The sequence below is a fragment of the Podarcis gaigeae genome (assembly GCF_964106915.1).
Source record: "Podarcis gaigeae genome assembly, chromosome: 16".
In the NCBI taxonomy this organism is placed as follows: domain Eukaryota; kingdom Metazoa; phylum Chordata; class Lepidosauria; order Squamata; family Lacertidae; genus Podarcis; species Podarcis gaigeae.
In genome coordinates this window covers 14,779,486-14,848,041 of record NC_139693.1, presented here as the reverse complement: position 1 = coordinate 14,848,041, position 68,556 = coordinate 14,779,486, and the positions used below count along the sequence as shown (strand labels likewise).

At 46.7% G+C, this 68,556-nt stretch overlaps 3 protein-coding genes across 5 annotated transcripts in view; 2 read left to right on the top strand and 1 right to left on the bottom strand.

The window, feature by feature from the left end:
* CDC42EP2 (CDC42 effector protein 2) overlaps positions 1-13,597 on the top strand; it is a 15,646-nt gene extending 2,049 nt beyond the window's left edge. Inside the window, exons 2-3 of one of the 2 annotated variants that reach the window (XM_083716558.1) lie at positions 9,017-9,213; positions 9,393-13,597. In XM_083716558.1, the coding sequence (XP_083572684.1) occupies positions 9,405-10,127 (723 nt within the window). In that variant the 5' untranslated portion in view covers positions 9,017-9,213; positions 9,393-9,404 and the 3' untranslated portion in view covers positions 10,128-13,597. Of the gene's footprint in view, positions 1-9,013; positions 9,214-9,392 lie in introns of both variants that reach the window. The other variant, XM_083716559.1, reaches the window with a different exon arrangement.
* Positions 13,598-21,379: 7,782 nt separating this feature from the next.
* Positions 21,380-48,867, top strand: DPF2 (double PHD fingers 2). 2 transcript variants are annotated; one of them, XM_083716513.1, is made up of 13 exons: positions 21,399-21,613; positions 25,825-25,985; positions 27,260-27,367; positions 29,492-29,655; positions 31,810-31,902; positions 33,681-33,759; positions 34,835-34,876; positions 40,428-40,565; positions 41,405-41,533; positions 42,875-42,987; positions 43,739-43,820; positions 45,323-48,440; positions 48,691-48,867. In XM_083716513.1, the coding sequence occupies exons 1-12, from the start codon at positions 21,582-21,584 to the stop codon at positions 45,397-45,399; spliced, it is 1,218 nt and encodes a 405-aa protein (XP_083572639.1). In that variant the 5' UTR covers positions 21,399-21,581; the 3' UTR covers positions 45,400-48,440; positions 48,691-48,867. The 2 variants fall into 2 exon arrangements, with proteins under 2 accessions (XP_083572640.1, XP_083572639.1); XM_083716514.1 differs by lacking the exon at positions 34,835-34,876 and having other exon boundaries at positions 21,380-21,613.
* Positions 48,868-51,529: 2,662 nt separating this feature from the next.
* Positions 51,530-66,996, bottom strand: CHRM1 (cholinergic receptor muscarinic 1). Its single transcript, XM_083717951.1, has 2 exons — positions 66,900-66,996; positions 51,530-54,115 (listed from the first exon to the last, which is right to left on the bottom strand). The coding sequence occupies exon 2, from the start codon at positions 54,017-54,019 to the stop codon at positions 52,436-52,438; it is 1,584 nt and encodes a 527-aa protein (XP_083574077.1). The 5' UTR covers positions 54,020-54,115; positions 66,900-66,996; the 3' UTR covers positions 51,530-52,435.
* Positions 66,997-68,556: the final 1,560 nt, after the last annotated feature.

The window sequence follows — 68,556 nt, the reverse complement described above, 5'->3', positions numbered from 1 at the left end:
TTTTAATATTGGGTTGTGTTCAGCTAGGTTCTTCCCAGAGAATCGAATGGACCCAAGTTACTCATCCTCATTAACTTCAGTGGGTCTCCTCTGAGTAGGAATAGCATTGGATGTAGCCCATTGCCTTATTTGCAAGTAGCCCAGGGGATATTTATTCTGGGATGGCCTTGGAAGCAAATGAAGTAAGTAGAAGGCATAAGAACAGCCCAGGCTGGGCATTGCTGGGTACGTTGGAAAGCCTGGCACTTTGCATTTTAGAAAGGAACACTTGATCATGTAATGTCAGCTGTTTTGTTTTAACTGTGATAATTCTGGAATAATACAGGGGCAGAAGACAGATCTCTTTTTTTAAAAAGAAAAGAAAAGTGAAAAACAACAACCAATCTCTCTCTCTCTCTTAAATATAAATTAAAAACTGGCCAGATGGCAAGCAGACATGTCTGTTCCCATCTGTCTTGGCCCAGCTTTCCACACCTCTCTGTATTTAAGGAATGGAACCTGGCTACATTTGTGTGTGTGCCTGTGTGTGAAATAAATCTTGGACCTTTTACAACAGGGGTGTGGTGGTCAGGAGGGCGTCTCTGAGCTTCCAGGCCTGGCAGAGTAACTATAAACTCTCGGGTTTAGAAGCTGGCGTCATTGTAGTGCTTTCTCTCTCTCTCTCCCCACCACCAGACCCCCCAGAGATTCATCTTCTGGGCTATATAAAGCCCTCTGCAAGTGTCCACCCTTCTTTCACCCCCCCTCCCCAAGTTGCCCCCAATATATAGCCCTTTCCCTTGCTGCCCAGCTATTAAAGACCCATCCGAATTGAATGGCACACGTGAAACTTGCATCAGGGTCTTAGATTGGACAATACCTTGGCGGAGGGCGGGGAGCTGCTTTGTAACTTTAGAAACCTGCTCCCCTCTGCTGGAGCTATCTTTGGATGCTACTTGGGCTGTGGGAAGTCTGAAATGGATACAGAGGGGTCGGTGGGTGGGCTAACTGGGCACGGCACATAAATGACATAGTGCCGGGGGAGGGGGGCAGAGGCAGCTGGATGGAAGCCTTCTCTTCGTAAGCGTTTTCAGACGCTAGGCAAATGTCCGGGAACAATTTTCGTTGGTTTTGTGAGGTGTTAGCCCGCTCTCTTCATTCAGTGTTTTGCTCTGCCTGCATCCTTGCCAGGGGAAAATCCCCATGGGTTCCCATGCTTCTCTCCCTGTGCATATGTCTTTATGTACTCATATGGGAGTCCTCCTGTGCTTCGAATGGGGACAGTGGTAAAAGCAGGAAACATGGGTGGTTGGCATGTTTGGATCTCTGGGCACATTTGGAGGCAGTGCGCCCTGCTCTCCCCATCTCCTTACCTGCTGACAGACAAACACCCCCCCCACCCCCCGTCACTTTCCCAAGGGAGCTGGATAAACATCAGGTGTGGTAAAATGAAAGTGGAGTCTCTAGGATTTTTACATGGGATCTCCTAAAAAAGCAAAGTTTTTACTGCACAGTAAAAATCACAGATCAGGTTGGTTTAAGGTGCTGGTCCTCATGAAACTTCAGGGTTGTTTTTTCATGGGGGGGAAGAAAAACAAATTGCAGGAGAACACACCTGTGTAAATGGAGGTGAGCTGTGATTTGATGGTGGTTTTTAACAGTTGTGTTCTGCTTGCAAGTGTTCAGACTGCTTTAGCCACCCTCTGTTGTTCATCTCCCTAACACCTGGGTTCTTGGAGATGGACTGCATCTGAGCATGGAGGTTATCTTTGATAATTCCTATTGGAATAGGTCACCCAATTCTCTTAGATGTCCAGTATCCTGTTTCTAACCCCTGATTGGCCAAATGCCTCCAGGAAGTCCATCTAAGCAGAGCTTAGAGACAGCAGCCTTCTGCCGTTCATGTGTCCCTCGTCCTCTGTTGGTCAGCAGTATAAAGACCATGGGAGGGTTTATTTAGCTGTCATGACTGAAAGCAAGCAGAAAAGCGGCTTGGATCAGAAAGAAACAGTCTGCAGGGAAGGAGTTGAGCACATTTTGCTGCAGTTTCACAGCCTCCCAATATTGCTTTTCACAGACAGCAGCGTCTAAGTGAAGATACCTGGGTACCAGGATGGCGCCTGATGTCTCCACCATCATGCCTGGGGATCCTTGGTTCTTGCCTGTTTTCACACACTAACAACACAACCTGTAAAATTCTATCCGTGATATTTTATCTGCGCAATCGGAGTGAATTTCAGAAATCAAAAAGTTGTAATAAAAAATATGACTTTCGAGCTGTCTGGTCCCCAAATGGCAACTAGACATTCCATTTTGGTGACTGTAGCCTTAAACCCTGGTTTAAGGAGCCATGTATCTGAGTTTCTAACACTGATTCACAGGACCCTAAAGTTGAAGGAGGCCACATACAGCCCATTCCCCTGCTTGGGGCAGGAAATCCAGGCAAAGGGCACCCCATGAGAGCTTGGTCAAGCCTCTGCTGGAAGACTTCCACTGATATAACACGCAGAAAGCAGATATGGATTTCCTGGCAGATTTCTAGGCAGTTAGTGGTAGGACTGGGAAGCTACCATATTATTATTATTATTATTATTATTATTATTATTATTATTATTAATTTGTCAGTGGCTTTTTACCTTAAAAAAAGCCTAATAATAATTTTATTATTTATACCCTGCCCATCTGATTGGGTTTCCCCAGCCACTCTAGGCAGTTTACAGCACATATAAAAACATAGTAAAGTGTCAAACATTAAAAACTTCCCGATACAGGGCTGCCTTTAGATGTCTTCTAGAAGCTGTGTAGTTCTTTATCTCCTTGACATCTTGATACAACAAATGAAAAAACTAAAACCAGAATTTTTAAAAAAATACTGTACAATAAAAAATATCTAAAATGCTAATCCAATAACATAGTAATAAAGGATCAGTAATAAAGAGTATTCTGACCGCCCTTTACGAGTGCATTGTGCAACATTTCATTGATGCAATGATAGTGGATTTATACAGGCCACATCATTCCACTGTTGTCTGCAAGGGCACACTTTGAGTTATAGTGCAACAAGGGGCTCATCCACACTGCCTCTCGTCCAGCTGCTTTCATCCTGGGGGAAAGTGCTCTTTAGCGCTCAATCAGAGCAAACAGCAATTTGAGTTTGCTCTGGTTTAGCACTGAAGAGCAGGTTTTCCCTAAGGAGTGGGGCAAGGGGAAAACCACTCAGACCTATAACTAGAAAGGGTGGGTCAAGCATGAAACAGCTTGGACTTGTGCTTTCTAATCACGGACAAAGCGGAAGTGTGGACCAGCCCCAAAGTGGGACAATGGGGCCTCCTCCCCTCTGGTACATTTGCGGTACGAAAAGTTACAGAATTTCAGCAGGAAGTTATGGGACATTCCCCGATTGGAAAGCTGCTCTGCAGCTTTGGTGGGTGCAAATTGTCCTGAAAGTGGAATCGCGGGTAACTTCCATCGTGAGCGCAAACGATCACTAATGCACAGTAAAAAGGAGAGCCCCACCCCCAAAGTTCAACCAAAATCTCCTTTCTAACTTCAGCCCATTTTAAATCTAGTCCTGCTGCACCCTGGGGATGAAGTCTTTGCCTTCTTTTTATATGGCAGCCTTTCAGGTCTTTGAAGAACGTCAGGCCATCATTTCTCCAGGCTAAAACAACCCCATAGCAGGTGTCTGCCCATCTCATTCTTGTTCTCCCTCTGTGCAGCTGCTCTGACACCTCGAGGTGCATCTTCAAACTGCTCGAAAAGTGCTTTCATGATCACTTGCAAGCCTTTGTTGCTGCTGCTGTTGCCACCTGCTCTCGCTTCCTTTGTGCTGCATTTATTCAGCACCATTAATTGGTGCACAACTCACAATAACATAAGCAGCAAAGGCCGGGTCCCTGCCCTGAGCTGCTTCCAATCCATAGGAGCTGACTCCTAGGGCTTGAGGTCCCTTCGCCCTCCCCATAAGTTGATGAGCGTTGCCATTAAAGCGGGGTCTGTGCACTGTGTCATGCGATCAATTATGTAGTGTGCAGCTTACCCCCCCCATATTTTATTCAATTTGGCACCCTGTTCCAATATTATTATTATTTTGTAATAATTTTTTATTAGTTTTCAATTACAGTCCAATAATAGCCTCATTATAACAATACCAATTTATAATACAATTATTAATACCAATCATTCAATTAGCAAATTATATAATTTAGGTAGAGTGAGGGCCCCCACATTCTAGATTTGATGGTTTTTTTATTTCTGCGTTCCGAAATCTCATCAGTTTTAATTACATTCCGGTCATAATAATAATCCCTTATTCAACCACTGCAATATTAATAACTTCTATTTGTGTTGACACATTAGAAGATTTATAAAACTTCAAGTGAGGAACTCAAACTATATCCTTGTTCTTCTTGTGGGTGGGTGGCAATTATATTGTCCTTGGTATTTCTTCCTGTCCTTGCAAGATGTTACGTCTTTCTTTCCCTTGATTGTTGCTGTTATCTGTTGTGCCTTGGCCGGAGGTGATACCCCATGGGCAATTTTAGATTGGCTGATATCACAATCTAAAATTCATTGATGGGGAGAGAACCAAAGGAGGGAATGATGGGGGAGGCAAAAGGTTACAAGGGATGAAAGTGCGTGTCCTTTTTGGTAAAAATGTGGAACGTTCATCCCAATCTGTTTGCAGGGAGGTTATATGGCGTGCGACCTGTTTCCTGAGCATTCGTTCAGATTTTTGGGGAGTTTTAGATGACGTTTCATCAAGCAAGGGTTGATGCATTTTCTCTGCAAAAAGTTGGATTTCTGTGGCGTGGGGATGGACAGTGTGTTGGTTGTGCAAGAGCTCCAAAAGCGACCTGTGCCACCTGAATTTGGCGGTCTACGATTGAACGCCACCTGGAAGCAGCACCCTTGGTGAGTGCAGTGCCCAAGTAGCTTGGAATGGGAAGCCACGACTGCACCACCGTCTTAATAACGGTTCAGTGTCCCAGTCTTGTGCATGTCTAATCAGAAGTTAGCCTTTGGTCAGAGAACTGCAACTTGATAGGGATTCAGTTTGCACAGAGAATCTTAGGAAGCAGTGCCAGTTAAGCTGATTGCAAACCAGTATGGCCTGGGGGTTAGAGTGTGTCTGAATAGGATTTGGAAGACCCAGGTTCAAATTGCCCTATCTCTTTCAGCCTCAGCTATGGTTGTTGCAAGGATAAGAGGCAGATAAGTTAGCCAGTACGCTGGCCTGATGTCTTTGGAGACGAGGGTGGGATATAGTGCTTGGGATGAACTAGTTTGGCCTAATGAGGTTTGCTGAATTTTTTCAAAAAAATCTTTGAACTACACCTGAAAGTTCCCACAATTGCCAGGTGAACTAAACATGAATTAAGTTCTTCTTTTTGCAGTAGAACTTGGGACAATTTCTAGTTCAAGTTCATTCTCTTATTGTGTTTTTTCAGGTTTTAGTCTCTTGTAAGCCTTTAAGCTGAAAGGGCATAACTGCTGGCAATAAATAAATAAATAAAATAAGTGAAACGATTCACATTTCCGCTACACGGATGTTTCCTTAGTCTTCAGTCCTTTTTTACACTTTAGCTCAGCAACTTGTAGCATTATGAATGCCAGGGAGAAGATTGCCGAGGATGATTGGAATGAACTTGAATTGAACTGTAAACCTGAAATGGCCCGTTTTCTAAAGGGACAAACGGGAACTGGAATTTGTTCCTTGTCTCATGGTCTGTGTTCCCATCTGCTCTAGACAACATGGGCAAAGATCAAGGAAGCTGGAAGCCCAACAGCATTGGGAGAGCCACAGGTTCCTTATCTCTGGTTTAAAGAATTGGTTGGTGGTTTGCGGTTGCTTTTGAGAGGAGTCAGAGTTGCTCCTTTCAGAAATGTGACTTACCTGGACTTACACAGCCACCTAGTGGAATCTTGGAAGAACATGGGTCGGTTGCACAGGCTGGGAACCCCTTAGAAATGTCTTGCAAATTCCCTATACAATCTTTTTGTGGGTTTGCAAAATTTTAATCAGGCGGGGGGTGTGTGTAAATGGGAAGCCTTGTTAGTCCCTGGATATTTTTGGCTTTTTAAAGGTGGGTGTTCACATCCCCTGCCTGACCTAGGCCCCATTTGCACTATACATTTAAAGATGAATCATGGCTTCCCCCCCACAAAGCCCCCCCCCAAAAAAAACCCAGTCATGACATTCCCCTCAAAGAATCCTGGGAGTTGTCAAGGGAGCTGCGAGTTGTTAGGAGGCCTCCTATTCCCCTCACAGAGCTACAATTCCCAGAGTGGTTTAACAACCAATCCGTCTTCACAGGGAACTCTGGGAATTGTAGCTGTGAGGGGAGTCTCCTACCAACTCTCGGCATCTTCAAGAAACTATGGTTCCCAAGATTCTTTGGCAGAAGCCATGGCTGTTTCAAGTGGTATCGTACAGCTTTAAATCTATGATGCAGATGAAGCCCTAGGTACGTAGAAAATCGCCTGATACCAAGCCCTGCACTGGCCTTTCCCAACCTGGTGCTCCTCAGATGTTGTTGGTCTACATCTCCCATCATTCTTGACAGTTGCTGATTGGGCCTGATAGGCCTTGTAGTCCAAAGCGCCCGGTGGGCAGCTGGTTGGAGAAGCCTGGTCCACGCCAACTGCCAGCAGCTCTCCTGGATTTGAGTTGGGACTGCTTCTGCCAACGTAGCAGTTTGAAAGCACGTCAAAGTGCAAGTAGATAAATAGGTACCTCTCCGGCGGGAAGGTAAACAGTGTTTCTGTGCACTGCTCTGGTTCGCCAGAAGCGGCTTAGTCATGCTGGCCACATGACCCGGAAGCTGTACGCCGTCTCCCTCGGCCAATAAAGCGAGATCAGCGCCGCAACCCCAGAGTCGACCACGACTGGACCTAATAGTCAGGGGTCCCTTTACCTTTACCTTACCTGGAGATACCAGGAATTGAACCCGATACCTTCTGCCTGCAAAGCAGGTGCTCTAACCAATGAACTCTGACCTGTCTAACCTCTTTGGAGGAAGTCTGGAGGAAAACCTCAAATCTGCCGCTGCTGTTGCTTCAAGCTGTGCTGCTTTTTTCTGGGTTGGTGACCTCGGCGGAGGTGCTTTTGAGCCCAGAGGCATGGCTGTTTGTGTGTGGCATTTGGCGGGGCAAGAGAACAAGTGGCGATTGTCCAAAGCAGCGCATCGGAGCTGTGGGCCCAGCTTCTTTCAGCCGCTGGCGTATTGTTCTCGGTTGTGTACCCTCCGCTTGCAAAGAGAGAGAGAGAGAGAAAGCTGCCTGGATTGCTTTTCTGCGGTTGTTGCAAATGAGGCCCGTTTCCCCTTTTAAATCCTTCCCTTCCTGGCTTGTCCGTTAAACAGTTGCTCGTGATAACCTGCTCTGTCAGCAGTGCGCCGAGCCAATGGTCTTGAGGCTTTGGTGTGCACCAGCGCCCTGCCAGGCGCTCAGACAAAAGGCCGCTTTATCCATCAGCCCACCCCTGACAGAGCAGCCACCTGTTTCGAGTCGGCCGCAGAACGCTCTCGCTTGTTCAGACACGGCCAGGCCACATGGACTTCGGTGTCCTTGCTTTTTAATGCCTCAGGGAGCAGAGCCCCTGCCAAATGGCGCTGGGATCAGCCGTTTTAGTTGTTATTTATTTCAAAAACAGGTACAGTGGTACCTCAGGTTACATACGCTTCAGGTTACAGACTCCACTAACCCAGAAATAGTGCTTCAGGTTAAGAACTTTGCTTCAGGATGAGAACAGAAATCGTGCTTCAGCGGCACGGCGGCAGCAGGAGGCACCATTAGTTAAAGTGGTGCTTCAGGTTAAGAACAGTTTCAGGTTAAGAACGGACCTCCGGAACGAATTAAGTACTTAACCCGAGGTACCACTGCATGCTGCTTAATTGCCACCTCTGCCTCTAAGTGGTGCTCGAAAAACTGAACAAACACAGTGAAGAGAAAATCTGTTTTAAAATGAGCAGCAAAAGTATTGCTCTGAATATCAGTTACTGGGAATTCAAAACTGGGAGAACGCTGTTGGCCCTCAGGTCCTGTGTAGTGGGGCTCCCAATGGGCAGCTGGCTGGCCACTGTAAGAATGGGATGATGGACCCCCTTCCACAAACATCTAAAAGGGGTATAATGTGTTAATCAGGCAAAGGCCTGGTGCCTAATGGTGTATATTGTTGTTGTTGTTGTTGTTGGCCTTTGGTCTGATCCAGCAGCCAGGCTCTTCATGGGGACATTGCTGCTCCTTTTCCTCACTCTATGCCTGGGGAGGGGGTCAGATGAATAGGAAGTGTCTGCTGCCTGGTCACCCCAGCCCTTCCTGAAGGCATTCTGGGAAGGAGAGGGAGATGACTTGGACGGGCCCAAGGCAGCAAGAAGTGCTTCCAATCCCAAACAACACAGGTTTCAGATATGGTCCTTATGAGGTGAGCAAAGAGAGTTCTTAGTTCAGGGATGAGGAACCACAGGCCTAGAGAATGGATGTGGCCCTCCAAGCCTCCCTATGTGGTCCTCGGGACTCTCCCCCGGCCATGCTCCTCACCAGCCGTGTTTTTGCTTGGGCTGAGTGTAGTCTGATAATGCTTGCCTGGAGGGAGGATAGAGAGGGATTGAGTGTAGAATATGTGGGGGGAACCTTCAGCCCTACAGAAACTCCTAAACTACAACTCCCATCATCATTGGCCATGCTTGCGATGGCTGATGGGAATAGTAGCTCAGCAATACCTGGAGGGCCAAAGATTCCCAACACCTGGGGTAGAAACTAGCCTGCTGCACAAAGGTAAAATGTGTGCTCATTGCTCTGCCCACTTTTGCTTCTGGCCCCGCCCACCACAGAAATAGGGTTTTCAGAAGGGAATGTGGTCCTCTGGGTGAATAGGATTCCCCATCAGGGATTGAACCTGGGACCTTCTGCATGCAAAGCAGATGCTCTACCATTGAGCTGTAGTCCTTCCCTCTATGGTTGGGCTTAAATTCCAATTGGACGATTGTTAAAACAGAATTCTTAACTTAATCACTCTTTTCTTCTTCCTTAGCAGAACTGCAGACAGATTCTGGTTATGAAGGAAGGAATTTATCCAGCCTGAGGTGGCTCTGGGATTTCCCTCTTGTATTGACTTCTTGAAGTTCTGCTGGAATCTCCTGTGGTTCTGCGTTGGAGAACTTCTCAGGTGCACAGCTGCCGGGGAATCCTTCGTAAGGTCACATCCTGCCAGCAGAATCAACTTACCTCTAGGTAATTTATTAGTGGCTCATGTCCAACTGAAAGCCGATCCCATTGTGGCTGATAACCTCCTGTCTTGCAAGGACTCTTCAGCTTTTAACCGGCCTGGTTTTGACTTGACGATGATTGTTTTGAATCTGAAGTGCCAGCACTGAACGGCCCTTCTTCTTCCCCCCTCCCCTCCTTTACAGCAGTCGACAAAGATGTCCACCACCAAAGTGCCCATCTACCTGAAAAGAGGAAGCAGGAGGGGCAAGAAGGAGAAACTGCGAGACATCCTCTCTTCAGACATGATCAGCCCACCGCTAGGGGACTTCCGGCACACAATTCATATTGGCAGCGGTGGGGAGAACGACATGTTTGGTGACATCTCATTTCTCCAAGGGAAGTTCCACCTCCTGCCCAGGACAGAGGGCAACGTGAGTCCAGGTGGCACCAGCCAGTACATGGTGCCCTTCGAGTTCTCGAGGACCGCTACCATCTCGGGTTACGAGCCGCCGCCTTCGGACATCCCCTCCCCTCTCCTCAAAAACGCCATCTCCCTGCCGGTCATCGGTGGCTTGCAGGCGCTGACCCTGCCTTCTGCTCAAGCCCCGCCCAAACCGCCGCGCCTGCACCTCGACGACAAAGCCCAAGCCGCTCCCCAGACGAATGACCGTGCGCTGAGTCCTCCCTGTGCTGTGTCTGCTAGGACTTCGGAATCCCTTGGCACCGCCAACGGCAAGTGCCCGGCCTCTGTGAATGGGTTCTCAGGGGAAGAAAACAAAGACAAGGCTTTCATGTCCCACGCGGGCTCCCTGCTCTCCCTTCACGTGGACTTGGGGCCGTCGATTTTGGACGACGTCCTGCAAGTGATGGAGAAGCACCAGACGGCAGATGTGGGTGCACCGTTGCAGGATTCCGGCAGACAGGAAATCCTGACGTAATGAGAAAGGCGGCCAGCGGAGGGGTACCTGTGACTTTGAAAGCACAGCCTTTTTGTACATAAGAGAGTGTTTTGCTGTTAAATTGGGTGGCTGGGGGTGCGTGTGGAGGCGTAGATGTGCGCGCACACACCTGTGTGAGATCCTTTGGTGCAGCTTCACTAGTAATATAATTCCTCCCAGCTTTCAAAGAGCATCTTGCAGAATGCAGGCTTTCCTCCTTACAATGCAGCACTCCGTTTCGACAAAAGCTGAGATGGGTCCCTGTCTTGTGTGCTCTTGGCAGGCTCTACACACAAAAACACACCCTGCTACTGAAACTTGTATTGGAAGCAAAGCAATAAATTAATAAGCATCTGTTAAGTTAACCTCGTGAACAAATGTTATGGGTGTGGATTCTGAAAAGCTGATGGGTAATTGATGGGTTGGGGAAAGAAACCTCAACGGCGAAGAGGTGTGTGTAGTTGTACATTCTTTGCAGCGGGAGTGGCGGGGACGATGTTGCACTGCTCATTGATGGGAAGGGTGGCATGGTGCTCTGAGCAGTCGTCAGAGATTGTCCCGTGCTGGAGGGAGGAGGAAGCTGTGTTTCGAGCGTTGGAATGTAAACAGGAGTCAGGATATCTCATTTAAGTTCTTAAACTGGTAATATGGCCATGTTAATGAATAGTTAAGGGAGACATTCCTGTGCTGGAATTTCATGGGAAAAGATTCTGAGTCATACAGGTTGGCTGTGGCTGGTGCAGTTTAGGGAGCTGCCTTATAACACATCACACTATTTATCTAGATCAGGATCATCTGCTCTGATGGATGGCAGGGTCCTAAGCAGAGAAGGTGCCTTTCCCATCACTTGCTACCTGATCCTTTTAACTAGAAACGCCAAGATCTGAACCTTGGTCCATAGTTCATACTATTTCCATTTCCCTGGTGTGTGTTTCTCCTTCTCTGATGGAAGGAAGATGGAGTCTTAAATTGGTTTATTTACCAGGCAGCACTCCTCGCTGGTGACTCAGCAGCCAACAGCATAGAGCGGACTGTGGTTTAGCTGTGGAGCACCTGTTTAACATGCAGAAGTCCCAGGTTCAACACCTGGCATCTCCAGGTAGGCATGGGAAGGACCTCTACTTGAAACTGCCGGGAGCCACTGCCCGTCGGTGGGCTAGTTAAACCCATGTTTTGATTCAGGAGAAGACCCCTGTGTCCCTATTGGAATCCACTCTTTATTCAGAACAATGAGGACTGGAATCTTACTTTCTTTTTAGCAGAAGGGCTGCAGGTCAGTGGCAGAGCACATGCTCTGCAAGCAAAAGACCCTTGGTTCAATCAATCCCTGGCATCTCCAGGTAGCACAGGAGAGAGACCATCGCCTGAACTCAAGAAAGTTACTGCTTGTCCGTGTGGATAATAGTGAGTGAGATGGACCAATGGTATAAGGCAGCTTCCTGGATTCCTGTTACAGTATTTGGTTATATTGTTCAGAAGAGAGGGTTGCCCCGTGGCTGCGGCTCTCCTCTTTTGGCCCTTCCTGTGCTTGGTTTTTCCTGCACCAGCCTGGCCGCATCTGTAGTCGGCTGTCCAGCAAAGCAGACAAAGCCCCATTTCAGCATCTTCAGGGGAAGAATAAATAGGGGCTTGTTAAACTAACAAACCGTGGCCTGGCATTGTCCCCAGGCAACTGGCTGTTTGGCAGCCGGTTCTCATCCGGCCCATCTGTCGCTGCAAAGGCCGCTTCGCAAGGGGACCCCATCAGGATCCTTGGATGCTGTCAGTCCCACGGCACATGACAAAAGGTGACACTCGAATAGGGGCAGGCTTTGCCAAGAAAGCCATTTTCAGCGTCCCAAGTGACTTTTGGGCAGAGACTGCTGCTGCAGCTTCTTTGGAGCATCTTTGTCCTTAAGGCAAGTTTAAAAATCTCTCCTTGATAGCATGGCTTCCTCGAGGACTGACTCCTCGCCAGATGTGTACTGGGTTTGTTCCAAGAATTGGATACTCCAATCTGTGGCGTTTCACTGTGGGTTCTCCAAAATTCACTAGAAAGCTGTGTTGGATTTAAACAAATTCAAAAGGGGCCCTGAAATCAAGTATTGTGAATCTTTATTTTTATGTCCCCCAAAGCTATTTATGATACAGCAACAGCAACTTATATCAGGAAGGGGTGGGGAGCCTTGGGCCCAGAGGCCAAATGTGGCCCTCAGAGTTCTCTGTCTGGCCCTCAGGGCCTTCCCAGGACTGGTGCTGCTTTGCACATTTCCTCTGTTTTTGCTTGACTGAAGTGTGTCTTCCAACACTGATGATGCCTCCTGCTTGCCTAGCCAGAGAATGTGTAGAAACTGCAAAGGTAACGTTTCGATTAGTTGCTCTGGCCACTTTTGCTTCTGGCCCTGCATACCTTGAGCACGTGGCCCCTGGAAGGCTGCCCAAAAGGGAATGTGGCCCTCAGGCTGAAATAAGGTTCCCCATCTGTGCTGTGTATGAACTGTTAAAAAGGAAGCAGATGGATGTTGGTGGTGGTGGTGGGGAGACAAACAGCATGAAAGGAGGAGGGAATCTTAGAACTAGAGCTGGAAGGGACCACAAGGGTCATCCAGACCAATCCCTTGCAATGCAGGAATCTTTCACCCAATGTGGAGCTTGAACCCATTACCCTGATTTTACCCATGACAACTGAGCTATCCACAGGGGAGAGGCAAGGCTGATGGGTAAAGCTAATAAGTACATGTGTGCTTAGTGGCTGCTTTCCAATGAATATTGGAGGATTCGGGACAGACAGAAGATGGTACTTCTTTATGCAGTGCATAGTTAAACTATGGAACTCACTCCCACAGGAGACAGTGATGGCGGCCATCGCAAGTAACTTAGGAGGACTGGACCAATTCATCATGAGATCAATGGCTTCTAGCCACAATGGCTGTGTTCTGCCTCCACTGTTAGAGGCAGTGTGCTTCTGAATATCTAGTTGTTGGGAATTGGGCAAAAGATTCTTGCATAGCAGGGGGTTGGACTAGATGACCTCTGTGGTCCCTTCCAACTCTACAATTCTATGATTCTATGAATCACAGGTAGGGGGAGTGCTACTGCACTCGGGTCCTGCTTGGCAGCTTCCCACCAGTATCTGGCCGGCCACTGTGAGAGTAGGATGCTGGACTACATGGGCCTTTGGCCCGATCCAAAAGGCTATTCTTATGCTTTAGGATGTGCTATGGGAGATCCAGGTTGGTTTGTTTTTTTGAGTTTTACAGTGCGAGGGAGAAACCCTTTGGAAGCACAATTCTGGGGTTTGGGAAGCTTCAATTTCCCATTGCAAATGGCTCTCTTGAAGTAGCTCTTTGCAGCTTTAATGAAAAAGCATAGGTACCCATATGTGGGAGAAAATCGCCACAGGGATGAGAGTTAACGCCACCTCTGCCAGCACTGCAGTCCGGATCAGATTTGGGCTCCCCTGCAACTGATATTAAACTTATTTAAAAATAGCACGAAAGCCCATTGTGGATTAATTGACGCGCGCTCTGTGTGTGTGTGTGTGTGTGTGTGTGTTGAGGGGGTGGGGCTCACAGAAAAATTGGGTTTTGAAGAAGTGAAGCAATGTGTGTGCCTTGGTGGTGATGGAAACACTGCAAACATGGCTTGTTTGCCAAATATAACCCAAGTGTAGTGTTTTGTTTTCTACCCTGAAAGCAGAATGTTCTCTAACTGGGGGAGACTGGAGACAGAAGCTCTTTGCAGCTTTGATTCTATTCATTATATCCACACCCCTCTCTCCAGCTCCCAGAGTGAAGCCCCCATCTTTTCTCTTTTTCTTTCTGCAAAATTACTGCCTCTCACGCTTTCCGATTCCCTTTTTGCAAGCTTTTTGTTTGTCCCCCCCCCAAATGGCCTGCAAGCCGATTGTTCGCGAGAACAAATGGGAGGTAAATTTCTGGAACCAGCAAGACTGCCTTGTGTGCAAAAGCCAGCCTGTTACAACCAGGCAGCATCTGTTGCTCTCTCCCTCTCTCCCTTTCCGTAACCCTTCTATGGTCTCCGTGGCCATGGAGATGGCAAAGCAGTCATGACGGACCAGTGCCTTCGTTGCCATGGGTTTCCCCCTCACCAAAGTCAAGCGCACAAATGGATTTGAACCCGAGGTGAACCCCGAACCTTCCATTCTCCTCGCCTCCTCCAGTTTCTCAGTATAGTCTCTGAATGCAGTAAATTGAGGGTTTTTGCAGTAGCGGGAGAGTGGGTATGGGCAGGGGACTCTTTAACACTGATGATGAAGGAACATGGCAGAGAAATTTGATTCATTTTGCTTTCGATGGTCGATCTACCTAACTTGGTCAGAAATGAAGCCATCCGTCAAAATTTGCACAGTTCTGAATTTTGCAATGCAGTTCTCCAGCCCCAGTAACGTGTGCACAAATGCATATCCTAAAGTGTGTACATAAATGCATATCTCAGTGAAAACGACATAATAATGTATTGTGCGTGGGGAAAATTGCTTTGCAAAAATGTGTTTATTGCTCAAAATTGCAAACAAAAATTCATGTAAGCAGAAATTTGCGCAACAGTGCTGATGAAATTTCATGAGGACTTGCGGGGGAAATCACAAATGGATTTGGAGAAGTTTGGAAAAATGAGAAACAAAGAGAAACCGAAACGGTGGATGAAGTTTCTTGAAAGGCCCCTTTTGTCTCCAATATCCTGGAGAGCAACTAGGGCAACCAAACACTGGATTGCAATGAACCAATTGTTCAACCTAGTCTAAAACAACAGCTTGTGTTCATCTTCTACCACTTCCCTAGTAGATCAGTGGATCACTGTGGCAGAACACCTACCTTGCATGCAGAAGGCCCCAACTTCAATCCCAGGAATAAGACCACTAGAAAAGCCCAGCTGGTCCAAGCCAATAGTCCATGTGGTCCAGCATCTTGCTCTCACAGCTGTCAGCCAGATGCTTGTTAAGCATCCTGAGTTAAGCAAGAATCAGGTGGTGGGGAAGACACATCTCTGCCTAAGGGCCACTGCCAGTCAGAGAAGGCAGTACAGTAGGTGGGAGTGTGGTCCTCCAGATATCTCTATCCAGACCTCAGGACTATCCAAGCCACACACCCCTCACCAGCTCTGCTCTGTGATTTAGCCTGCCTGGGATAGAAACAGCGGCGTAGCGTGGGTTGTCAGCACCCGGGGCAAGGCAAGTAATTTGCGCCCCATAACCCGGGGCAAGGCAAGTAATTTGTGCCCCTAACCCCTAACCTGCCGCCGCTGCCAGCTTCTTGCTGCTGCCTGGGCTGGGGTATTTACGGTAAGGTAGCCACAGCGGCGGCGGCGGCGGGTCCGTGTCAGGTGATCTGAGGCGAGTTGCCGCTGGCGCTGCCGCCCAAACGACGCTGCTTGCCCGGAGGAGGAGGGCAGAGAGGTGAGGAAAATGCAACATGGCCCAGCAGCTGCAGCAGCGGCGGCGGGGCTGTGAGGAGGGGCTGCCTGGTGCGCGGGGACCGCGGCGAGTGCTGAGGGCCGCTGCCTGCCGGACGCCTTCAGCCCGGATGCGCGCACAGCTCGTCGGTTCCGCGAGACATGGGGCTCTGCTACAGCATGCGCCCGAGGCTCTTCGGCGACTCCAGAGGCGGCGAGCGCGCCCCCCAGGTGTTGCGCCCGGTGTGGCCGGGCCCCCCTGCACCCCCCATGCTATGCCACTGGATAGAAACGTAGAGTTGGAAGGGACCCTGAGGATCTTCTAAGTCTAACCCCATGCAATGCAGGAATATGCAGCTGTCCCATACGGGGGTCAAACCTAGAACCCTGGTGTTAACAGCACCACACTCTAACCAACTGAGCTATCCAGGCTGACATGTCTTTGAAGTGTTCTGATATCTTTTGCTTGCCTGCATGGGTTGGGGGCGGGGCATGTCAGGCCACACCCACCACTGGTACGTAAGCTGAAAAACATCTCTCCACCTCATGCAATACAGGGCTAGGTGGAAAAATCATTTGCCCTAATCTAAAACAGAGGCAAATGGGGGTGGAGCAACAAATGTACCGGTATATTTTACCTTTCGTATGTTAGGCTAGCATTTACATTCCCCTTGCTATCTTCCATACAGACAGGGGTGCCAACTTGGAAAAAAATTGGGTGGCAGGTAAGCCCCGCCCCACACAATCGATCACTTGATGTGGTGCACACACACGATTTGAATGGCAATGCCCATTAATTTTTCACCCTCGGCCCCCTGAAATACTTTACTTTGGGGGTGCAAAAGGACCTCATCCCCCTAGGAGTTTTCTCCTATGCATACAGGCAAGCCTGGGGGACCACATCCAGCTCCCAAGCCTGAGGTTCCCCACCCTTGCTCTTTAACGCTGCGCCCAAGGGTGCCCCAGAGTTCTTTGCAATATGCAAAGTGTTTCCCTCCCCAGACACATATATATGTGTACAGTGGTACCTCGGGTTAAGTACTTAATTCGTTCCAGAGGTCCGTACTTAACCTGCAACAGTTCTTAAGCTGAAGCACCACTTTAGCTAATGGGGCCTCCTGCTGTTGCCGCGCTGCCGGAGCACGATTTCTGTTCTCATCCTGAAGCAAAGTTCTTAACCTGAAGCATTATTTCTGGGTTAGCGGAGTCCGTAACCCGAAGCGTATGTAACCTGAAGCGTATGTAACCCGAGGTACTACTGTATATGGTCCCATCCAGGAAAGGGAAAGTCCTTGTCAAAAGGGTTCTGCTCCAAGATGGAAAGACTTGGGTTGAAGCCGTCCTCCTGAGCCTTTCAGTACTAGAAGAATCTTCTTTGGAATAAGTCCAGTTTGCAAGTGACTCTTCTTTCCTTTGCATCTTCTCACCCTCTTCCTTCCTCTTTCCCCACTGCCCAGGGGCAGGAGTGACTCATTGGCAGAGTTGTGGACCAGGCCCCTTGTCCCGGGTTCAGATGTTCTCCAGGAGCTTGCTAGGGCTTCCTTTGTTTGGTTCTGACTCCTTGGCAACCCCATGACCCTGTCTCAGAGCCCCTCCCTTCCGGCCCTTACTCCTTTCTCTCTCTGCATTCCCTTGCAAAATCAGCAGTGCCTGCCTGTGGCGTCCTTAAACTTTCTCAGAATGCAAAAGCACGATTTCCAACCCTCCAAGCTGTTGCGAAAGAAGGAACTGTGTCCATACACACGCGATGGGGGTGGTGGCGAGAGATGTTGCTTCATGGGGTGGAGCAAGGGTCAGCAGCAACGGGTGAGTTGTGGGGGACGACAGAAAGTTGGAAGGGAGGTCATCCAGTCCAGGGCTGTGGAAACTTTTACAGCCCATGGGGTTGGAACAACTAATACGTTTTCTCCTGGGTCAGAATAGGTAGCAATCAGGGATGATGGGAGTTGGAGGAACAGAAATCAGGTTCCCCATTCCTATTCTAGTCCAGTATCCTGAGATGTCACTCCTTTTCCTTAAGACCCTAATGCTAAAATTCTGAAACTTCAGATTAAGCTGTGAGACCTGTCAAGCCTCTCTTGGGATCACTTGGGGGCGATGTGACTTTATCCAGTAAGCTCCAGAGCAGCATTCGCTTGCCTGCCTCCCTCCTGATGTTGTTGGACTACAACTCCCATCAGCTGGGGTCTTGTCCCTTTTGAATCTTCTCCCTTGCATTTTGGCCCGATAAAGTTTTGCAATAATTATTGCTGGAAAAGGGCAGTTACAAGGAGAGTTCCACAGCCGAGATGTCCCAGCTGCATCTGTTTCATCACTGGCAACTTCCTTCGTTTCTTCGCTCATCTCTAGATGTTTGTTTTTCTACAGCTTGATCCCAGATGTGTCTGCTCAAGACGAAAGTGCCAGACCACTGTGCCTATTAAGACCTTTTACTTGCTGGCAACTGGGCTCATGTGCATTAATTGAAAATGCATATTGGAAGCATATGGGGGAAGTTTTCTTTTTCAGTCTTGAGGGCTGCATTTTTCCCCGGGCAACTTTCTGGCAGCCACATGCTGGCAAAAGAGGCAAAAGAGGGCAGAGCAATGAATGTTAACATCCACCTTTGTGCAGTAGGCTAGTTTCTACACTCACACACCCCTCTCTGTCCTCTATGCAGTCAAGCAAGAAGCATTATCAGAGTCCTAGGGCTCATTCCAGCCATCAAAAACAATAAATAAGGGTGTTGGGCAGGGCCCAACTCTGGGGAGAGTTTCGAGAATCAGATATAGAGACCAGGACGGTCACATTTGGCCCCCAGGCCTGAGGTTCCCCAGCCATATAGATAAATTAATAGTAGATCTGGCAGCAATGGCTGGTCCTAATAGCTGAATGGAACCTCCAGTTCAGAACCAGTCTACCTCCAAATTTGAACTGGAGACAAGGGGCTGGGACTAGATGAAGCTTTCCTAGCAGGGTTCTTATTTGCAGTGACAACGGCTTGATTATGTCTAAAGGAAGTTTATAAGAAAAACAAAGAATGTCAGAGGAGGGGGGAAATGTTGATTTCTCATTCTTTTCCTATGAAATATGCCAAGAAAGTGTCTAGATGCAGCTGGCCAGCAGAAAGCCCACGGCACGAAATATATCCCGACTGGAGGAATCCACTCGTACCAAAAGAATGTTGTTTTTACCCAACAGACATTTCTCAGGAAACATTAAGTGCTAGATTATGCACTTTGTTTTTTTTTTCTTCAAAATGATTTTTATTTAGTTTTCCATCCATAACAAAAAAGACAAGACAATAAAGAAAACATACAACACGTATAGTTTCAGGCTCTTAATTTCATGGTCCTTACTCTCCCGACTTCCTCGTACCTCCCCTTTCTGCATTCTCATGTCGAAATAGTTAATTAGCAAATCCCTCCCTTTTTTTCAAATTGATTATACAAATTGTTCAGATTCTTCCACTTAACCATTATCGCTATTAACCCCTATTTTTCTCATTCAACATCAATCTAGCATTCACTGATTTTAGAATATTTCTTTAAATAGTCTTTAAATTTTTTCCAATCTTCTTCCGCCGTTGCTCTTCCCTGGTCTCGAATTCTGCTCGTCATCTCTGCCAAGCCCATGTAGTCCATCACTTTCATCTGCCACTCTTCCACGGTGGGTAAATCTGGTGTCTTCCAGTACTTTGCTATAAGAATTCTTGCTGCTGTTGTGGCATACATAAAAAAGGTTCTATCCTTCTTTACAACCAATTGGCCGACTATGCCCAGGAGAAAGGCCTCTGGTTTCTTAGGGAAAGTGTACCTAAGTACTTTTTTCAGTTCATTATAGATCAGTTCCCAGAAAGCCTTAATCCTTGGGCACGTCCACCAAAGGTGGAAGAATGTTCCCTCCCTTTCTTTACACTTCCAACATTTGTTCTCGGGCGAATGATAAATTTTTGCAAGCTTGACTGGGGTTATGTACCACCTATAAATCATTTTCATAATATTTTCTCTCAAGGCACTACATGCCGTAAATTTCATCCCGGTGGTCCATAACTTTCCCCAGTCAGCAAACATTATGTCATGACCAATATCCTGCGCCCATTTAATCATTGCAGATTTAACCATTTCATCTTGTGTATTCCATTTCAACAACAAGTTCTACATTTTTGACAAGTTCTTAGTACTAGGTTCTAGCAATTCAGTTTCTAGTTTTGATTTTTCCACCTGGAAGCCAACTTTCCTGTCTAGTTTAAAAACTTCCATTATCTGATAATAATGCAGCCAATCTCTCACTTTCCCTTTAGATTATGCACTTTGTTTCCTTTCTGAGTGCTTAGGCCTTTCCTTTAGTTAGCAGATAAACAATATTATTTATTAAATTATTATTATTATTAGTTGCTTGTTACATTAAAGGGATTGTATCCTTTTGAAATTAAGGGGCATGACTAACTGAAATCCCTTGATTGCCGTGGATCTACTCCAAGTATGACTAACATTGAATACAACCCAAGATCTCTCAGAGACTTGCAACATATTTAACAGCAGAAGTATACGTAAAAATGCATCATAATAAAATCACATTTACACAAAAACACATGCCGTTCATAAAAACTGCAACCCCCAATAACAGCAGCAAAAAGCGTCTGTTTTCATCCTAGTCATTCCAAAGCCTGGGAAAAGGGTAAACATTCCAAAATATCAACACAATTTACAGCTATCTAAAATACATTTATTAAAATCAATGCAGTAAAACGGGGATAGCCAACATGGTGCTCCCAAATATTGATGGACAACAGCTCCCACCATCCCTGACCACCATCCAGGGTTGCTGGGGTTGCTGGGAAGTGTAGTCCAAAAATATATGGAGGGCACCATGTTGGCTATCCCTGAAGTAAACTAATAATGCAACTAAACATGCAACAGTAGGTACTAATGGGCCTCAAAGGCCTTCATGACTAAAAAAGTTTTCAGCAAGTAGAGGAAACACATCACCATTGGCACTTGCCTCTTTTCAGTGAGGTGATTCCATAGCATGGGTGCCATCACAAAAAAAGACCCTTCCCTCTAGTTTCTGCAAAGAAGGCTTCTGCAAGCTGTGGTAGGATTGCCTCACGTATTGCAGTGTTGCAGGCACATTCAAAGTTCCTAGTTTCCTCTAAAAAATATGGGAACCATTGTTTCCCCCTCATAGAACCACACTTCCCAGTCTCTTAGCAGCTTCAAGTTCCCTGGATCCTTTGTAATAAGCCCTGTATTGTGTGGAACAGAACTTGAGCTTCATCCAACCCATTTTTTTTGCTGTTTTGTTATGTGTTTATGATGTTGTAGGGGCCTGTTTTGCAGACTGAAATATTATTAATAAATACCTTATTAACAAAGGAATCCTGGTCAACATGTCTCTCTCTCTCGTTTAAAATATTATTAACAAGCGTTAATGCTTCAACACATAATTTTAACAAATTGACCCTTACGCCAAGGTGGGGTTTATTGTTTTTGTTTGTTATGTATTTATGAGTTTATATATTTTAAATTTATCACTCTGTATTCCTCTGATGAAAGGCAGTGAAGAAATTTGATAAATACGATATGAACAAAACATTAAATGTAATTGTACAGATTAATATCTGGCCCAAGACAGCTACTATCTTGCATTTTAGTTGAATTATTTATTTTAGTTCCCTCGTCAACCAACATGGTTTTCCCGCCAAATCTTTCCAGATTCACGCATGCGTCCTCGACTGCTGACTCTTTGACCGCGAAATTTATTTCCCCTATGAGGGAGGATTTTCCCGTTGCGCCTGCGCAATATAGATAAATAGTCACCGTTGGTAGCGTCACTAGCAAGTATTTCTTGTCTTCTCTACGCGTGCGCCTTCATGATATTTGACAGCAGGGCGGGCGGGAAGAGCGTGGGAGGATTCAGGTTTTTTTTAATTACGCATGCGCGAAAGATGGTGGCAGCGGGGCGCATGCGCCATGCCGTGGAACTGAGTGAGATGCTTATAGAAGTCGCCCTGGTGAGCTCGAACGGCCGGTGGTGCATGCGCACTTAAGTACTCCGCGGCCCCAGGCGGCAGAGGGGAAGATGGCGGCGGTGGTACAGAATGTGGTGAAGCTGTGAGTGCAACTCTCGTTCTTTCCCCCCCTTCCCCTCCCCTGTTTGGTTCTAATGGTACAGCCCAAATCTCCGAGAAATGCTTGCAGGAGGGTCGTAGGAGAGACCATTCTGTTATCGGGGGGGACTTGGGGGCGGAATAGGAGGCGAGGGGGAAGCTGTTGGCTCTTTTTATTGTTCAGGACTGAAGTTTTTATAAATAAAAAATTAAACTCCCTTTCTGTGGGTGGAGGCTGGATGAGGAGAGGGGAGAGTGCCTTCGTCTCAGAGTTTTAAAAGTGGATGGAAAAGAGGACACCTCGCCTTGAAATATCCCAAATTTTGGGTGGGGGATTGGAATGAGAAAAATAAAAGGCTGCTCAAAAAATAAAAAACAGGGAGGCGAAGTAGAGCCCCCACGGGGGAGGAGAAAAGAGCAGGACGACCCCCCCCACTTTCCATAAAGTCCCAAAAGAAAATGGGGAATGATGAGAAAAATGGCCCTTCTACCTCATGCCCCCCCGTGGAGCTCTGAAAGAGGCCGGGAGAAAGACAGCCTTCTTCCCTTGAAACAGTAATTGTGAAAGATAAACGGGGTGTGGGGAAAAGGGGGAAATACCCATTCAGGAAAACAGATACAATTTGTGTCTTCAGAGGGGGGAATACACCAGGTGGTCCCTCAAAAAAGTGTGTGTAGGGTGGAGGTGGAGTAGATTTTTAAGAGGAGTGTGTGTCAAGAGAGACTATCTCATACCCTTAAAAAAAGTCTTTTAAATGGAGTGGGGGGGGGGGAGCAGGAAAAAAATCACTCTTGAAAAGTAGGATTCCAGTCATGGGGGTAAGAATGAGTTTCTCCCCACTTTCTATCAGAACCCAGAAGAAAATTGAGGCAGGGGAGTGAAATGGATTTAAGACGAGAACATAATATATAGATCTACCACCCACTCAATTCAGATCTCCAGAAATAAAATGTGATGGGGGCACAATTAAAACACAACACAGCCACCTTCTCTTACTCTTCTTTATATGGGAGATGAAGGGTGGCAAGAGATTCTGGCTAGCAAAGAGGTAGGGTGGCTAGAGAAGCTAGGGCAGGGATGGGCAACCTGTGACCCTGCTGGACTACGACTCCCATCATCCCTGACTATGCTTGGCTGGGGCTGATGTGTCCGATAACATCTGGAGGGCAAAAGGTACCTCGTCCTTGTGCTAGAGAAAAACAGATTCCCCCCCCCTCGCAATGTCAGGGGCAAGTTCCAGGGGGTGGAATAACAAGTGAAGAGATGAAAGTTGCTTGCCCAGTAGGAGGAGAGGCTGGAGTGAAGAGCACAAAGACCCACCTTCTTGCAAGAGTTTAAAAGAAGTTTTCAGGTAGGGGAGAGAAGGATTTGAATTCCTGCCCCAAAGAGGCAGGATGGAAAGAGGAACCATGACCCATAATGGTCAGGACTCCTAATGGGAGGTGGGCAGAAGTGTAAATCGATGGATCATTGCTCCATTGCTCTTGAATGGAGAAAAAGTGATGGGCCTGGTTTCCACATAAGAAAAGCTAAGCTTCTGAGCTGGTGTAGAATTTTAAGATGGCAACTTTGGCTATACAGTATGTGGCTGGTATTGGATATCAAGAAGTAATGGGTGTAGGGTGGACCCAGGTTCCAGATGTGGTGCCTTCTGGATGTTGCTCTGGACTCCAGCTCTCATCAGCCCCAGCCAGCATAGCCAATGGTCAGGGATGGTAGGAATTGTCCCCAGAGGGGCACCATGTTGGCAACCCCTAGCATACGGTATGTTGGTACCTGAAGATTCTATATGATACATTCTTGCACTTATGTTGTTGTTGGCATCCATCTATCTTGAGAGACAAAGGAGTGCTCCTCTGAGAGTAAAGTCAGACTGCTGCATTGGCAGCACCAAAGTTACCTCTCTTGGCGCTAACCTGGGCAGTGTGTATGGAGGTCCTGGGCTGCCCAGATGACAATCCTCCCCCCTCCTTGGCCTCACTGATGTGGTCCAAAGGAAAGCAGAGCAATTTTTTTGGCCCTAGCTTGGCTGCAGGAGCTGCTGGAAGGAGGCATAGAAAGTGCCCTCCAACAGTCTTAGGGACTCCACTGTGGATTTGTGTAGGGTTTACTCCTTAGCTCTTTTCTTTTGAAGATATCCCGCAAGGCAGTGGAGGTTTTGGATCAGAGTTTTCCTTCTCCTAGGTGGGCTGCCTTTCCAGGTTGATGAGCCACAACTGCTCCTCACTTACCTCTACAGCTCCTGCAGAAAACCACCTTCTTGACCATTGGGCCCACTATTGGTCTTGTTGACTCAATCTGCCAGAGCCTGTCTTCGCATGCAGGGCATGTTCCCATCGGCCACCCTCACATAGTTCAGCTGGTCAGTCGAAGCTGTTTCCCGGGTTGTGGCAATTTTCTGTCCTGATTTGCATCCTCTGAATTTCACATAGCTGCTTCAACTGATGATAGAGCACCAAGAGGATTATAAAACATTGTAAACAAGGTGGACTTGCAATTTAATTACCTAATTTTCTCTTTCATCCCTCCACTCCCCCCAACAAGCTTTTTTTCCTCCGGCAGCAAAGATATTAAATTCTTTTCCCCCCAAAGCAAGCTGATGCCCACCAGTTTCTATTCCCTTCCCTCAGCTACTTTATGTGGCGAGATTGAAACACTAAAATTACTGTAATTATAGGCTGCTCAATTAAGGAAACTTCATTGCTGCCACACCACAGATTTTTAAAGAACAAGAATATAAATGCAAGCGATGTATTTTTTTCCTCCCTTTCCGCTTCGCTCTGAGAACTCTCCATCTGAGTCTTCACTAATGGGATTATTGAATAGAATTGGGCATTTTCCTTCTTCTGTGATTGTAATAGATTGAAAATGAGATGTGGTAATATAAAAAGCTAGCTCTACAGATGCCTGTCTTTTTTGTTCCAGGAAGGGAAGCTTAAAACCAGCTTTGTAATCAGAATTTTGATCCTGACACCTTAAAATTAAAGCACAGTGGTGCCTCGGGTTACATACGCTTCAGGTTACAGACTCTGCTAACCCAGAAATAGTACCTTGGGTTAAGAACTTTGCTTCAGGATGAGAACAGAAATCGCACGGCGGTGGCGGGAGGCCTCATTAGCTAAAGTGGTGCTTCAGGTTAAGAACAGTTTCAGGTTAAGAACAGACCTCCGGAACGAATTAAGTTCTTAACCCGAGGTACCATTGTACTTTCTGCACCCCAGTTCAATATCGTTGCAATTATTAGCTGGGGGAAGGTCCAGCTTCCTAGATTTCTCTTTGTGTGATGTAGTCAATCAGTTGGTAGAGCATGAGACTCTTAATCTCAGGGTTGTGGGTCCGAGCCCCACCTTGGGTGAAAGATTCCTGCATTGCAAGGGGCTGGGCTAGATGACCCCTGGGGTCACTTCCAATTCTACAATTCTATAGTTCTGTGAACCTAGACTCTTGGTGAACTATCTAGTTGGGAAAGACTTCCTCTAATACAGGAGTAGGCAGAAGGTATAGTTGGATGCACTGGTAGATTTTGAGGTGATCTGCACTGGTAGATCTTGAGGCAAGTGTTTCTGAAGCCCAATGATTTAGCAATAGCAACGCAAAAAAAGTTACCCCACAATTAGATTGAGGACATGAAGAAAGCTTGAGTGAAAACCATAACAACATAAAAATAGCTTGGATGCTGGATCACACTAAAGGCCCATCTAGTCCAGCATTGTGTTCTCACAGCGACAAACCAGATGCATATGGGAAGCCTGCAAGCTGAGTATTCAGAGGTAGAACGCCTCTGACAGTGGAAGAAGAACATAGCCAACATGGTTAGTTACTGCTGATAGCCTTATATTCCATAAATTGGTCTAATTTTGTAAAGTCATCCATATTAGTGGCAGCAAATTCCATAGGTTAGCTAAGTGCTGTGCAAAGAAGTACTGTCTTGCATCCGTCTTGAGTCTTCCCACATTCAGCTTCATTGGAAAACAGTGTTTTTACTTATGTTCCTCTCATCAGTTTTACCCTCTTTTAAATTCGCCCAGGAGTGGATCAGTTCTGGTCCTGAAAGCAAATTTATGGGCTGAGCATATGTTCAAGAGGCACCTTGCTCCTTAATTGCAAATGGCTAGTTTGTGCATCCTCAGGTCCTTGAAGAACAAAGTGGATCTATCAAGCCTGAAGTTGGCACACCCATGTTCTAACGCATTCTTGCTTTTGTCTCCCACCAGCCTTGGCGAACAATATTATAAGGACGCGATGGAGCAGTGCCACAACTACAATGCCCGGCTGTGTGCTGAGAGAAGTGTCCGATTGCCATTTCTGGACTCGCAGACTGGAGTGGCGCAGAGTAACTGCTACATCTGGATGGAGAAGCGGCACAGGGGGCCAGGTGGGATACACATAGGATGTTGTGAAAACTTGAAGTTTAGGGGCACTGAGTTTTTCTTATTTGGACTTCCTGTTTGCACTTTGCCGCTTTCAGGTCCAAATTTAAATTCAAGTTCAAAGTCCCGATCAAAGCGTCAAGTTCAAATTCCAAGTCCAATTTTAGTAGGTCTTATGCTTTGATCTTTTCCGAATTTTCAAATTCTTATTCACGGATAGCTGTTTTAATCCGTCGTTTCACAGGAAAAAGGCCAGTGCTCTCCGGTAACTGCTGCGCAGCTTCCCTCCGCAGAAGTAGCAATCGACTCCAGCACAGCGCTGCACCCCCGCTCCGCTCCGGAGCTCTTTTCAGAGCTCCTCTGACAGTTTGGGGGGGCGCAAAAACGTGACCACTGAGTCCCACGGCCCCAGGCTTCTCCCGCCTGTGGGTTTTTTAAGGGTCCTCCGCTTCGCTGTAGCGGTGGACCCAGTTTCTGCGGAGTTTCTCCCTCTGTTTCAGAGGGAATCCGCCATTACCGATGGTGCCGCCTCCGGAAGTCTGCAGTTTGTAACACTTTGGGGTCCGGCAGCGATTTTGCTTGTTTTTGATAAGGCACTGCACCTGTTCTTTGACAGCTCACCTGAGAAGTGGGTGGGTGGGGAGAGGTAGGTTTCTTCTTTTTCCTTCATGGAAATATCTTTACTCATTTCAGGGAGCCTATCTGCATACACTGCATTTATTGTCCTTTATTTATTGGTCCATATCAACTGTGCGGATTAGTGGCAAACTAGGATGGACGTGGTGGCGCTGTGGTCTAAACCACAGAGCCTAGGACTTGTCGATAAGAAGGTCAGCGGTTTGAATCCCTGCAACGGGGTGAGCTCCTGTTGCTCGGTCCCTGCTCCTGCCAACCTAGCAGTTCGAAAGCACATCAAAGTACAAGTAGATAAATAGGTACTGCTCCGGCGGGAAGGTAAACGGCGTTTCCCTGTGCTGCTCTGGTTCGCCAGAAGCGGCTTCGTCATGCTGGCCACATGACCCGGAAGCTGTATACCGGCTCCCTCGACCAATAAAGTGAGATGAGCGCCACAACCCCAGAGTCGTCCACGACTGGACCTAATGGTCAGGGGTCCCTTTACCTTTACCTAGGATGGATTGTAAGGAGTAGATGTGTTAATTCCTGAAGTGAGGGTTGTTGGGGAAGTGCTCAAGGCTAGAGCTTTGAAAAGTCTGCATTGAACTGATAATCTTACTCTTTTTCTTCCTTTTCTGTCCTGGTTTGCTTTTTTTATCGGAAGGTTTGGCATCTGGCCAGCTCTATTCCTACCCGGCTCGGCGCTGGCGGAAAAAACGTCGCGCTCACCCTCCTGAGGATCCAAGGCTTTCCTTCCCTTCCATTAAACCAGGTACATATTTTCCTTTCTCTCTGAGCTGCTGCTGGGACTTCACTTGGGATCAAACTAGTTTTTCCTAGGGATTGGGGATGGGTTTGTACATCATAGCAAGTTGATTAGAGAGAACCTCTTCTGCCAGGGTGAGTTGCATCACCGACACAACTGTGCTTTCAGGAGCATCATTATCAGCATCTCTAACCTTCCAGGTAAATTCCCGTTTTGATTTTAGTAACCCTTGGAAGTCTTTGAGCCCTATATTATTCAAAGGCTACCCCTTTCCCCATTTATCCCATCACATCTCTAATGCAGGGGTGGCTAACGAGTGGCCCACCAGAGCTTGTGGAACTAAACCTTTCATCAGCCCCAGTCAGCATGGCCAATGGCCACAGATGATGGAAGCTGTAGTTCAGTGACATCTGGAGGACCACAGGGTACCCACTGCTGTTCTATTACCACATGAGAACTTATTAAAGTCTTGATATACTGTCTTGATGAGCTGTTTTGGCTTGTATTCTGTTGTTGGACTCCAACATTTCTCAGCTCCATTCAGCATAGCCAATGGTCAGGGGTGATGCGAATTATAGTTCGGGAACACCTGAAGGGCCACAAGTTCCACATCCCAAATCAAGGCAAACCTTAAAGTTCTTTTAATGGGTCAGGAATAAGAATTGCAATTACACTCCTGACATGCTGACTTTTCACGAGATTCACACTTGGTAGCACATTTACATTGGGTTTTAGATTTCTCCAGGAATGCTCACATTTTGGCAAAACACAGGGGAAGAGGAAATTTGTCCTAAGCTGGTAGGCAGAGCAATGGAGCCCCTCCAGCTTGGGAATTTCTTCCCTTCCCTTTCTTTTGCTGTGACTGGTTCCAAGATTCCACAGCTGGAGGGTCACCGGTGATAACAGTTGCTTGTATTGGCTGTTAAGGTTTCTGCTTGGGCCAAGTATCTTGTAGCCAGGGACAGATGAAATAGGAGGGCCTTTACATGCATGAATCAAGGTTTTTGCTGGCCGAGCCAGAAATTGTAGTTGCTGCTACCCCTGCCCACCCCACCAAAAGCTGGCCTGAGGTTGTTGGGGATGGGATGAGAGACTGAGCATTTGGCAGCCACTTTCCAAAAGTGCACAGAGTGCCTTTGAGCAGCAGAGCTCAATACTCCACACTCTGCCCCATCCTTTCCAATGCATATGTGCACAGTTCTGACTAGTCGGACCAATGGGATCACTTGGTAACAACCTTAATACTATACCCTTTGATCTTCATGAAAAAGACACACCAATCACATAGCCTGATTCTATGTGAGCCATCCACATAGTGAGTTGTGTCCTCTCATTTGCCTAAGGGGTGGTGGTAGCAATGGCATGTGACTATATTGTTCGCTATAGCATCCTCCCGTTTGATTTCTCTTTCAGTTTCAGGCCCTGCCTTCACCCAAATGTGTTCTTTCATCTCTCTGCCTTTTGATTGTTATTCTTTCTCTTAGTTGCCTTTAAAAAACCCTCTGTAACCACTTTCTCCCTGCCATGCATAATTTTATATTTTTCTACCATGTTGCCTTTTATTCACCTTATTGGTCAACTAAAGAGCCCGAAATGTTGCAACCTTTCCTCACAGGGGAGGTGTTTAAAAGGCTTTGTTCCACAATGGGCTCTGCTTCCATAACTGAGGTTCACAATCCCTCCTCCAGTGTGTTCTTTCCTTCCACCATGTATTGGAGCCTCCAGTCCTTCTCCTTTGGTGACGTGGGTGGCAGTTTTAGCAACGACCAGCAGAGGCCCTTGGTTGGCTCCTGGTTTGGAGAGTTCCCTACCTGGTGAGATCGAGAGTGTCTTGCTCCTTACTGACTTCCCGGAGAAATTTAAAGTCGTTCCTGTTTACCCAAGCATTTGATGGCTGCCAGATACTGACCATGGCAACCTTGAAATTAGGGACTGTGAGCATATGTGATTGCATTAAAATGTCTTTAGATGTTTTAAAATTGTTTTAAACGTGTTCTTTTATTTTAAATAGTATAGTTTAAACATTTGGTGTTTATCACCCTGGGCTTCTCTGGGAGGAGGGGCAGGATAGAAATTTAAGTACATAACCAAAAAATTACACAGCCAACCCTCTGGATGTTACTTCTGTAGACACTGAGCAGACCCTAAAGAAAGAGGGTTTGATCTCTCAGGATGGCAGCAGCCTGGAGGCCCTTTTGAGGACGGACTCTCTTGAGAAGCGCAGTCTGCCCGATCCCCGTACTGACGAAGACAGCCTCGGCGAGTTTCCTGTTGCCAATAGTCGCGCGCGGAAGGTAATGGCAGGCAGAGGGTAGCATTGACTCTGTTTCGAAAGGGGGCTCCATGGTAACATAGGAATGGCTCCTCACATCTTCTTCCTACCTCTCCTCTGCTGTCCTTGCCTTTAACTACAGAATGGATAGAAATCTTGCACCATGGAGACCTAGTTTTTGTACCCACAAAAACAGAAGTTTGCTACATGAATAAATTGTTCAGATTTTTAACAAGTGCACAAACGGTTGCTGAGGTTTGAGCACTTAAATCCAGTTTACACCTGTGTGGAGCTTTAGGCTCCTAGCCCATGACTTCTGGAAGTACTGCTGATCCCACCACCCCTTGCTGTTTCACCAGCTTCTCCCCTCAGACATAAAGGCTCAAAACCTGCTTCAAATGCAGAAGAGGGAGAGAGCTGAGAGCCTCTTTTTTGCGTCTGTGTAGTAGCTGAGGAGTGCACAGCTGTACCCCTGCTGGTAGTGTCCTTTCAGCTTGTCAGACTGCTTCTGTCTCAAAGATCCTCATTGCCAGAAAAATCATTTCATGGACCAGTGTTTTGTTCCACTGTCGTGCTAGGCATGCTTCTCTCAGCCCAGCCCAAGGTCTCTTCTGTTGTTCCCTTGCTCCAGTTTCTTCAGCTTTATTTGTTCCCAATTCCACCCTTTTACTACAAACTATTGGTTTGGATTGTAAGAGTTTCCTTTAAAAATTAAAAAAAAAAATGAACCAGAGTGGAATTTAGTGTGAAATGAAAGCCAGTCTATTTTGCAAAAACCATGCTGGGATGGGGGGTGGGGGTGAAGCGAACAGGGAGGAGGTGGTGGTGCAATGACACTTTCTGGTTTTCATCAAGTTTTTTTTGGCTTGGTGAGATACTGAATGTCATAATACACACTGGCTGCTTCCCAGGATCAACTCTAATAGCCTAGTAAGGCAGCCGAAGACGGAATGCTGTAGCTTGTCTTCCAGCATCCAGGAAGACAGGATGTGTGTGTGAGAGAGCAATAGAGAAAAGAGAGAAAGAGCACTTACTGATTTTGAAATGTGGGCACGAAATGCACTTTTTTGAGCCCATGCGTTTTCATAGAATCAAAGAACTGTAGAATTGGAAGGGACCCCCAAGGATCATCTAGTCCAACCCCATGCAATGCAGGAATCACTGCTAAAGAATCCCTGACAGAGAGGTAGAATATAAATGTAGTGACAAATAAAATTATATATGACATGAAGAAAGCAGATATAGAAGACTTTCTCTTGTTAACACCATGACCCAGGGTCATCTGATAAAGCTGAAAGGTAGAATTGCAGAATTGTAGAGTTGGAAGAGACCCTGATGGATCATCTAGTCCAGCCCCCTGCAGTGCAGGAGTATACAGCAGCTGCATACGGGGATCGAACCTACAACCTTGGTGTTATCAGCTCCATGCTCTAACCACCTGGAAGATTCAGGACAGAGAGCAGGAAGTATTTATTTACAGAAAGCCTATGAAATCTGTCTCTGCAAGATGAGTAGGTGGCCCTAAATGGACAGTTTAGGAGATTCAACAAATTACTAAAAGATGAGGCTGTTGTCATGATGGCTGTATGTCTAGATGATGAAGGGAAGCCCTACAGCTGTTGGACTACAGCTCCCATAATCTTTCTTGTTCGAGGCTCATCTTGAGTTGTAGTCCAGTGACATTTGAAGGACCACAGGTTTTCAGTCACTGGTTAGGCTCAGAGGTACCATGCCTCTTGGGTATCGTGTGCTGGGGAACAACAGTAAGAGTCCATGCCCAGCTTCTCAGTTCTCCATAGGTATCTGGTTGAAACAATGTGCTGGACTACATAGGGCACAGGTGAACCTTTGGCCCTCCAGATATTGCTGAAATATAACTCGTGGGGATGATGAGAGTTGTAGTTCAGCAACATCTGGAGGGCCAGAGGTTCCCCACATCTGGGAATAGGCTTTTGCTCTGATCCAACAGGGCTTCTCTTATGTCCTTAAGACAGTTTTTAATGTTACCTGAAAGCTCTGCAGTGAAAATGAAACTATTAGGTGGTCATTGCCATTGGTCTAACTAGAATGCATTTGAGGGGATGCTTCTTAGCCAGACTTCCAAGTCTTCTGTCCGCCCCCTTGTCTTTTTGACTCTCTTTGTTTTCTCTATAGTAGTCTTGCTTCTCTGTTCTAGCGGATCCTGGAACCTGACGATTTCTTGGATGATCTAGATGATGAGGACTATGAAGAAGACACGCCAAAACGCCGAGGCAAAGGCAAGGCGAAGGTACAGCTCACATACTGGGGCTCAGTAATGCTTGCTCAGTCTTGAGTCAGCGTGCGCTTTGAGTCTGCATGGAGTGGAAAGGAGCACTGGGGCTCTATGGCAGTGGCAGGCAAGGAAATTCTATGGATGACCCAAAATATGTTGGGTGCTGGAAAGGAATGAACACTCTATGGTTGTAGAGACTAGTGAGAATGGGATGGGGAAAACGTGGTCTTCCAGATGTCTTTGTACTACGGTATCCATCATCCCATCCTTTCTGTGGCTGATGGGAACTGGAGTCCAGCAACATCTGGGAGGCCACAGCTTCTCCATCCCTGTCCAAGTATTTATCAGTCTGCCTTTCTGTAGTTTTAAAAACCTTGTTGTCCCTGGGAAAAACATGCATGGACACTCTCTCCTGCCCCCATGCCACAAGGCTAAAAGGTTGAAATTGATATAACACCATAAACACAAGGTAATTGTAAGTACTAAAGAAAGGGATGATTTATCATTGTGGGGAAGGGGGGATTCTGGGGCTATAATTGCTTGGCACAGTATTGGTTGTCATATGAATAATAGTGAAATGGAAGAAGAAATTTGAAAAAAATCATTCAAAGCATGTGCCACTGTGGGGCAGTAGTGGATTGTCTTTTAAAATATTGCCAGCTGAGCTCATCGACTCTGCAGCACTTCATTAGTATGACTCCCTCTGCTTGGCTTTTTGATTTACTGAACTAACTGTCCTACCCTATTCTAGTGGTGAAAACATACTGAAAGACAAACAAAACAGTTTTAAAAGTTAAGACTTAAGCCCTGAAAATGTCAGTTGCAACTGTTCCCTTAAAGCATCTTGGTGATGGCTGTGTTACTTGAGAAAGAGAATATGTGTGATTTTTTTCTCCTCTGAACGTCATTGTATGTAAATAATAGAGCATCACATAAATGCATGGTGCACACCATGGCTGCAGTCTAGAGAAAACATTTAGCCATTGTGGTGGGAAAGACATAAGTTTTTCTTCATGACGGATCTAAAGTTGAGCTGTTGGGCGTGGGGGAAGAGTTCAGTGTGGCACCTGTGATTATCTCCTGTCTCATAGATCTAAATAATGGTGGGGTCACTGTCTTCAGATCATACTATAATACTCTTAGCCATGGATAAATCAGTTAATTTAATAGTCTCATAAAGGGCTTGAAAGTGTTTTTGAATTCCCTGGACCCACAAGAACTCCTGTCTAGCAGGAGTACTAGTAGTTGTTATTATTCCTTGCTAGATTATATGTTCATTGGTCTTCCCGCAGTGTGTTGCCCTCCAGATATTCTGGACTATATTTTCTATCACACCCGGCATTCCCCCAATGTACACTCTCTAGATGTTGTAGACTACAACTCCCAACACCCATTGGGAGTTTCAGTCCAGGATATGTGGTCTGAAGGGTGCTAGGTTGGGGAAGGCTGGCATACACCACCTAGCCTGTATCATGTCTCCCAGTGTGGCCAGGCACACCTCTCTCTCTCTCTCTCTCTCTCTCTCTCTCTCTCTCTCTTTCTCTCCTCCAACCCCCAGCAACTGGCATTACTCAGATCCTTTTATGAATAACAGCTCATTTGCCATGAATTTGTTTATTCCCCTTGCTTCACCCTGTGGCACTGAATCTGCTTAACTTTCCTGCAGGCCTCCTTAACAGCTACTTGATTTGTTTCAGCTCCACTTTATGTCACCTCAAGGTTTTTTCAGTGAGGGGTTGTTGGGTGAGGCATTTTTTCCCTTGCTCATGACATCCTCCTCTCTGGCTTCCTAGGGCAAAGGAGTTGGGAGCGCCCGGAAAAAGCTGGATGCAGCCATTTTGGAAGACCGAGACAAACCGTATGCCTGTGACAGTGAGTAAGAAGGCGAGCCGTGCTGTGGGACACAGCTGTCGTGAGCAGAACACCTTTGCTTTTCCTAGATAGGAGGACGGTGTGGTGGGGAGGGTGGGGGAACGGAGGATGGAGAGGTCAAAGCTTCTTTGAAAGAGGGGCTGCGTGAGCTACTTGTCCTTGGTCCCTTGCTTTTTAATTGAGCTTCTTGGAGGCTATAACATTACTTGTCTAGTTTGGGAGCATTGGAGGTCTGGCACTATCTGGAGTCTCCTGTGGGTATGGGCAGTTGCTTCGATGAGATCTTAGGCTGATAAAATGATGCCTTTTATTTGCCCGGTGTGCAAATTTTCCTGTTTCACAGAGCGCTTTATTCTGGCTGGTGAAGAGTTCTGTGAAAGTGCACAAAATTACATACTTCTGACCAGCTCAAGTTGGTCCAATAGGAGATAACTTTACCAATGTTCTCATCTCCTTTGGGACAGACTTGGCAGACTAACCCAGTCTTGTCCATGCAGGGTCTTAGCCTTGCCACCATTGGTCCTCTAAAATGGAGACATTGGGGATTGAGCCAGGGCTTCATGGATGCAAAGCAGGTGCTCAGCCATGGTGCTCCAGCCCTGCCTTCCTCTGGCATATCCCAAGACGTGTATAGACCTTGGTATCGCTTTACCAGTCCATTGGGGGCTGTGTTTGTGTGCAGACACCCAAGCTATGTGACCAGCCCTGCTGCGTGTGGCTGCCTTTGCCAGTTCCATATTGCATGACTTTTCTGTTCTTTAGAGCTGCTCCCTGTGTGCCAATCTGGAAATGAACGCCCGTGCAAACCTGGTTATTAACGTAAAAGGTGGGGGGCAATTGGCCAGAATTTTCAAAATTGCAAACAATGAGTTTTTGAAATTACTTTTCTTTCTCTTCTCCTTTTACTGTCCTGTAAGAATTTTATACTCCCCCTTTTTACTTTAAAATAACACCAGTAAGCATTTTTCTTTTCTCCCTTTTAATCGTTGTATATAGCTTTACTGTGTGCATGTTATGTGTGTGACCTATAGAGTGTTTTCACCTTTTCTCTCATTATTCTCTTTCTGTATTTCAGATAGTTACAAACAAAAGCATACCTCGAAACCTCCTGACCGAGGTAGTCCATTCTCTCTGTCTTGCTATTTATTTCCTCCTGACTTTGTTCTTCTGAAATGTTAGTTTTAAAAACTCTTCTTTTTTAAAAAAGCAGGTCTTTTGATGCAGGGCACAAAAAAACCCCTTCCCTCATATGATAGTTCAGGTTTTTATTTAGTGTGTGTGACCTAATAGGGTTAGCACCCAGCTTTTTGGCCCGATTCTCTCCAAGTTGCTGTGGGAAAGGTGATAAATGTTTGTCCGGGAATTTGGATAAATACATATCTCCCTCAGTGGCTCATAGCAATTAAAATTCAATAAGCATTGTTACTGTAAGGTGCTGTGCATTGAGTTGGGAAGAAAGTACATAAGGATGTTTTGCAGTAGATTGGCAAGGGATTCTGACTCCCTATTGTCTAGCAGTTACAAATGAAAAAGCTTTCCCCTCCCTTCCAGCCCCAAATTAGGTTGCTGAAAAAGAAATGGGGAGCAGATTTTTATATCAATGGACTTGTGAGCTTCACTGTGCTACTAGCCACACATTCCTGGACTCATCATGTGCTCATAAGCGGCACCCTGTTCTTTAAATCTTGAGAGTGCGTCTGCCCAGCTACTGTGCAGGTGCTCTGATTGGTGGACCTAGTAAAACCACCACCACCATCACCAAGTATATTCCTCAAGCCTGACTGCTCACCCCTGGCATACATGAACAAAAATAAATCTGTCTTTGCACTCAGGCTTATTTAATAGCACAATCCTGTCTATGTCCACTTAGAAGTAAGACCAGTTGAATTCATTACGACTTCCTCTTAGAGAAGTTAGGATTGTGCCTGAAAGGAGAAGAGACACAAGGGGAAATGGGTAGAAGGGAGATGGATTTGCCTGACCTAGAATGAAGTGGTGAGTTGCTACCAGGCATTTAAATTCTTGTGGGACTGGGATGATGTTCCCTGCCTGGTATTTTTACTGAAAAGGAAGTGATGCAGTTATCTTAGGCTGGTGATGGGCCAGTATGTCCTTTGCCCTTGTAGTCATTTCAGATGTTTGGAGGTGGGAAGCAAGTGTCTTGAAACTGTTTCTTCTCTGGTGGATCTTCTCTTTGTCTGATCCCCTTCTTGGAAAAGTGGGGGGAGACTTCCACATGGTCTTGATCTCTGGCTAGTGACAGAGGCTAGAGTGGCCTTCTCTTCACTCCTGCAGCTGCAGAAATTTGTCCTTTGGTTCTGACCCAGAGGTCGGAAAGAGAGGTGGGTTTTTTTTGTTTTTTTACTCTCAGTATGTGACTTTGAGTTCTTGCTTCCTGTTGCTCCCAGGGCAACAGGATCTGCCACACCAGGAGTATAGCCTTAAAGGCCACAAAAATTAGTAGCTCACAAATACTCACACATGCCCATGGTTCTTATTTCTGGCCTGAAAGGGTAGGTGGGTAGAAATAAGAGCCTTTTTTGTAAACTTGGCATGTTCTGATTTGCCCTGGGTGATCAGGCTATTTACAACTTTGCACTGCAGGAGGTTGAGTGCTGCAGAGTTGTGTCTAATATCTAGTTTCCTTGAGAAGATGCTGGATTTTGCTTGGGGGAATGGATGTTGGCTAGTGAAACTTGTGTATTTTTGCTTTCTCCTGTGACTTCTAGTTTGACTCGCTTGCATGAGTCACTCAGCAGTTTTGGAACTGCAGACCACCTTTTTGTGGTCTTTGCTTGCAGCACTCTGTCGTTGATCTGCAAGGGCTTTGGTGTATAGCAGGGATGACGAACCTCTGGTCCTCAATATGGGCTGGGCTCCAACTCCCATCTGTCCCAGCCAGCATGGTCAGTGGTGATGGGAGTTGGAGTCCAGCAACATCTGGAGGTCCCCTATCTCTGGCACATAGGCTGAGTTCTTCCTATCCTGGATAGCTGTTGAATATTATCCTCCACCCTACCTAGCTAGATGTGCTAGGCAGCCAAGTTATTCCTTCCAGAGCTAGATAATGTATTAACACAGTCCCAGGGTCCAAAAGGCCTTGGAATTTTATAAGCTCTGTTAATGATAGGCTAAGCCCTGAGTCTTCAGTTTTCTCTGCCCTTTGGACTCTTGCTCCTTCTTATAGCCACTTGAACCAAGGGCCAATGTCACCTTTGGTCACAACCTCAACCAGTTATGTTTCAGTTTAATGTTTCATTCTTTTAAAAGCATTTAAGCATCATGGGAAAAGGTACCTCAAGTATTATTGCAGGCTTCTGAGAATGAATTTATATTTATATTTTGCCTTGATTTATTGTTGTTGTTTTTTAAACCTCCCAAAATAAATCTAGAGTAATTTTTGTGGTATTAAAGAAGCCTGTACCCAATAATGAGCTTTATACCATCATTTTTCCTCTAGTTGTCTTTTGACACAGTGCACATACACAAAAACTTGCATGATCTACTATGTCATTCTTCTTCAGCTTTGGGTCTCTAGGTGTTCGACTATTACTCCTTCCATCCCTGTGATCCTTAGATTAAGGGCAGTATAAAAACAACAACAACAACAACAACAACAACAACAACAACAACAACAACAACAACAACAACACTGGGACCTGTTACTGTTCTCATAGAATTGTAGAGTGGGAAGGGACCCCAAGGGGTTTTTACCACCTTCCAAGGGAGTCTGTTCCCCTCTCAAACACCTCTTACTGCCAGAAAGTTCTTCCTAATGTTTAGTCAGAATCTCCTTGTAATTTAAATCCATTGGTTTGATGTTCCTGAACTAATCCCCCCCCCATCATCCATGGTCATTGGTCATCCTTGCTGGGGCTGATGGGAAGGCTCTTACATTTGCTTGCCTTTGATTTGTCAAGCAGTGCAGCCTGATTTTACCCCTCCCTTCCCTTGGAATTAGCCAACCAGAGGAGGAAAGGGCGCTGGGCAAAGGCAGGGTGGCAACTCAAACTGCTAACCTCAGGCACAGCCCTCATGTGGCAGAGCCCTCCGAGCTTGCTGAAGAAGTTGTGGAATGGCAGGATTGTGCTATTCTGGGAATGTTTGCTCACAACTCTGAGCAGAAAGAAACCCACAAGGGTAACCCCTGTCCCCTGGCAGTCCTGCCCAGCCCTTCATTTGAAGCCTATAGAGAGACATTTCTTTTTCTTAAAGCGCTGAAACTCAGGAGCATCCAATGAAGCCGAATATTTGAAGTTTAAGGCCAAACAAAGGAAGTCCTTCACACACATAGTTGAACTACAGAATTTGCTCCCACCAGAGGCAGCGATGGCCACCAACTTAGGTGACTTTATAAGAGGATTAGAGAAATTCATGGAAGGTCAGACTACTAATGGCTATTAGCCACAATGAATTGTCAGCATCCTTCAGGGGTCGAGATGCAAGCTGGCTAGCCCCTAGCTGGATCATGCCCTTCCAGCCGTGACGATCCCCCGATCTATGGTGCAACGTAAATCAGCGACTCAGACTTCAAAAGCCTGAGCACGCTATATTAGCAGAGCATACTGCGCAAACAGAACAGGCGTGAGGCTTGTGGAAACATACTAGCAGCTAAAGATTTATTAAGCATAAATCAGGACAAAGAAAACATGTCGTCTCCCTTTCTTCTCCTCAGAGAGACAGTGAAAAGCAAAAGCTATACACAAACGGAAGTTCCCAGCATACTGTGCTGGGATGTAAACAGACATGTGACACGTAAGAATCCCGTGTCTCCTCCTTAAGGTGGAATGGAAATTCTCAACATGAATATGTTATCCCTCCTCTGTTGGAGGCAGTGTATGCCTTTAAATCCCATTTGCTGGGAATCATAAGGAGAACACGGGTGCAGTCAGGCCCTGCTTAAAGGCTTCCCATAGGGATCTGGCTGGTCCCTGTTGGCCTGAATGGGCCTTTGGCCTGTCGCCAGGTTCTTACCTTCTTACATCTATGCAAGTCTGAAAAACTGATTTATTTTAATTTTATTGTTTTTATTAACGAAAACCGAGAGTCGGTTCTGCAAAGGAAAACATCGGAATGAAGCAAATTTGCAGAATATATTCAGCCTTGCCTCCATTTTCTGGTGCCATGAGCAAGTGGGCTACAGGAATGAACATAGGACTTATTTATTTTTAACAGAGAATTGTTGGCTATCTCAAGTATCCCGACCCTTAATCCCAGATACGTGGGTCTGGACTGTTGGTGAGAGAAAAGCGCTCTTCTGCCCAGAAGCACGCAATGGATTATATTCATCTAAGTTCTCCTTGGAGTAGACGCAACTGGAAATTAATGGCTCAGCTACTGTTGAGCATGACTGATGCTGGATACAACTCACTATTTCATGAACAAGGTCCCATTGCAGTGTGTGTGTGTGTGTGTGTGTGTGTGAGAGAGAGAGAGAGAGAGAGAGAGAGAGAGAGAGAGAGAGAGAGAGAAGAGCTACTTTGGAACCACAAAAGAGGACGGAAGTTGTTTTTTCTCCTGCCGCTGCTCCAAAGTGAGCTTTTTTTTGGTAAGCTATGTTGAGCCTCCTTGGAAGCAGCATGTAGCAACCACTGCCTCTGTGGAGGGAACCTGCCAGCATAGGCTCCCTACTTAATCAGCTGTGTTTACACAGCCCTTAAGAGAGCCATTACTTTTCCCCTGCAAATTGGCTTTCCAGTCGCTGTGCAAAAGACTTGCTGGACTTAATGTGCTTTAGAAAACATTTGTCTCCCTCCCCGAAATCAGAACTTGATTAGACCTGGAGTGTTTATGAGAGATTGTGTGTTTGTGTATGTTCCCCAGCCCCAGCGGGTTTTTTTCCAAGCAGTGCTCCTTGCTAGATATGGCTCACTTCCTTGTTTCTGTGTCTTAGGTACTTCTAAATCTGGAGCATGCTGTTTTGGTGGTTCAGCCTAGGCTGTTGAGCTGCGGGTATTAATCCCTGCTCTCCTTTAGATATCCATAATGCAATTCTGAATCAGAGCCAGATCTTCAAACAAATTGCTCTTTTCTTTTTGCCAAGGACTTGAGGGTGGAAGGTGGAGGAATGGTGGGGTGGCATTTGGGGAAGAGTGGACTTGCAGCAAGGCTGAAGAGCTGTGTAGGGCAACTAAAAGCTGGCCACTAGAAATCTGCTCTTAGCTTTTCCCTTTCTGAAACCAGACAAACAGGGTTTCAGGTCGTTCTTTCATGAGGGCCAGAAACATGTGCTGTGCGTGTTAAGAGTCTTCGATTACTTGGAGTGCCAGACATACGCAATTGTGTACTATCCCCTTTGTTCATTGCTGTTTGGTTGGGGGTGTGTGGAGATGCTTTGAGAGCATTCTGAGTGCAGGTCGCAAAGGGTGTTACGACATGAACTTACCACTGTGTTCAGAAATCTGGTTCAGGTGCTGAGCAAAAGCAAATATTTTCCCCACCCTTGTTTTGAGTTTGTGCAGTTTCTTTTTCTGTGACAGATTGACACAGTAGCACATTGAGGGGATGGGCAGTGTGTGCTTTTTTTGGGGGGGGGGGAAGAAGGGGATAAAGATAGGCTGAGAATGGGATAATTTCATTGCGATGGGAAGGGGGAGGAAAGCAGCTCCTCTGGGGATGGGAAGCTCAAACCTGTGTCTTGTCTGCCTTAAAATTTTCTTCCTGTTCAGTCTGTGGGAAGCGTTACAAGAACCGTCCTGGGCTGAGTTACCATTATGCGCACTCCCACCTGGCTGAGGAAGAGGGGGAAGACAAGGAAGACTCGCAGCCCCCCACGCCTGTATCACAGAGATCTGAGGAGCAGAAATGTAAGTGTCTTCTTCCTCTTTCTGGGGCTTTTCTAAACTTTAAGATCTCTTTATGTAACAGTTCTCCTCTACCCTAGCTTAAATTGGATCTCAAGATTTGCCCTGGAAAAAGGGATAGACCAAGTGCAAGTCCCACACTTAACTGTCGTGTTGTGATGTCGGGATTTATATGAGCCAATTGAAAGGCTATGGGAGTCAATTTCAGCCAGAATGGTGGCACGTGCTAGCAAGTGACCAAGCCTGTCGTGCCTTGAGCAGCTGCATGTGGAACCATCACAACCAGGACTGAAGGGCTGGACCAGGGGTCAACAATCTTTTTCAGTCGTGGTCCGGTCCACCATCCCTCAGAGCATGTGGTGGGCCGCTCTATATTTTGAAGAAAAAAATGAACAAATTCCTATGCCCCACAAATAACCCAGAGATGCATTTTAAATAAAAGCACACATTATACTCATGTAAAAACATGCTGATTCCTGGACCGTCCATGGGCTGGATTGAGAAGGCGATCCTTAGGTTGCCTACCCCTGGGCTGGACCTTCGTATGTCCGAGCCATAGGTAAGAGCCAGCTGTTCTCTTTAAGCAGGCTGTGAATACAGGGTGAGCATAAAATGATCAGGATGAGATGCTATAGCCTGTATCCTGTAGTGGCAATGGGACAGTGCTACTGAGAATATACACAAGAAGCTTTTCTCTTGTGGTCACCCCTTCCCTTCCCTTTGAAAGAAGCTGGGCTGCAGTTTTAAAATAATAAACTCCCCCTAGGTCTGGGTGGAGTGGTGGGGGTGGGGCTCTGTTTTGACTCTGTCTTGTCATTGATTAAAACACCTTTTTCCAATAGCCAAGAAAGGTCCGGATGGCTTAGCCTTGCCCAACAATTACTGCGACTTCTGCCTTGGAGACTCCAAGATCAATAAGAAAACAGGGCAACCTGAAGAGCTGGTTTCATGTTCTGACTGTGGACGATCAGGTATATGAACTGTGGGGAGTGGTAGGGCCAGATCCTGCCAAGAGCTTGGGTGTCCTGCTTAAGTTTTATGGGTTTGCTTGGCATTCCACTCCTGATCTTTCCCACCTGCACCTTCCCATGCTTGTTGGTTTTGGTCCCAAGAACAACCTTTTCAAAAAGAATCTAAACAAGAAAAATGAAGTAGGCTCAGGAGGCATGTTCTTACAGCTGCCTCCTGAAGCTGCAATTAAAAAAAATAAAAATAAAAAAAGTTCTGTTGGTTTTTGTTTTTGTTTATAATATTTTTTTTTTACTGATTTTCCACATTTTTAACATCTTTACAGTAATCATTTTTCATCTCTTATTTATCAGGTTCTTTTGACCTCTCGGACTTCCCTCTGTGGGTTCTCTCCTTGTCCTATAATTAATTGCATCTTTTATGTTTTCCAAATAATTATATAAATCACAAGTAAAATGCAGTAAAATTTCACATTAAAGTATCTTCACATTCCTGTCAGTGACTTTAAAAATTTACAGTGATCTTTGAAATAAAGTAAGAATTTATTCCAGTCCTTTTTGAATACTTGATCTTCCTGGTTTCGGATCTTTCCTGTCAATTTTGCTGCCTCCGCATAGTCCCATCAGTTTCGCCTGCCATTCCTCTTTCAATGGCACTTCTTTTTGCTTCCATTTCTGGGCTAGTAGTACTCTCGCTGCTGTTGTTGCATACAGAAATAATCACTTATCTTCTCTCAGTATCTCTTGACCCATAATACCTAATAAAAAGGTTTCTGGTTTTTTTAAAAAAAATTCCTTAAACATTTTCTTTAACTCATTGTACATCATCTTCCAGAAGTCTTTATCACATAACCACCACATATGGTAAAAGGTACCCTCTATCCCCTTACATTTCCAGCATAAATTTGAGCTCGTTTTACACATTTTTGCAATTTTACTCGGCGTCAAATACCAGCGATACATCATTTTCATAATATTTTCTTTCAACAAGTAGCATGCAGTAAATTTAATTTCTTCCTCCCATAGTTTTTCCCAATATGACATTTGAATATTATATCCAAAGTCTCTAGCCCGGTGTATTATAATAACTGCCTTAACCTCTTCATCCTTTGTATGCCATTCCAAAAGTAATTACAATATTCTGTTTGGTCTTATGTGAACATTGTGAGAATAAAATTCAGTAGCGCTTTCCCTCTTCCTGTCAAAACGCTTGCCAACCTGGTTTTCCTTGGAGAAAAGATGAGCAGCAAATGTGATGAAGAGGCTTTGTTTGTTTATCCGCTTGCTGAGGTGCCCACACAACCTTCCTGTCTTAATGCCTGCCCCACTGTCTCTCCCCACCAGGGCACCCTTCATGCCTGCAGTTCACACCAGTTATGATGGCAGCGGTGAAGACCTACCGTTGGCAGTGTATTGAGTGCAAGTGCTGTAACATCTGTGGCACCTCTGAGAACGATGTGAGTACCCCTTCTTTCTCCTGCCCCTGCCCTTTGCATGACTGAATCCCTTCTCCCTGTGTCCTTTCCTCCTGAATGTCCCTCTTTATATTATATGCCTAAAAGGTCTCAACAATTTGCATCTGGAAATTTAAATGCATTACACCAATTCATGCAAAACTGTAACATTCTCACAGACCCCCCCCCCCCACCCCCAGTTACAGCCTCAGGAAGCACACTTCCAGCAGAACAAAATCCATTCATTAAAAGCCTGGTGGCAGGCGGGGTCATAGGCCAAAGTGGTTGGAGAAAACAATGTAAATTTTAATCTTTTAAAAAAATTTTTTTACAGTAGACCGCTTTTACACGCACCCCTTGTTCCATCCTCTTTCTAGGCAAGTGACAAGTGTTTATCAGAGGTCAAGGCTACCTCCCAGCCAGGAAAAAGATTGCAAGGATAGTGCAAAGCAAAGTCAATTAGGGGCTTGGCCTGGGGGAGAGCTCTGAGGGCCAGATAGTACGATCTGGAGGGCCACATCCATTCCCCAGGCCTTGAGTTCCCCATGGTTGTCTTGAGTGCTGAAGTGTGGCAGTGGCGTGCATTCCTCTCTAAGCTCCTTGAAGCAAAGGTGGGATATAAATTGGATAGATTAAACTGCAACACCTTGATTTTTAGGGGTGCAGAGGACAGATTTTCTCCCTTTCTGAAAAGAAGTGGAATAATTTGCATTCTCCTTTGTTCTGGCTTTTCTTCCCTCCCCATCCTGCTTAGGACCAGCTGCTCTTCTGTGACGATTGTGACCGTGGCTACCATATGTACTGCCTCACTCCACCCATGTCAGAACCACCGGAAGGTGAGTACTTCTCTGCTTCCCCGTTTGCATCTTCCCACCTTTGTGTGATTTCGAGTTTCTCTTGGTTTTTGCATAGGGAATCCTGGAGGCCATAGTTCAATGATAAAGAGTGACTGCTTTGTAGACAAAAAGCCCTGGTTCAATTTCTGGTGTCTCCAGGTAGGACTGGGAGAGAGAGACCCCTGCCTGAAACCCTGGAAAGCTGCTGCCGATCAGTGTGGACATTGCTGAGCTCGGTGGATCAAGGTTCTGACTCTGTATAAGGCAGCATCCTATTTGGGGGCATAGAATAAAAGGCTGCTCTGCACAGCTTGCTCACCTGTTTTGTAATTAACTGGCCTGCAATTTAAATAGAGTAAAAGAAGAAGAAGAAAAGTTCCTTCTAGGCCTCATCCTGCTTAACAGATCAAATAGGATTTTTCTTTTCTTTTTTAATGCTTTGGGATTTTAAACCTGCCTTAGCATGCCAATTATATAAAAGAAGAAAGTTTGCATGTAGCATGACATGGCAAAATGCTGGTGACTTGTAGCAGGCAGTTTGCTGACTCATTTCCTGAGCAGGCGCTGACTTGGGATTTTGAAAAGACGCTTCCAGCAACAGGCCCACAGCCAAAGGTAGCCTGTGTTAATCTTAAATCACCTGTTTAATCTTTACACCACTTCTTTTGAGTCACAGGTCACAGCTCAGGCTTTTTCGAGGCCTAGTTGGAAAGGGCTTCCAGTCAAGGCCCACAGACTGCCTGTCTACTGTAAGACCAGTAGAAGGGGCTGTAGGTTTGGGGCAGAGCACACATTTCACACATGGAAGATTCTGGTTCTCATCCCTGACACCCCTGCTGTGGTGTCAAGTTCTGCTTGTTTACAGTGTGTGTCTAGTGTAGCTATAATGCATCCCACACACTCCAGAGAGGACAAGTCACATACCTGTAAACAAGGAGGTGAACAAAATAACACTCTGTGCACTGCTGTCTGCTGTGCTTAAGTTTAGTTTGCTTATAAGTTGCTTTTCCACTGTGACCTTGGTGGCTCACAATAAACATTTACTTATTATTCGAACATACAACATTTGAAACAACTTTGTGTTTCAAAACATACATTAAATTCAAAAAGGGCAAAATCAGCAATTCAAAAAGCATAGAATAAATTCGATATTATGCTAAAATAACCAAGTACTTAATGGAGACCCTTTCTCAGTATGTCCCGTAGTTTACGATCAGGGAGACGGGCCCTTCTCAGAGTATCATTGAGTGAACTTTTGAAGAAAGGGTATCACTTTTGGAGTGAACAAGACTTGCTTGTGCAGCATCCCTCACCCAAATTTAACAGCAGCTCAAAGATGGGTAACCTGGCACCTCCCAGATGTTGCTGGGCTACAACTGCAGTTCATCATAATTATTGGCCATGCTGGTTGGGGTTGTTGGGAGTTCATGTCCAACATCCCCCAGAGAGCCACTGCTGCAATAGGTATCTTATCCCTCCCCCTGCCCTCTTTTCTGTTGCAGGAAGCTGGAGCTGTCACCTGTGTCTGGATTTGCTGAAGGAGAAAGCCTCCATCTATCAGAACCAGAACTCCTCCTGATGGGCGCTGGGGCAGCAGAGAAGAAAGGGAGCTTGAAAGAGGAACCGCCAGTTGTCCACTACCTTGCAGGGCTCTTTTTTCCCTTTCTTGGTTTAGTCTTTTTCCTATGCTGCCTCCCACTCTTGGTCAGTGTCTCCTTCACCAGTCGGATCCAGCCCCTGCCAGCTCTCTCCGTTGTCCTCTGCGCAGCGGTTTTTGGGTTTAGAACTTCTCCTTCTTTCTCTCTCTCTCCCTGCTCTCCTGGGAGGGAGGATTCTCCATGCCCTTTCCTCACTTGCCTCCAGGCTGGCTGAGAAGCACCAAACAGATCATCATATCTACGGCCTTAATACTCAAGGACAAATATATATATATATATATATGTGGAAATATATTCCGACCGAACTGGGCTTGCTGGGAGGAGGCGACTCCTTCTCATCTTACTAACATTGTGCTATTGAATCAACAGCTGATCTGCAGGCTTCTATGTCTCCGAAAGCAGAGCCAGCAATTTTAAAAACTTTTTTTTAAAAACACAAAACCACCACGAGCACTCTTGACACTACCCACAGGGCTTATAGGCTCCCTTCCAGCCCTTGACCACCTGTTCCTCCCTCTCCATAAGAAAGTGGTTTTGTCCCTTATATAATTACAAATGGATCCGGTTCTGGTCTGGAGCAGCCTCCTAGACCTGAGAGAACTCTGGGAAGGCATTGTCCAATGGAAAACCTACCTTTGGCCTTCAGCAGTGTGGACCAGGACTTGGCTCAGGCAGGTGTGAAAACAAAGTCACTTCGTTTACCTCAGTCAGGGAAGATCTTTTGAGGCTTCCCCTTGTCCTGATGGAGGCTGGATCCTGACCCAAAGAACCCTCCTGTTGTTAACACAAAGCACCATTGCCTCCTTCCTTATTTTCACACACACAAGGCTATATATATATTTTTAACCAGGGGTTGTGTTGGGGTGGGGGAATTGGGATTGGGGGAGCAGAGAGAGGGTTCAGCACTTTTCCCCACCTCTCTTTAGCAAGCCCTTAACCCATGGGGTGTTGACTACAGCACCCCCCCAAACCATTTCTGTCCCATGGTGGGTTTTAGTGGGTTTTTTTAATTCTCGGGGGAATGTTTCCAGTCCTGGCACCATTTTACATTTCCCCTTGTATCTTCCTCCCACCATATGGGCCTCTACAGAATATGCGAGTTGCTCGGAGGTGGTTGAATGGAGGGCTGGCAGCTCTTTCTTCCCTGGAGCAGGGCTTGTTGGCAGGAGTTGACCCTGGTCTCCCCGCTGTGCTGCGTGCCTCTCTGGGGACGTTGGCCACAGAGGTTGCCTATGCGGGCCACTTCTTTTTTTCTTTCCCTAGCCTCACTTGATGCCTATTTGCTGAGTCCTGATTTCCCACATTCTCTGCGCGTCTGCAGGTGGAGGACGAGCCCTTATACCTTTGGGCTGCTCTCCAAGGAGAAGTAAACAAGCTGGCATGCGGAAGCCTCCCCCCTTTCCAAGAACGGAAGCTCTCTTCTGCATCCATCCTGCCTTCCCCCTTGGTTGCCTTCTTCACCTCCCCACCCCCACTCTCTGGAGGAACCGGTCCTTAATAAGAAGTGACATTTTGAAAACCTTCCTTGGAAATTTCCACCTGTCTTCCCCCTAACCCCCTTTGTATGGCACCCCATTTGGGGAGGAGAGGTGTTTTTCTCTGGTATAGGGTTCTGTGTAATATACTAATGATGTGCCTGTTTTTTCTAAAAATTGACTTCATACCTACCTCCAAAGCCCCTTGCCCCAGTCATACATCCTCTTGCACTCCCCCCAAATGCATCCAGCCCTTCTCTGCCCGCATCTTTGCAGAGGCAATACATGAAGACTCAGGGGGACTGGCAAAGCAGAGGGGGCTGGTTCTTTTTAGAATAGCTTCCCTCACCGAGTTAACATCCATCCTGTGACTGGGCACTGCAGCCTCTTGCCTCACCTTTCCCTAAGGCAGGGGTGGGGAACTGATCCCCCCCCCAACAGATATCGTTGGGCTATGGCACCCATCATCATCTCTAGACCCACTGGCCTTGCCGGCTGCCGGAGCTGCTGGGAGTCGGACTCCACACTCCCAGCCAAACCGCAGGAAGGGTGCCATCCTTGCCTTTGTTCTCACTAGTCCGCTAGCTAAGGTGGGTCTTAGTGGGGCTGTATTTGGAAGGGGAAAGAGGCACTTGGGGAACCAAAACGGAAGCTTTCACCCACCCACCCCTGCCCTCATTCGCTATGCCCTGTGGACAAGAGGCTTTCAGGATTAAAAAGGTCCACAGACTCCCCCTTGAGTCTATAAGGGATGTCAAGAGAGGTGGAGTCATTGTGCACTTACAGCCCTGGATCCCCTTGGGGGCCGCAACCCCACACAGGAAAGCCATTTTGGTTTCTTTAACCTTGCACTTGATTTCTCTCCCATAGCTGGTTGGGATTGGGTAGGAGGGAACAGGTAGAGGCGGCCTGTTGATGAAGGGGGGTGGGGAGGGCAAACCTTGCATTGGGGGGAGTTGCTGTCCCAACCCCAGATGGGGGCATGTCCTCATTCAAAGCATCACACCCGTGTCTTAAAACTCACAACCCGAATAAACACCAAAATGGCTTGTTTGGACTAATTATTTCTATTGCAGTCTTTTGTCTGTGGGGGTGGGTTGAAAAGAGCTTTTTTTGCAGGGGATTTTTTTTTTTTAAGCAGTGTTGCATTGTGGAGATTTTATGCTCAGGTTAGATCTGTTGGTTTGAGGGAAGGGGAATTGGGAAGGGTATATAAGAACATGGTCCATGTTCTTCTTCTTTTTTTAAAGTGGGCTTTGCTTCAGTGCTCTACATCTTGGGGAGGGGTGGGCCTTGGATTTTCAAACCCACATCCTTTCTATTCCTTGAGCACTCAGAAACTGATCAGAATACCTCATCTCTCCCCCCCCCCCTTTTGCCACAAGTTGATTCTGCAGCTCCTTGCACCTGGATTCCCTCCTGCCCAGCCATTACCAGTTTTACAATGAATTGGTGGCTATGTTTCTCCCTCTCCCCAGGCAATTACCGTATTTTTTGCTCTATAAGACTCACTTTTTGCCTCCTAAAAAGTAAGGGGAAATGTGTGTGCGTCTTATGGAGCAAATGCAGGCTGTGCAGCTATCCCAGAAGCCAGAACAGCAAGAGGGATTATTGCTTTTGCTGCCCAGCGATCCCTCTTGTTGTTCTGGCTTCTGAGATTCAGAAATATTTTTTTTCTTGTTTTCCTCCTCGAAAAACTATGGTCTGGTGCGTCTTATAGAGTGAAAAATACGGTAGTTATGCAGATAATTTTATTTTTTAGGTTTGGAATTGGTTATGGTATGCTGAGGCTCTTCACCGCCCCCCACATTTTTTAAAAAAATTGCAGCTGAAGCTAAAGTGTGTTTTACCTTTTTTGTTTTATTTTAAGGTATTGTAATAAGTATTAGCGAATAAATCATTTTTACACAGAAAGCACTCTCCGGTTTCTCTGTCCAACAATCATCTGGCGCTCTGGGATTTTTCTGGGTTTTGATGCGATTAGGGGAGTGGCAAAGTGTTAAGTTTCAGGAAGCAAAAGGGTAGGAACAAACGAGTAGTTCTCTAAATGGAGAGAAGTATTGAATCGGAATTGTAGAGTTGAAAAGGACCAGAAAGTGGAGTCCCCCAAGGATTGGTATTGGGACCTGTCCTTTTTTTAACTTGTTCATAAACAATCTAAAGTTAGGAGTGAGCAGTGAGGTGGTCAACTTTGCTAATGACGCTAACTTGTTCAGAGTTGTTAAAGAGATTTCAGAGCTCCAAAAGGGCTTCCTCATACTGAGTGAATGAGTGGTAAAATGACAAATGCAGTTCAGTGTAAACAAGGGTAAAGTGATTGATTTTGGGGCACCCCCCTAATTCACATATACATCCTTGGGGTCTGAACTGGTAGTGACAGACCAGGAATGAGACCTAGGTGCTTAATAGCTCAATGAAGGTGTTGACCCAGTGTTCAGCAGCCATGAAAAAGGCAAATTCCATGCTAGGGATCCTTAGGAAAGGAATTGAAAATAAAATAAAATAATTGACATCATAATGCCATATGAATCAGTGGTGCAGCCTCATTTGGAATGCTGTGCCTCACCAGTTGAGAAAGATTCAGAAAAGGGAAACCAAAATGATGGTGGGGATGGAGCAACTATGTTTTGAAGACTGCAGTTACCACCATCCCTGACCACTGGTCCTGCTGGCTAGGGAAGATGGGAGTTGTAGTCCCAAAGCAGCTAGAGACCCGTTTGGGAAACACTGATCTAGAGGTTCCCACAAATGGAAACCATTTTCCTCATGGGTGAAAATCTGTCCAGGAATTGAACCTGGGATATTTAGCTTGCAGGCAGCAACACTACAGCCCTTTCCATTTGTCATGGGTGCCTCTGCTCTTTCAGCTTTAAAAATAGAAACCTCAAGGGAAGGGGAACCTGTGTTGTGCATTGCAGGGAAAATGAGCAGGGCCTACAGCTTGGGGTTCCCCTCTGCAAAATCCTGTGTGTTTCCTAAATGTTGCAAGGTTTTCCTTCAGCCACCAAGGGGCAGTGTAAGCCTTTCCCCCACACTGTTGTCCAAATGCTGTCTCTCCTTAATCCAGGAGTAGCTAAACTGCCCTTCTCTAGCTTTGCCAGAGTTGGACCATCAACTAAAAAAGGCACCCCGGATTAATTTGGCAGGACCATCTTTAACAAAAAATTTGTTTTATTTTTAATATTAAAGAGGGTAAAGGGGACCCCTTACAATTAAGTCCAGTCGTGAACGACTCGGGTTGCAGTGCTCATCTCGCTTTACAGGCCGAGGGAACTGGCGTTTGTCTGCTTCTGCAGACAGTTTTCCCAGGTCACGTGGCCAGCATGACTAAGCCACTTCTGGCGAAACCAGAGCAGTGCACGGAAACTCTTGTTTACCTTCCTGCTGGAGCGGTATCTATCTACTTGCACTGCGTGCTTTCGAACTGCTAGGTTGGCAGGAGCTGGGACAGAGCAATGGGAGCTCACCCCGTCACGGGGATTTGAACCGCTGACCTTTCGATTGGCAAGCCCAAGCGGCTCAGTGGTTTAACCCACAGTCTAAATACAGCGCAGAAGACAGACACCATAATAAAGCAGGCCTTCCCCATCATGCTTGCACAGGAGGGAAGGCATTTTCTAGGACAGTGTGTGTTGCAAAATGTACATGCAAAAGCTCAAGACCTGCCAACACTTTTAGGCTTATGGGCACATTTGGATTTTCCAGGGAGTGCCATGAGTGCCACCTCCAATGGTCCATTCTCCCTGCTTCCTGGATCAGCCCGTTCCTAAGACATAGAAGGAAAGAGTGCACCACACACACTCCTTATATTTCCCAGTCATCTGGGTGAAGGTTAGACAATAGAATTAATCTGAGCCTTGAAAAGTACATAGAGCTGAAAGAGGAAGTGGGAACGAATGTTGCTTTTCCGACTTCCTCCTTCAGCTCTATGTACTTTCCATGGGAGCTTCCCCACCTCTTGACTAAGGGGGGTACTGGGAGGGGGAGAGGGCAGAGGCACCCCAAGCATCAGGGGAAGACCTCAAAGTTATCCTTGCGCACACGGGTGCCACGTTGGAAATCCCTGCATTATCTGAAGCCCAAGAAGCTTGCGTTCCCTTCAAAATTGTATATTTATGCAGATTTAATGGATGCTCAGTGGATTAAGTAGCTCACACTTCTTTCATTGGGCCACGGTCTTATTTGTAATCATGGGCGACATTAAGATTGCATGCTTTTTTTGGTTTTGTTTTGAAAAGGTGAAGCAAGTTCATGGAATCGTTAAAAACTAGAAATGGCATTAGACGTTTATCTAGCCCAACTACCTACTCTGAGCAGGATCTATAATTTACTCATTACATTACATTACATTACATTACATTACATTTATACCCCACCTGTCCTTCACAGAGCTCAAGGCGGCATACACGATTTCCCTCCCCCATCCCATTTTAATCCTCACAACAACCCTGTGAGGTAGGTTAGGCTGAAAGTGATAACTCTCCAGGCTCTGCTCAGATGCCCTCAGCAAAGGAGAGAGCCTGCCATCTTCCTGGGCAGCCCGCTCTGTTCCACTGCTGCACACCTCTTTCCATTACAAAGTTTCTCCTAATCTTTAGTCCAAAACAGCTTCCCTGCAATTTCCACCCATTGCTCCCAGTTCTGCCTTCTGGAGAGGCAAACAACAGGAAGTCTGTTCCATCTTCTGTACAACACGGACTTGCTGAAGACTATTGTGTCTCCCCTTCTCTTTTCCACCCAACAACTTCCACCATTCTACATAGGATTTGTAAAGCACTCGTTTTTATTGTCCTTCTAACAACAGAAACAATGAGCAAGGCAAACAAGAATCATGTGCATAGGGTTTTAGCTAGTGTTAGTGTAGCTTAGATCCATTCATTCCAATGGGTCTGATCTGAGAACTTAGTTGGATACACCTATGGTTTTCTCTCTCTCCTAAAGTCTCTGCCAATAAGCCTATAAATTCCAAAATCCGAATAACGAAGGGATACTGATTCAATCTGCACTTTCCCTACAACTTACTCTGCTTCCTTTATTCCTTTTGCAAAGAATTTGTGGTGGCCTAGAAGTTGACAGAGGAACACTTTATTTTCTGGAACAAATCTTTTCACAGACAGCCTACTTCTGAATACCAGATTCTGGGGGTCTAGGTGGTTGAAGCCTTTATGTCCTGGTCTAGGATGGAGTGTCCCAGTGGTTCTTATGTTCTTAGGAGCAAAATGTCTTCTGAGCTTAAAAGTATATATATATTTAAGCATGCATTATGGGGGAGACCACCTCTGTGCCTCTGCAGTGCTGAATTCTGTAAACATACCCAGGCATATCATAGTTCCAAAATATAAATACCTAGCCCTAAAATTGGGAAGGATCTCTGTTCCATCCCCCTCTCTGTTTGCCCTTCCTTATTTTATGCACCACATCGGGGTCTTCGTGCCCCCTGCTCAATGGACCGGCGCCACCTAGGAGTTGCTCCCTTCTCCCTCTAGCGTCGCCGACCCCCACGACACTGCAGCAGCATCCGGAAGGTGGTCCGGAACGACTTATTGCAGAGGGCATAGCACATGGGGTTGATGGTGCTGTTGACATAGCAAAGCCAGTACCCCAGTTTCCAAAGGCCTTTGGGGATGCATCCCTGGCAGAAAGTCGACACCAGCACCATGATGTTGTAGGGAGTCCAGGTGACGATGAAGGCCAAAAGGATGGCGCTGAGCGTCCGGGCTGCTTTCTTCTCCTTCATCAGAGAGAGTGTTTTCCTTTTGGAGACACGATTCTTCCTCCTCTTCCTCCTGAAGGCTTGGCTCTTGGCCGCTGCTGGAGTCTTCTCCATCAGGGGTGGCATTGCTGCTTTCTTGAGCTTGTTCTCCATGACCGGAGGTTGCCTTGGGATCCCGACGAGGACCTTTCCGCCCGCCCAGTTCCTACCGGACGCTGCCTTGGGATCTCGGCACTGACCTGGCTGCGGTGGCTGCAGGACAGTGTTGATCATGGGCAGGCGGATGACTGCTGAGCAGATGGTGTGGACTTCGAAGGGCTGTTCCTCGCCCTCGGATGACGTCAAGGAGTCGGCAGAGGCCTCCTCCACTTCCTCGTCCTCCGTGTTGTTCCAGCTGCCATTGCTGCTTTGGTCTATGAACAGGCCCTCAGCCCTCTGCCCAGCAGGAAAGCAGCATGTCTGCAGAGGAAGGACAACCACAGCAGAGGAAGCTGCGACAGAGTGGGATGGCTCCGAGCTGCTACTGCTGCTGCCCCTGCTGCCACTGTTTGGGGGTATTCTGGAGGCAGCTTGGGCTTTGTTCCCAAACTCTGAGCCCTGTAGTCCAGACAGTTCCTTGGCTCTCTTCTGGATCTCCTGGAAGATCTTCCAGTAGAGAGCCACCATTATGATGACGGGGAGGTAGAAGGCCGCAATGGCCGTTCCGAAGGTGATGATTGGCACAGAGAAGAACTGGATGTAGCAGTCATCCTCAGGGACTGTCCGCTTGCCGACAAAGTTCTGCCAGAACAAGATGGCGGGTGCCCATAGGATAATGGAGATCAGCCAAGCCAAGCCTATCATAACAGCGGCCCTCTTGGGTGTCCGCTTGGCTCTGTAGGTGAGCGGGCGGGTGATGGAGAAGTAGCGGTCAAAGCTGATGACCAACAGGTTCATGACAGATGCGTTGCTGGCAACGTAGTCCAGGGCCAGCCACAAATCGCAGGCCACACTGCCCATCGCCCACCGCCCCATGACAATGTAGGTGGTGTACAGGTTCATGGAGATGGCTCCAATGATGAGGTCGGCGCCAGCTAAGCTGAGCAAGAAGTAATTGTTGACGGTCTTCAGCTCCCGGTTGACCTTGAAAGAGATCATCACCAGAAGGTTCCCCACCACAGTGACAAAGGAGATGATCCCCGTCGTTAAAATGATCAAGACCACCTCCCAAAGAGAGTGCCCACCTTCTGATGAAGGCCTGGTGGGTTCCAGGGTGTCGTTTGGAGCTAGTGGGTTGCTTGAGATGTTCATGGTGTCACCGTGAAGTCTCTCCTGGTCACCATCTAGAAAAGGGTTCCAGGAAGACAGCCACATGGGTATGTGGAACAAGGTCCTTTTTTACTTCTGACGGCCACCTCAGATTAAAAGGAAGTGCCAGTTGCAGACTTTCCTTCAGCCCAAGGACTTCACCTGGAAGGAGAGGAATGGAGACAGAAGTCAGTAACATAGCCTGATGCCTGCAAATCCTACATTGGTGGTCCCAGATAGATCCCCGCTCCAACTCTGAGCCTTAAAAAAAAAATTAAGTCTCTAGTCCTCTTAGAAAAACAGTTGCGAAGCAAAATGTGCAGGTATCCTCATAAGTGAAATCTGTGAAATGAGACAACCTGCCTGTTCCACTTGTCAGACATTTTAGCCAATGAGTGAAGTCAGAGCTATGCTTGATGCACTTCCTGTTTGGACCCCAGGCAATATAAATCCCCAATCTCCTAAAGAGCTCCTGTTTCAACTTCCTCCTTCAATGCACTTTTCTGGCTTCTGTCTTATTTTCTAAGTGGAAGCTCAACGGGTTAAGCCTTTTCTCATACAATTATGGGAAAAGCTTCACTGTGGTAGCTCAATCAGTAGAGCATGAGGCTCTTGACCTGGGGGGGGGGAAGCACATTTTTCAGGGGGAAATCACATCGCAAGCAGCACCTGAGCATAGCAGAGAAATCTCCACTTGTGATTACAAGCAACTGGCACACTGCCTCCAATAACAGAGGTAGTGTATAGCCATTGTGGCTAACAGCCATTCATTCTGTTTGGCTTGTGGGAAGATTACATGACATGGATCATTCATCTTGATTTGCTTGCAGGGCATTTACACATCTTACCAATCATTCGCTCATCCATCCATCCATCCATCCATCCATCCATCCATCCATCTCCCCATCACATTTCCAACTGCAAAAAGTCTGGTGTGTGGGTGTGTGTTTGTGTTTTAAGTGGGTTTGTTGCATCAAAGCACTTAAATGTACTTGAATTGTACAAACCTTAAATTCCTCCTGCAAAACATTTATTAATTGTTACTTTCATAACAGTAAAAAGGCAACATTACAATATCTAAGAATAAAACCTGCAAGAAGCATCCACTGTTAAATGCCGATGAGCTAAAAAGGAGAAAATTCATATTGCAAATTCATATTGCGTTGAAAAGGGTGCCATTCCAGACCCTCCAAATGCCCCTATTTTCCAGGAACAGTCCCGGATTTACAGAAGCTGTCCTGGTTTCTGATTTGATCCTGGAATGTCCCACTTTTCCTTAGGGCATCCCTATTTTCATCAGGTAAATGTTGGAGAGTATGGAGTTATTGGACCCCTGAACCAAGGAGATAAGTAACTATACATCTGAAGCACCCCCAACCTTTAGAAGACATCTGAAGCAACCCAGTCAGATGGGTGGGGTATAAATAATAAAATTGTTGTTGTTGAATAGGATGTCCCTATTTTCATCAGAGAAATGTTGGAGGGTGTGCCATTCTCAGAAGGCATCTGAAGGAAGAAAGAGATGGTTTCTGCCAAATCGTCTACTGGCAGTGAGTTCCACAGGGCAAGGCTCACCCCCCTAAGGCTCTGGACCCTTGCAAAGGTGAGCTGAACCTCAGGGGTATGGGGAAACCCCTAGAAATGCCCCAACTGAGGATCTCAAGGCTCGTGGCGGAGCATAAGGAATCAGGAAGGATTTTAAAGGTCTTTTGAGCCCCAGTTGTTTAGGCTTTGTGAATTAACCCAAGTACCTTGACCCAGTAGCAAATGGTGACTGTCTGCAGGTGATCTAAGAAAATAAATCTAGCATACCTGAAGGTCTGCCATATGGGAGAAACAGCTGCTTTGGTCTACAGTGTCCTCAACTCAACCTTCTGCCCCTCCCTGGGCAGCTTGGAAGGTCTTTCTTCTCCTTCCTTTCTCCTTTCTCTTTCTCTCCCTCCTGCCCACCAAGGGGCAGCTGAAGGTGACGGCGCCAGTGGGGGGGTTTCTCAAGCAGAAAGAGCCGGCCGTTGTTCCTTTCAAAACTGCTCCTTGTGGGGCTTCCCCCACTTCTTCTCTGTCTTCCCCTTGTGTCAATATTCCATAGTCACGAGTTCAAACAGAACCGCCTGGCACCACAGAGGCACCTTGGGAGAGAAGGAAGCTGAGGCCTGATTAAAATAGGGAGGCTTGTGGCTCAGGGGCAGGACCTGCTGGGTATGCAGGAGGTTCCAAGTTCAAGTTAAAAAAGAACTCGGGTAAGTGATAGAACAGGGGACGCGGGTGGCGCTGTGGGTTAAACCACAGAGCCTAGGACTTGCCGATCAGAAGGTCAGCGGTTCGAATCCCCGTGACGGGATGAGCTCCCGTTGCTCGGTCCCTGCTCCTGCCAACCTAGCAGTTCGAAAGCATGTCAAAGTACATTAGATAAATAGGTACCACTCTGGCGGGAAGGTAAATGGCGTTTCCGTGTGCGGCTCTGGTTTGCCAGAAGTGGCTTGTTCATGCTGGCCACATGACCCGGAAGCTATACGCCGTCTCCCTTGGCCAGTAAAGCGAGATGAGCACCACAACCCCAGAGTTGGCCACGACTGGACCTAATGGTCCGGGGTCCCTTTACCTTTTTAAGTGATAGAACAGACTCTTCAGCCATTGAGATCTTGGTGGAACTGCTGCCATGCAATGGAACAGGAACAGGAAACCCTCAAGAATGGGGGGGGGCAGCCCTCCAACCCTCTCCATCTGGTCCTAAGGATTCTCTCCAGGCTGCAGTCTCACTGGTCTTGCTTTGAACCCCCAGTTTCTGTGCCTGGCTGGAATGTGCCCCTAAAGTCTGATAATGCTTCTTGCTAGCATGGATGGAAGATGGAGAGAGGGGTGCAAGTGTGTGGAAACTAGCTTACTGCACAGAGGTAAAATGCAGATGTACTGCTCCACCCAGTTTTGCTTTGACACCTCGCACCCACCCTGCTGTGGTCCTAATCTGGATTACCCCAAGCATGCAGTGGAAGGTGTTGTTGTTGTTACATTTTTATTCCCTCTTTCCTCCAAGGAGCTCAAGGTGGTGTACATGTTATCCTTGTGAGGAAGGTTAGATGGAGAGAGAGGCAGTGACTGGCCCACAGTCACCCAGGCAGCAGGGTTACATGCCACTCCAATCTCCAAGCGGTGTGAAATCCCAGGGGCTCACTTGGGTTTGTCCCTTCCTCTCCAGGGTTTCCCCCATGCAATCTGAGACAGCGCCTGTGCGAAGCTAATTCCTCCTCTGCTCTCTTCATACCTTTCCTGGTTCTGGGAGACCAGCAGGGATGGGAGCCCGTCACAGCAGGAGGGAGAGACACCCGTGACTCATCCCTGCCTCTTGGCCTCTCTCCTTGCTCTCGCCTGCTTCAGTTTCTGCTTCTGTTTCTTCTTCAGCTTCAGGCTCCTCCCTCTTCTCCCTCTGACCTCCCCTTGCCGCCCCACCACCACTCCCCAGGCCCTGAGCCGCCTTCTCTTGGGGGTTGCCCAGCTGGTTCCCTTCCCACCATTCCACTGCACCCAAGCAGTCCGTGAGACATCCACATTTTTGCCATTTCCCCCAGTATATAACACACCGTTCTATGTTACCTTCACCAATGCATGCATTTCTGTGCCCATTGCTCTCCACTACAGTGGTACCTTGGGTTACATACGGTTCAGGTTACATACGCTTCAGGTTACAGACTCAGCTAACCCAGAAATAGTGCTTCAGGTTAAGAACTTTGCTTCAGGATGAGAACAGAAATCGTGCTCTGGCGGCACGGCGGCAGCAGGAGGCCCCATTAGCTAAAGTGGTGCTTCAGGTTAAGAACAGTTTCAGGTTAAGAGCGGACCTCTGGAACGAATTAAGTACTTAACCCGAGATACCACTGTACATGCATTTTTGGTACACATTTTTTGTTTGCAGAACTGCACCACTAAATTTGAAGCAGTGCTGTCTTTGAAGGATTGCATGCCTTGTTTTGGGAAGGGCAAAGCAGGGAGGCTTCCTTTTCAACATGAACCAGACTGAAATCCACCCCCCCTTGCCCCCAATTCTCTAGACCCAGGTGCCAGGCTTATGGCACCAGCCTGCTCCATCCTCGTATTTTTGGGCCGTGATTTCTCTTGCCTGTTCCAAATGGTTTCGAAACCTCTACCAAGGCAGGGAGGAGAGGGGCTTGCCAAGTGAGGAGGCCAGGTGCACGTGTCTTGCGGATCGGGCCAAGAGCGGAGCGTGGTCGAGAACGCTGCCTCTCTTAGGCATCCGTCCGTTGGCGGAAAATATTTACATTAGCTTTTGATGAATGGAGCTCTGGATGTCATCATGGAGGTGCTGATGGGGAAAGAGCTGCTCTTGCCACCCTCCTCCTCGGTCTGTACATCTTTGGGCGGCGAGGCTCGAGAGCGCTAAGCCATCTGGAATATCCTGTGCCTATGTAGGTGCTCCAAGCCAGAGGAGGCCTGCCTTCTATTTGTCAACAAGAGGCAATCTCTCGGGTGCCAGAATTGGGAGACGGAGGAAGTTGACCCAGGGAGAGGGGTAAAACATCAGTGTGTTCTCCTGTCCAAACATTAGTTCTCTGGGACATTACAAGGACAAAATTAACCCTGACAAATAGGATCGAAGCTCCAGGAAGTTTGGGAATTGTAGTACGACACAGGCAGCGGAAACCTGCCCTAAGCTGTGACTGCTGTTGCAACTGGGAAAAGGAAACAGAAGGGCTGGAGAAGGGAAGACAGAGTTGAAAGGAGAATCAGGGGGCCTTCCTGACTTGCCCAGCCAGGGGCATAGCGTGGGTTGCTGGTGCCCAGGGCGGGGCAAGTGTTGTGCCCTTGTGATGAATTGGGCAGCAGCTCGTCCCCTTTCTGGCCATTGTCTAATTAAGGGAGTATCTCCTTGCAAACTGGCCCCAGCCTGGGAGTACAGTGGTACCTCGGGTTAAGTACTTAAATCGTTCCGGAGGTCCGTTCTTAACCTGAAACTGTTCTTAACCTGAAGCACCACTTTAGCTAATGGGGCCTCCCGCTGCTGCCTCACTGCCGGAGCACGATTTCTGTTCTCATCCTGAAGCAAAGTTCTTAACCTGAAGCACTATTTCTGGGTTAGCTGAGTCTGTAACCTGAAGCATATGTAACCTGAAGCGTATGTAACCTAAGGTACCATTGTAGAGATAATGCAGAGAAACACAGAGCCAGGAACATTTTTGTCCCCATCTTCCTGAGTTCTACATGATGGGCTCATCCACACTTGTCCCACAGTTTCTAGGCATGGGTACAAGACGTTTTTCTTTTGCCCCGTGGCTCTCCCTCTGGGAAAGCCACTGTTTTTGTTTGTTTGATTGTTTTTAATTTAGTTTTTATTAAAGACTTTTTTGTGATACAAAGCAAACAAGGAAAAGTACATGTAGCGTCTCCACTTTCAGTTCATAGAATCTTTTTTCACAGTTCATTTACATTCGGTGTGAGACACTGGACTCAGCTATACAGCTGCAAATAAAACGTTTTAAGATTGTTCTAAAGTGCATTATACAAATGTGACACTAGATGGCGATGGTGAGCTATGGCAAATTCAATATATATTTCAAAACTTTTTTTAAAAAAGCATTTTCACAAGGTTTTTTATAAGTGTCTAGATTCTGCCACTATTGTCATAGACTTTTTGGGAGGGAAGGGGGGAGAGAGAGAGAGAAAGGGAGAGGGAGGGTGTTGTGGGGGGTGTTGATGACATTTTCATTCTATTGCATAGTGTTTGTGGCAGGGTTTTTGTGTCTACCACCCAGAGTGGCTGGGGAAACCCAGTCAGGTGGACAGGGTATAAATAATAAAGTTCTTCTCATCATTATTATTGCTGAATCGGAACGATGCCAATCCGTAACAAACCTGATTTGTTATGGATTCAGAGGTAAACAATGGGCTTTCCTGGGGAAAGCAGTGGGACAAAAGGAAAAACCTCTCAGACCCATGCCTAGGAATCATGGATGAGCCTTGGGACTAAAGAACCAGCGGCGTAGCTAGCCACTCGGGTGCCCGGTGTGGCGAACACATCCTGCAGCTGGGGGTGGGGTGCGCTGCATGGAGTCTCTCTGCCGCCTCCCCCTCAGCTGTAGGGCAGCTGAGAGAGAGGCGGTGGGCAAACACAAGCTCCATGATGCCATTTCAGGCAGCACAGAGCCTGCGGGCGCCCAAGCCACCATGTCACTCCCAGGAGAGACGCGTGGCTCGGGCATGCTGTAGGCCCCGCGGTAAGTGCCAGCCCCCACGGTGTGACGCCCAGTGCCAGCTGCATTTTGTTGCGTTTCTTGACTGAACTAAAAAGTTGCATGAGCCCAGTTTTTAATTTTTATTATTTTGTTATTTTTAAAAACTTACATTTTTGTCCTTTTGTCACACCCCCCTCAGTGATGACACCTGGGGCAGCCCGCACCCACCACACCCCCTTCCTCCGCCACTGTAGAGAACAAGAAGCTGAGAGGGAGTGCTATCCCCGGGATGGGTTGTAAGTTCAAAAGCAGGCTGGTAGGTAGCTGGGTGGGGGTTGGCTAAGGGTAGAGGGAGGTTTGTTCGGCAGCGAGCGCCCCTTTTGCCCTAATACAACAGCCTCAACTGGTGTGTGACTCACAATATCGGCGTGCATTTGTGGGAACGTTTCACGTCTCACTTTCTTGAACCCTCTGGAATCTGCCAAAGCGTGTTCTTACTCACACTGTGTTTATGGAATAAAATCGCAGAGTGACACCTCTGCGCTGCCTGCCTTCCTCTCTTTCTCTGCCGCTGCTGTAAGTCAGCGTGCTGTTCTATTTTGGGGTTTGGTGCACGGAAAGGGCGGTGCATTGCATGGATGCTCATGGGAGAGCGGGGAATGTGGCACCCGATTGGCTGCGGCCAGAGGTGGTGGCATTCCACAGCTCCACGGGCAGGGCGCTAATCATTACTTTCAGCGTCACAAAGGTTCGTAATGTACATCGAAGCTGTGTGAAGTATTTCTCCAGTACAGTTCCAACAGTTGCTATTTTCAGGTGCAATTCAGTCACAAATTCCAGTTAGTGCAGGTTGTGCAATGATTCAAGTTGGTTTGGAGGTCTTGCGCAACACACCAGCATGCCCATTTCTCTGGTGAAAATCGGGACATCCTAAGGAAAACATTCTGGAATCAAATCAGAAACCAGGATGGCTTCTGTAAATTCGGGACTGTTGCTGGAAAATAGGGAGGGTCTGAGCTATCTCCCATTGGACATTTTGTGATAAGGGGAATGTATACCCTCCAACGTTTCTCTGATGAAAATAGGGATGTCCTATTCAGTGATGATGATGCTCCACACAGCCACTGTGGGTAGTTTCCAACATATATAAAAACATAATAAAACAGTAAACTTTTTTTAAAAATTCCCTATATAGGACTACCATCAGATGTCTTATATAGGTTGTATAGTTACTTATCTCCTTGGCTCAGGGGTTGCGTAACTCCATACCCTCCAACATTTATCTGATGAAAATAGGATTGCTCTAAGGAAAATGGGGACATTCCAGGATCAACTCAGAAACCGGGACACTTGGAAGGTCTGGAATGGCACTGTTTTCAACTTAGGCCTCCTTTGCAATGTGAATTTTCTTTTTTTAGCTCATCGGCATTTAACAATGCTTCTGTGGATGCTTCTCACTGGTTTTATTCTTAGATATTGTAATGCTGCCTTGAAATTGAAATTAAATTGAAATTGAAAGTAAAAATTAAGAAATGTTTTGCGGGAGGAATTTAAGGTTTCTACAATTAAAGTACACCAAAGCGTCAGGAATACACATGGGAAAGTGTGGGATAAACGATGACTTGATGCAGCCTCACCTGACCTCTCTGCAAAAATGCTCAGTAAATAGCTGATGACGTGTAGCCACCCCACAGGCGTTGCCTGCAAACAAATTAGGAGGAATGCTCAATAAACAGGTCGCCTGACGTGGCCTGCGTTTGAGCACGAGCAGAGAGGCCTTGCTGTAAAAGAGGAGTGGATAAACTTTGTCTGTCTTTATTTTTGCAGGTGGATGACATAAATTGCTCCCTCCAGCACCAAGTAACAAAAACCTCCATGTTGAGACAGAGTGTGGTGTAGTGGTTAGAGGGTTGGACTATGAGCTGGGAGACTCAGATTCAAACATCTGCTCTGCCATGAAGCTCACTAGGTCAAAGCACCTGTCTCACAGCTTCACCTTAGTTGTAAGGATTAATGGGGAGTGGGGGGGGGGAAGAATAATCTCTGCCATATTGAGCTCCTTGGGGGAATGGTGGGATGCAAATCAACCCTTAAAAAGGTAAAGGTAAAGGACCCCTGACAGTTAAGTCCAGTCACAGACGACTCTGGGGTTGCGGTGCTCATTTCGCTTTACAGGCCGAAGGAGCCGGCGTTTGTCCGCTCTGCAGACAGTTTTTCCAGGTCATGTGGCCAGCAGGACTAAGCCGCTTCTGGCGCAACAGGACATTGACACCAGAGCAGCGCACGGAAACGCCGTTTACCTTCTTGCCAGAGCAGTACCTATTTATCTACTTGCACTTTGGGGTGCGCTTTCGAACTGCTAAGTTGGCAGGAGCAACAGGAGCTCACCCTGTTGTGGGGATTCAAACCACCAACCTTCTGATCGGCAAACCCAAGAGGCTCAGTGGTTTAGACCACAGCGCCACCCGCATCCCTTAGCGTGACCTTAACTCCTGTTCTGTTCTTGCAGTGGATGAATGAACTTGAACGGTTTGTTTGCGTTTTGTAATTTTGACTATAGTATTAATAAACATGATCTCTTCTGTGCACATTGATGTTCAAAGGTTGTTGCTGTCTCAGCCTGACCTACCTTGCAGGGTCATTGTGAGGGTAGGATGTAAAGGAAGAGAACCATGTCTGCCACCTTGGAGGAAAGGTGGGCTTATCAAGTACAAATGTCCAGTTTCATAGCCAGCATCTGACTTTCCAAAAGCACCAGCCTGGCTGCAGTTAGAAACGAGTGGCGGTGCAGATAGACCTAGGATCTGATGCATTACATAATGGTGTCTTTTATATCTGCAGACGCATCCATTCTCAATTGATGCCCAGAGTCGGGGACCGTCTGCCTGCTTACCCTTATTTAATTTCTCTCCTTCTAAAAGCCTTAATTTGAAACAGAAGGCAGTTGTTTACAACCTTGCCAGGGGTCCAGCAAGGCCCCTGAAGGGAATCTAACACAGGGACATAAGGAGAGCCTGGCTGCCTCTGCTGGACCACACCAAAGGCCCGTCTAGTTCAGCATCCTTTCCTCACAGTGGCCAGGCAGACGCTCCGACGGGAAGCTGGGAAGCAAAGCCAGTGGTCAAGGGTAGGGTAGGAGCAATGACAAACCTAGAGAGCATCTTAAAAAATAGAGACATCACCTTGCCAACAAAGGTCTGTAAATTAAAAGCTATGGTTTTCCCAGTAGTGATGTATGGAAGTGAAAGCTGGACCATAAAGAAGGCTGATTGCCAAAGAATTGATGCTTTTGAATTATGGTGCTGGAGGAGACTCTGGAGAGTCCCATGGACTACAAGAAGATCAAACCTCCCCATTCTTAAGGAAATCAGCCCTGAGTGCTCACTGGAAGGACAGATCCTGAAGCTGAGGCTCCAATACTTTGGCCACCTCATGAGAAGAGAAGACTCCCTGGGAAAGACCCTGATGTTGGGAAAGATTGAGGGCACAGGGAGAAGGGGACGACAGAGGACAAGATGGTTGGAAGTTCTCGAAGCTACCAGCATGAATTTGACCGAATTGCGGGAGGCAGTGGAAGACAGGAATGCCTGGCATGCTCTGGTCCAGGGGGTCACGAAGAGTCGGACACGACTAAATGACTAAACAACAACAACAAGGGTAGGAGTGCCATATTTCTAGAAGGAAAATTCAGGACACAAAAGTTGTTAAGCTTTTTTTTGGGGGGAATGAAAAATCGCACTAAAATGCTGATGGAATTTCACGAAGACTTAAAAACAAAAGATCAGAAACCGATGTAAAAAAAGTGGAGAAGTGAAATTAAGGCTGGAAAATTGAGAACCAGGAAAATCAGATTCACCTGTCCCTTGTGTGGGGTGGGGTGTCTTGACTTTTCCCACCTATTTTGCTGTGGGAAAGAGAAACCAGATCTTCCAAAAGCTATGTGAAAAGAATAAAACGTAGCACATGTGCATTGCAACGCTTGCAGGAAACTTTTGAGGCTGCCTTCGCTGGCAGGTGGTTAATGTTACTGCTGGGGGCGGGGGGCGGACTGGGGAAGTGAGCCCCCACTCAGCTCTCTCCAGAGAAGTGGAACATTTGTCTCATATCTTCCCCATATAAGCTCTCCCCGTCGGCTTAAGCCACGTGCTTGCAATTCCACAGAACTTGTGAGAGCTTCTAAACACTGAAGTGTTTGGAACTTTTCATTCGAGCGCGCAGGATTGAGCCCCTGAACCTCTTTCCAGTGCCATGGCTTGGCCCAGAAAGACATTTGATTTGACTGATTATCTGTACGCTGCTCCCCCAACAATGACAATTGACGCAGCTCCGGATAATTACAAAGCACTGAAAATGAGCAAGCAACATTTCTATCAGAGTAACTGTACTGAGCACAATAGCACAGAATTAAAGCCATGCAGTGGTCTAAACCACTGAGTCTCTTGGGCTTGCCAATCGGAAGGTCGGTGGTTCGAATCCCTGTGACGGGGTGAGCTCCTGTTGCTCAGTCCCTGCTCCTGCCAACCTAGGAGTTCGAAAACATGCCAGTGCAAGTAGATTAATAGGTACCACTCCGGCGGGAAGGTAAACGGCGTTTTCCGTGCGCTGCTCTGGTTCACCAGAAGCGGCTTAGTCATGACCTGGCCACATGACCCGGAAAAACTGTCTGCGGACAAACGTCGGCTCCCTTGGCCAGTAAAGCGAGATGAGCGCTGCAACCCCAGAGTCGTTTGCGACTGGACTTAACTGTCAGGGGTCCTTTACCTTTACCTTTTAAAGTGTTTCAGTTAACATGGAATGTTTCTTGGGGTGGTATATGGGGACAAATTGTTATATGCATTTTCAGAAAACGAAAACTCACCGCTCCCTGGCAAGCAGCAGCACATAGTTACAGAAAGTAATGGTGACAGTGCCTCTGAGCATACAGTCACCTTGCTTTGGGGAGAGGGAGGATCCCATGCTTCTCTGTTCTGACAATCCTTTACATTATAATTACACTTTTCCTTCTTGGACCGCAAGGGGGCGTACATGGTTCTCTTCCCCTCTCCCAATTTTAGCCTCACAACAGCCCTGAGAGGTAGGCTTGGGTTGAGAGATACTGGCGGTTCCAAGGTCCCCAGCGGTCTTCCATGTCTCAGGCCAGGGATGCTGAGTTGTGCCCAACATTGGAGGGGCCCATTGTGCATGCATGACGTCACACGTACGATGTCCCCCAACCCTTCTTGAGCAGGGGCAATGGGTCCCTTAATCTGGAAAAGGTGAGGTACACATAAAACAGTCCTCTTGGTACTAATTCTGGGTTCTCTGTTCAAATGAGAACAGCACTGCTTTCTCATTCCAAGCAAAACCAATTTGCTTGGAAGTAAATCCTTCTGAAATGAATTGGAAATGCTTCTGAGTGAGCACGATTAACAGACAGGCCTTCTCTTGCCCGTGGTTCCTCATTGTAGCCCACAACTGTTTCTCTTCTGCCATCTGACCCACGCTTGCGATGCAAACCATCTCCTTCCAACCTCCAAGGGCACAGGATGGGCAGGAAGCATTTCTGTGTGTCTGTTGAGGAAATGCTTTCTGCTGTTAAACGGCAAGCAAAATTCTTTCCCACAATTTTTCATTTGATGGGTGAATGTCTCAGTTTTGGTTTCCCTCTACATTTCCACGGCGGTTTGTGAATGCTGTTTTTAAAGGGCTTGTGAAAATTCAATTTAGGATGAATTTCTCCTGCTATGCACATTTTTTTTTTTTTTTGGTATGCAATTTTGCCCATCATACACATTTTTCGCAAAGCAATTTCCTCTAATAGAGTGCAATTTTTCTGCATGCTAATTTTTGGCTTTACATGCATAGACACACATTTTACCCCAGCGCTTCTATCTTGGCCCGAGAACTGCATTGCCATATTCTGAGAACCGTCAAGGTTTGCTGGGTTTGAATGAGGTAGGCTTGCCTTCAAATGTGAACAGAATCAAATTTGTCTTTCATTTCTAGGTGAAATGTGTTTATTTCTAATGAGCATCTACGTAGTCTATATTAAATCTAACGCTACGTTCCAGAGAGGCAGCTGTGCTAGCCTATTCAGGCAAACAAACCCAAAAGAGCCTTGTCGCACAATAAAACTAGACTCTTTATTGTGGCTGAAAGCTTTATGCCACAGAATAACTGTGGATGTTTAGGTCTACAATCCACTGACCATCAGTGATTTGACACAGACAGATAATATCAAAAGAGCTCAGTGGGTAATGAGGCTGGTTTTTAGGCCTGAGAGTCAGTGTCCTGGGTCAATTCGCCAGGATTTGTCCCCTTACATTGAATAAAAGCATTTTCCAGGTCCAGGCATTTGTAATTTCCCATTACATTGAACAAAAGCATTTTCCAGGCAGTCAACAGTTTTGGTAGGAATCAGCCACATGCTGGCAAATTCAGGTTGCGCAATTCAGGCTGATTTGGAGCATTTGCACAACAAACTCCCCCCCCCCCCGCAACTCCCCCCCAGACTTCTTTTTATAAGGAAAACGATAGGCAATGCACAATAAATTGTGGGATAGCCGTTGCTTTGATGCTACACCATCTAACATGCCCATAAACAAATCAGAACAAGTGCTAGATAAATTGCCACGGTTGTCTTAGCCTCCCCGCAAACTTTGTGCAAACAAGACAGGATGAATGCTCATGAAAACAGATTGTCTGGAAATGGCCTCAGCTGTGCCTTAGATCGTGTTGATCTCTAAAGGCTACAAGGCAGTTGACATGAATGCCTCACTTACCTTCCTGAGCCCTGACTCAGATTCTCGGATCATAGCCCATCCAGGTGAGATGCCTGCTGGCTTCTCTGGTTCCTTTGAGACTCACTGAAGACTTGCCTGGTCTCCAGCTGAGGGCTTTTGTTCTTTCTGGGAAGTCTGGTAGTGGGAGCAAACAGCAGACTGGAAGAAGGGAAAAAAACACCCACCCAGCACTCCAATAAACCATCCTCCTCTCCTTCGCTCCCTCTGCTGGATACGAGACCAAGAGTGAGACTCCTGGCTTTGTGGGAGGATTTTAGAAGGTTGTTATGGAATTGACAAATACGAAATGGATTAGTAGCATAGGAAGTTGCCTTCGGCTGAGTCAGACCATTGGCCCATCTAGCTCCATATTGTCTGCACTGACTGGCAGCAGATCTCGTCAGGGTTTCAGGCAGAGAATCCGATCCTAACCCTATCTGGAGATGCTGGGGTTGAACCTGGGGCATCAAGCATTTAAGCTCCATCGCTGGCCTATGACACTTTCCAGCTTTTTTTTAAAAAAATCCTTACTGTAAAAAAAAGAAAGAAAGCGACAAATATACCTCTGCTTTGGTAACTGGAAGCAGAAATGCTGACTTTTGTTTAGAAGGTTGGGTGTGAGAAGGGGTGTAGCTATGGGCTTAGTGTATTTTTCTTTATTTACTTGATTTGGGGGGCAGCTGCCTCCCTGCCCCTGGCTACACCCATGGTTGCAGCTTTGCAGTTGAGCATCAGTTGGAACTGGGACGTGGATGGCGCTGTGGGTTAAACCACTGAGCCTAGGACTTGCCGATCAGAAGGTCAGCGGTTCGAATCCCTGCGACGGGTGAGCTCCCGTTGCTCAGTCCCTGCTCCTGCCCACCTAGCAGTTCGAAAGCACGTCAAACTGCAAGTAGATAAATAGGTACTGCTCTGGCGGGAAGGTAAACGGTGCTTCTGTGCGCTGCTCTGGTTCACCAGAAGCGGCTTAGTCATGCTGACCGCATGACCTGGAAGCTGTACGCCGGCTCCCTCGGCCAATGAAGCAAGATGAGCGCCGCAACCCCAGAGTCGGCCACGACTGGACCTTTACCTTTATTAGTCGGAACTGACACCGATGCTAACTTGAAGAACTAGACCTTGAAGAAATTGTGCTTGAGCTTGCTTTTCATAGAATCATAGAATTGTAGAGTTGGAAGGGACCTTGACAATCAATAATAATAATAATAATAATAATAATAATAATAATAATAATTATTAATACCCCGCCCCAATCACTCTGGGTGGCTTCCAACAGAACACTAAAATACAATCTAGTCCAACCCTGAACAATTCACAAATATGCAGCTGTCCCATACTGGGGTCGAACCTGCAACCCTGGTGTCATGAGCGCCACACTCTAACCAGCCCATTCCTTTCCCCTCAAGTGCCATGTTTATTTTTAGTTGAGAACAGTCTTAATGCTATCCCCCCCCCCCCCCCCGCGAGCCTCTCTGAGAGCCTTTGGCTAAAGGGGTTATTGATTTAAATAAATTAAATAAATATGGTTAGGCCTTAGTAGGAATCATTACAGTCAAACCTCGGTTGTCGAATGCAATCCGTTCTGGAAGACCTTTCGACTTCCGAAATGTTCGACAACCGAGGCATGGCTTCCGATTAGTTGCTAAAGCTTCTTGCA

Bases quoted from the DNA above. Each gene is read 5' to 3' on its own strand.
- DPF2 (XM_083716513.1), top strand. From the start codon at position 21,582: ATGGCGGCGGTGGTACAGAATGTGGTGAAGCT. The intron at 27,368-29,491 runs GTACATATTTTC...TTACTTCTGTAG, and splicing joins CTTCCCTTCCATTAAACCAG to ACACTGAGCAGACCCTAAAG. The intron at 34,877-40,427 runs GTAGTCCATTCT...CTTCCTGTTCAG, and splicing joins CTCGAAACCTCCTGACCGAG to TCTGTGGGAAGCGTTACAAG.
- CHRM1 (XM_083717951.1), bottom strand. From the start codon at position 54,019: ATGTGGCTGTCTTCCTGGAACCCTTTTCTAGATGGTGACCAGGAGAGA.